The following is a 72,089-nucleotide window of genomic DNA, read 5'->3' on the forward strand; positions in this document are numbered from 1 at the left end:
ATAATGATGAATTTAGTAGACATTGTTTTTATTTTAGAAAATAGATTGGATCATGAGCGGGTCTTATCTAGTTTTATGGGAATCAACAATGCCATTAACGCAAAGTTCACGGGTGGTAACAGGGGTGGTACAAAACCTGGATTTGTTTGGTTTGACCAAACCTGTTCTGCTGCTCTGACTAACCTTCAGCAGGCCCTAGCAATAAGGCCCAGGGATAAAAAATTAGTAATAATATTGAGGTTAGAGTATAAAAATGCCATTAAAGCTAGGAAGATGGTTCTTCAGCATCAGGCCTGGGATTCTCTTAACCAAGCGGCGGAACTCTCTAATGGCACGTTATTTTGGGCAACAGTCAACTCTCCATTCCTTAAGGAGACAAATACACCTGAGTTAACAGCAAATCTCTCCTGTGAAGGTTGGATTACCCATTTTTCAACTATCTTTGATTCAGGTAAAAATATTAATGCTGGCTCATATAGATGGCCTATATTACCACTTGAAATCTCTGTGGAAGAAGTTGAAAGGGGGATTAGGGCAAGTAAGGGAGGAAAGGCCCAAGGCCCGGATGGGGTTCCAAGTGATGTGTACAAGGAAGCACCGGAAGTATGGGGCCCCTTGTTGGCTGCTGTTTTCAATGCCGCGGTTTGTACAGAACCTCCGCCGACCTGGGAGAAGTCTATTATTGTACCAATATACAAAAAAGGATCCAGGTCTGATGCTAAAAACTACCGACCAGTTTCATTACTGGATTCTTCCGTAAAAGTTATGAGCAGGATTATGCTGGTAAGATTGGAAGAATGGGCAGAACAGGATGGTATTTTGGCAGATAGCCAATATGGTTTTAGGAAAGGCAGGGGTACGCTCGATCAATGCATTAATTTAGAATTATTGATCGGGAAGTATAGTGAAGCCAAACCTGGCCTTATATATTTGTGCTTTGCTGATTTAAGCAGCGCTTTCGACATGGTTGACCACTCAATTTTGTGGTCAACCCTGTTGAAATTGGGTGCGCCAGAGGGCATAATTTATTTTCTTGCCAGGATGTATGAGAGATTAAAAACATGTGTACGTTTTGGTAGGAAGGGAGAATGTACCCCGAACTTTAGCGTAAAACGAGGTATAAGGCAGGGTTGTGTTTTAGCTCCTCTTTTATTTATCTTATTTATTAATGGAATTGATGCTATTTTAAAGGAAGTTCATGCAGATGCTCCCATGATCAATGGTGTTTCAGTACCGGTGTTATTATACGCCGATGATGCTGTGTTGTTGTCAAGAACTCCGATAGGGTTGCAAAGACTGATGGATAGTTTTGCCTCCTTTATTGACGACAAAAAATTAGTTATTAACAAAAGCAAAACGTACACTATGATCTGCGGCCCAAAGAAATCTAAACATACAATGAAAGGGTTTTTTATTGACAACGAAAAAGTACAGCAAGTGGACAAATTCTGTTATCTAGGTATAACTTTTTCTAGTGACAAAAAGTGGACACATGAATTTAATAACATACGCAATAAAATGGCTAGAAATGCACACGGAATTTTTAGATTTGCTCAGAAAATTGGGGATCGTAGGACAGAGACATGATAAAAATTTATCAGGCGAGATGCGTATCAATTGCATTGTATGGGGCAGGAATGTGGGATTATTGTTGCGCACTTAAATTGCAACTGGAAGAGAATTCTTTCCTTAAAAAACTTTTATGTTTACCCACATCGGCCTCTAACGCTCTGAGCCATCAGGAACTATCTGTGAATTATCTACTTGACCTTTTGTCACTTAGACCTCTGATGATTTGGCGGTCTATTTGGTTGAATGAGGAGAAGTCCTTTACTAGGTCTATTATCCAGGACTGTTTGCGATTAGACAAAGCCATAGCAATACCCTGGATTAAATACATTATTGTGTGTTTCTCAGATATTTTTAACCTGAATATTGTAACTGATCCGAACGCTGTTTTATTGATCCCCAAAGTTGAGTTAAAAAGGGTCTTCCTAGCTTATGCCGAGAGGAAGAGAACTGTTATTGCTGGTACTCTGTCCACTGTTATGTTTTATAACAGATATTTATCTATGGATGGATTTCCTGTCTACTTAACCCTTGTCACCAGGCCGACACACAAATTTGTGCTAACCAGACTCAGATTTGGAATAGTGCACTACCTGGTGGCCCATCCGATAATGAAAAAACATCCATTAGGGCCTTGTAGATGTGACGGGATTTCCAAGCAGATCACAATGCACTTTTTACTATTTTGTAAGCTGTACTCTAATTTTCGTATTGTCTTGCTTAAACCCATGTTTGTTAAATACGGAACACGTACGGTTGAGCACGCAATGAAATTGATTTTTAACTTACAATCTGCGGATGTCTGTTTTTATACCGCCACTTTTTTAAACAAATGCATCAATTCTAGGAAAAACATGTGTTTTTAGTTGCTGAAATGTAATTTTAGTGTGTAAATGAGATCATTGTTTTAACTAATCATAATGTTTTAAATGTATTATTATGTCTGCTACAAGTCGTTCATATTTTGTATATTTTGATTTTGTGATTGTGTATGCTTTCATGGTCATTAATTTGTACCGAATAAAGCTGAATTGAATTGAATTGAATTGGATCGCTATGCCCAGCAGAAGGGGTCGCCTGGTGGCTCGGGACAGTCGCTGGAAGCACAGAAGGCCGATCCATCCCCAGCCTCGGAGTTATCATTGCAGGATATCAAGGGGGCGATTGAGGGGATGCAATCATCGATTGGGCGACAGTTCGAGGCCCTGGCGCACAAGGTGGACATGATTTTGGTCGATGTCAACTTGATTCGCGCGGACCTGGGCAAAACCAATAAGCGGGTCAAGTCCCTGGATCTCAAGACCACTGGCCTCGCAGATGATGTCTCGGAACTCCAGGCTGAGGTTCGCAAGTTGCGGACCGCGAATGACCTCTCCACCCGCCGGCTCGAAGACTTTAAAGGCCGGGCCCGACGCAACAATGTGCGCCTTATTGGGGTCCCGGAAACTTCGGGGGAGCTCTCCGTGGATTTACTCGTCGAGGACTTGGTGGTGAACCATCTTGCGCCTAAGGGCCTCGGAAAGTTTTTTGCGGTGGAGCGGGCCTGGCGGGAGGCCTAAAGTGGGAGCCCCCCCGCGGCCGATTGTCGCCCGGATCTTTAATTTTCGAGACCGAGACGCTATCCTGCAAGCATCGAGGGTGACAGGCCCGGTGCCTTTTCAGAATGCCTCTTTGAGCTTTTATCCTGACTTCACCCAGATGGTGCAGAAGCAACGGCAGAGTTTCCTGGGGGTGAAGAGGCGGCTTAGGGAAATGGACCTGAAATATGCCATGCTTTTCCCCGCCAGGCTGCGTGTGGTGTATGAGGATCGGACTTTCTTCTTCGAATCGCCGGACATGGCAGGGCACTGGTTGGATGCGCTCCCTTGGCGACAACCCGGCGGGGACCGCGTGGTTGGAGCGGAAAGCGACCGGGATGGACAGGAGTGATACCTCCGGTATCGGTCTGTTTGGACTCAGCCCCGGACAGTGACTCGCACTCTACTGCAGTAATGGGAGGGCAGCGGGGGGAAGATAGGAGCTCTTTCCTCCCTTGGGGTACTTTTTGTAGATTTGTTTTTGATAGGGCGACAGGCACACTGCAAGTTGGGGGGGCTTTGTAAGCTGACGCAGGGGTGCAGGGAGGGGGGGGATTTGGGATGTTGGGGTTGTTGTTGGGGTTTTTTTTTCTTGCAAGGCGTAGTAATTGTTGTCAGTATTGTCCGATTGTGGTTCTCCGGGGGGGGGTGGAGGTCTCTTTGTGTTTGGGGATGGGGGATAGGGGCTTAAACATAGTTAGCTGGAATGTTAATGGCTTGGGGGATCGTATTAAACGGGGGATAGTCCTGCAATTCTTGAAACGGACCTCGCCAGATGTGGTCCTCTTGCAGGAGACCCACCTTATAGGAAATACGTGTTATGCACTTAATAGAAAGGGTTATAAATTCATTGCTCACTCGGGGTTCTCCTCGGGCTCCAGGGGTGCGGGCATACTTGTTAGAGCTTCCCTACCATTTGAGGTTGACTCCACCATTGCTGATGATAAGGGGCGCTTTGTGGCTGTGGCGGGGAGGTGGGAGGGCAGAACGTTGGTATTGGTGTCTGTTTATGTCCCTCCTGCCCTGCAGGCCTCCACGTTTGCTGACCTGGGCAAGGCCTTGTTGGAACTCCCTGAAGGGATGCTGGTGGTGGGAGGAGACTTCAATGCGGTTGGATCTGGATTGCTCGATAGGTGCCCGCCCAGGGACACCGGGGGGGCTCAGAAGTGGCTTCCTGACTTTATAGATACTTTTGGCCTGGTAGACTGTTGGAGGCTACGGCACCCCACTCAGAGACAATATACCTTTCACTCCGGGGCCCACGGTAGTCTCTCTCGGATTGATTACTTGCTCACTCTGGCTGCGCACGCCTCATTGGTATCTGAGGCTAGGCACATGGCACGGGGTATATCCGATCACTCGCCGGTGTGGGCCCGTCTGGATATTGGCCGGGTGGTGGGGGGCAGGGTGGCTCCCATTAACCCCTGGTACTTTCGTGACCCCAAGCTGCGCAGTGCGTTGTTGAAGGCAGTTGATCACTATTTTCAGGATAATCAGGGTTCAGTTGAATCTGCGGTGTCCTTGTGGGAAGCGTTTAAGACCGTATTGAGAGGGGAGGCCCTTTCCTTGGTAGTGGCCGCCTAGCGGCAGAGAGACGCCGAGGTGACACAAGTAGAGGACGAGATTGCGGCTTTAGACGTGGCCTTGGAGGAGGAGGTTGCAGCAGCCACACTGCATAACTTGAGCTTGAAGCAATTGGAATACAGGGATCTGGTGACAAACGCCGCCAAGACCCTCAATAGGGAGCAGCAGGGTCGATTGTACGATGTCGGTGATAAGGCCGGGAAACTGTTGGCGTGGTTGGATAAAAAAGAGCGTGTTAATCGAGTGGTGCCGGAGTTGTCGATGGATGGGGGAGAGGTTGTCACTGACCCCGATGGTATAGTCCAGTGTTTCTCGGACTATTTTCGTACGGTGTACACCTCGGTTTCGGATAGGCCGACTGAGGACTCGTGCGACCTTCTGCGTGATATTGCTCTGCCCTGCCTTTCCGCCATAGATAGGGATGACCTCGATGGTGATGTAACCGTTGACGAAGTGGCGGGTGCTATCCGGGCGTTGCGCTCGGGTAAGGCCTCGGGCCCAAATGGTTTGCCGATTGAGTTATATAAGCTTCGTCCGGATAAGTTGGCTCCTCATCTGCGCGCCATGTTCGTGGAGGCGCGGGTGAATGGGTTTCTTCCGCTCGATCAACGACTGGCGACGATTGTAGTAATACACAAAGACGGTAAGCCCCGGGATAAGTGTGGTTCCTATCGGCCGATATCACTTCTCAACGCCGAGCCGAAAATCCTTGCCAAGATTCTTGCTAACCGCCTGGTCCGGGTGCTTGGAGATTTGATCCACCCGGACCAGTCGGGCTTTATCCCACACCGTAACACTGCACTGAATCTTAGACGCCTACATGGAGTGATTGCTAGGACGGGCACGATGCGAGAGCCGGCCGTTGTGGCGGCCCTCGATGCCACGATGGCTTTCGACACAGTTGAGTGGGCATACCTGTGGGCTGTGCTAGCTAAGTTCGGCTTCGGACCCGGCTTTGTAGGCTGGGTGAGGTTGCTTTATGAGGGACCCCTGGCTAGCGTCGTGGTGAACGGGCGGGCGTCGACACCGTTCGAGCTCGGGAGGGGCACCCGGCAGGGCTGTTCCCTGTCGCCGTTATTGTTCGCCCTTGCTCTTGAACCGCTGGCGGCGTGGATACGATGGCACCCGGATATACGTGGGATTCGTTGGTCGCCTGACCACGAGGACCGTATTTCGCTTTACGCCGACGATATTCTGTTATACCTCACCTCGCCTAAGAAATCTCTCATAGTGGTTTGTGACGTCCTGACTTCTTTCGGTAGGAACTCTGGTCTTGTTATTAATTGGGGTAAGTCATACTTGTATGTCCTGTGTGGGGATGTCCCGCCTGTCCAGCGAAACTGCTCGATCCAGATCGCCCGGCAGGGCTTTACGTATTTAGGGATCTATATTTCCACTGACCCCACTTTACGCTACGAGAAAAACTTGCTTCCTCCCTTGGCACGTTTGCGGCGGGACATGGCGGGCTGGCGGCGTTTGCCGCTTTCCCTCCTTGGCCGCGCCGCCCTGTTTAAAATGATGTCTCTTCCCCGTTTCCTCTATGCCTTACAGAATACTCTAGAATTGGTCCAGGCCAGGTATTTCCGTGAGGTTGACAGCCTCCAGCGTGCGCTATTGTGGGAAGGGCGACCACGCATTGCGATTGCTAAGTTGGCGCTTCCGTGGTATGACGAGGGTATCGCGCTTCCAGACATTCGACGCTATTATTGGGCCACTCAGTTGAGCGCGATTAACCATGGTGTTGATAGAGATCAGGGTGTGTACAATATTCCCACTACCACGGATAGAGTAATCTCACAGTTACACGCACATGCATACATCATACGCTAGGGCCCATTTCACTAACATACGCTCAAATACTCTACCAGCAATAAACCTGTGGAAGGAAAACACTCCTAAACACCCTGCATCTATATCGAGGTCGATAAGACCTGGTTTTTGTGACTGTCCCTAAGCATAATCTATACAAAATATACAACAATAATCAATAATGCAAACTCAATAATTGACAAGAAAGAATATCCAACACCATGTTTAAAATTATATCGCTTTATCTAAAATTAGTCAAAGAAAATCAATCAGAGTAAATCATTTCTCATAGTTACCTATTCTAGCTAAATGTCAGAACGGGTCAGGACAAGTCTCTCGGTAAATGTCTCTCAAGACGAAGTCCCTTCAGCATCAATCCTCAGCAACGCAGATTCGATACGCGGCAAAGGCAAAATGGCAAGTGGCAAAAAACCCTCTCTAGGCTAACATCTTATAGTCTCTAAACAATAGAAAGATACATTGGGAACATAGAAAAAACCATAATGTCCGCCGGACTTGCTGAGCAGAGCGAGAAGGAAAGGATGTAACATTGCTACATTTGAGAATCTCCGCTCAGGAAAAGTACACATAACGAAAACTACGGAACAGGAACCAAGGAAATAAAACATGTATCACAATTATCCTGCTTCTCCTCGGCCAACGAGCCACAGTTCAGAGCTTCTCTCTAAGGCTCCTTTGTTTCCCAAGGCTGCCAAGGACACTTTCACTTCTCTTGGAGATCTCCCAAAACTGCTGCCGTCCTCATGGAAAGTTTTCGACAAGGACCATGGTCAGTTAGCTTCAGGACCATTTCCAGCAGGGGTCTCCCTCGTCTCAATTTTCATATTAAAATCACAGCCAGGCTCACTATTTAGCCATCTTTTTCAGGCCTACATAGGCCTTAATAGACCATCTTAATTAAAAGAGACAAAAACAACGTTACTACAGCATAGTGATTAAACAGTGTTAACCCCACTAATACCCTTATGTGTATGCATTTATCTAGCACTTGCAACATGGAAAAGCATTAATTCAGAAAGCATTTTGTGCTCAAAAATAAACAGCACATAGCAACGTTTAAACATGAAAACACATTTAACACGTTTAACACGCGCGTTATTATCAGTCAGCACATTTAAGCACACTCACGTGTAACTCTTTCTTGTTAAAACAAACAGATTGATTAATATAAACGCACTTGCACAAGACAAATATTTAATTATTAATTATTAATACTTTAGTACAACGAATAGACATGCCAGAGCTCCAAAAGCCCCAGAATTTTCAAACTGAAAACTCTGCTCCAGCAATCCCCCCTTTGGTGATTTTATCACCAAATAAACCCAAAAAAAAAAATAGTGAAAATTTAGTCCCATTTTAGGAGAAATCGGAAATGTCTTTTCCCCTTACACAACATTAAACACCAGTCACTCTTTCATCATCCCTTTTTGTCTCTAAGTAAACACTCTCCCTCAATTCTTCTAATTCAATTTCTTGAGGTTCTCTCTTCAACCTCTTGTTTTTCTTTTCTTTATTCAATTTCTTCCTCCCTCCCCTGTTTTTACAACACACACACACCAATCTTATTATTAATAAAGCCACAATTATACAAGACAAGGGAAACAATATTCTACCTATAATAGTACTACCTATCTTTGCAATAAAATCCTTAACAGCTATCATTTTATTAGCTATTTTAGTCCACAAACTCTCAGCTTCAAGTGGTACTAATTCTTCATGCAAATCAGTAATATTTTTGATATAGACCTTTAGGTCTCTGCTTTCGTCTGGAATGTAAGTGCAACAATGTTGAACTTTCAGCATTCCACAGACTCCACCCTCCTTGGCCAATAGAATATCAAGGGCAAGTCGATTTTGCATAGACATGGCACGTACGGCACTTAATTCCGTATTCACCAAAAGAAACCCTCCAGCGGTATTTGTCGATAAGCGATCAACCACTGTAGACAGTTTCCGAATTCCATAAGCATTCAAAGAAATTCCCACTGCTGGAATCAAAACCCCAAAAATATCACCCACTATTTCAGACCAAGTTTCTCTCTTAAAACGCATTAGTAAGTTAACATCTTCTACATCTGTTACTTTATCTATATGAAAAATCTTTGGAAAAATTAGGCCCACATAACATGTGCCATACCAATGGTCAGGCAACTTGTAATAAGCCTTATTCCCACAAACATAATATACTCCTGGAAAAATCGTATCTTCTCCACCTCTGAAACCCCAACCTGTTGCAATGAAGTATGTATCATGGCACTCACTAGTCCCGACAAAATATGTATCATATTGGGATTTCCTTCTTGTTCTTGTAATACAAAGTTTACCCTTCTGTGGTGCATCTAGAGCTAAAATTGGACTAGCCCCATTCTTCAACTCTTTTCCCATCTCAATGTCCCAAATTGTCTCACTCACTTTATATTTTCCTGCTTTTTCATGCATGTTCAATCTCCTTTCTTCTACCATATCCAGGAAAGCTTTCTCCTCTCCTTTCAAACTGGAAGTTAAATTATTCTTAAAAATGTAATCTAATGTTAATCCTTTTTCTTCAATAAAAATCTCACCAAAAGTGTTAGCTTCTTTAGCTGGATTCAGCTCTTTGTTCATTGGCAAGTGCCCAAAAATACTATCTCTGTTAGACATCTTATAATCTACTTTCCCTAACAAATAAAAAACACTACTTAAAATACTACAGGAAATACCATATGTAGCTGGTAAATGATGATAAGTAACACCCTCTGAAACGGATGCAGGTAATTGCATACAGACGTAGCAATCCCTTACTTCCATTGTCTTCACATATTCATATAACAGTTTCGAAAAAACAATACTAGAAAAGTTATTAATTGACCTATCTTTGTGTATGTAAGTATTACTAATTCTAATTGGAACTACTTTTTGTGAATTCTTCTCTATATTTGTCACATTCTTTGTATGCATCTCAAACTCTACTTTAAAAGTAACTAATAAAACTAAAACACCCCATAGAAGCATTAATAATCCAGTACAGCAGCAGCACATCCTACACCACCTCTTAAAGAAGGCACATCTATTTCTATTATCCTCTATGTTAGCCATTTTAGTTTAGCCTCTACTACTCCATTACTGTTTGAACTTTTCAATTTCAATTCTTCAGCAATTCTTCAGCTTTCAGTTTATCCAAATGATCTCTCTGTTCACTTAATCCAAGTGAATCCTTCTTTATTCAGTTTGGATACTTGTCATTCTTCACTTTAATTTCTTCAACATCAAATTGTATTAGATCTCCAACATCAAAATCCTCAGTACTCGACTCTTCTCCAATGTCAGTCAAGAGTACTTTCAGAATTTCACCAGTATCTTCCTCAACCACTTCTCTCAAGATCTCTTCCGGATTATCTCGAGTCACTGCTTCTTCTTTTCCTCCTTCAGACAGTGCCACATAAGACCATTCCGGTGATCTGTACTTTTGGTTGGGTTTTCTTACTCTTTTTATTTCCACTGGTTCGTTTGACTCCTTTGATTATTCTCCTTCAGCTTTTGAACTTTGACTCGAAACTTCATTCACTTGTTCAGCTTTCGATGTATTTGCTCTTATTATTTTGTATCTCAGCCTCTTAACTCTGTTGTTAGGCCAACGGTCTCCTCTTAACACCTTTTTCGGCTTTATTTCTTTATTACTTCTTTCTCCGATCCAAGTTCTCTTTCTCAGAACTCGACCCTCTGTTTGTTCATCTTCATCATCTGTTTCAAGTGCCTCTTGTTTCCGTTTTCCAGCAGCTCTCTTCTTTTCCACAGATTTTTTCACCACTGTTTGAGACTTCCCTACTCCTGTCCCTCCTCGGGTCTCCGACACGCAATCTTCTTGCCGTCTACTTGTCCCTTCACCTGGCTCATCAAGAATGTTCCCTACACCTCCTCGGGGGTCTTCCGCAATCTGTCCCTCTCTATCTTTTTCTGACCCTACTTCTTCAAGTATAATCTCAAGTGGTTCTTCAATCTCCTCCTCCTCTGATTCAGGAGTAGTCTCTGTGTTATTTCTCTTTTCTTTTCTTTTTCCTTCGCTGCTGTTTGAAACCTCAGGCTCTTTTACAGAATTTGATCTCCTCTCTGATACTCGCAGTGGTTCATTCGAAGCTCTTCCTACTTCTTTCCCCACTGATTCTGTATCTTCATCATCGCTGGAATCTGACTCTTCAAAATACTCTTTACCAGTCCCTTCTTTTGGGTTTGGAACTCTCAGAGTATGACTTGCATGTACCCAGTGCTTCACTCCAGCACACTTTACTGCAGTCGTCGTAGTCAGAATAACTTGTCTTGGCCTTCCCCACCTTGGAATCAAGCAATTTCTTCTTCTGTGAACTTTTATCCTCACCCAGTCTCCTGGACTCAGATCATGGGCTTGCTTCTTCTCAAGTGTGGTAGCTTCTTCTCCAACCTGGTGAAACACAGAATGAACTGCGTCAGCCAGGCCTTTACAGTAATCCAAAATCATGTCATCAGTTATTGTCACCAACTTATTGACAGGCACGAATGCATGACGCATAGCACGTCCCATGATTATCTCGTGCGGACTCAAACCAGTAGTCCTATCTGGAGTAGATCTCATAGTCATCAGAACTAGAGGCAAAACATCTGGCCATTTCATGCCAGTGGCTAAGCACATTTTTCCAATCCTATTCTTGATTGTGCCATTAATCTGTTCAACCACACCAGAAGCCTCTGGTCGGTATGCACAATGTAGCTTCTGCTGTATTTTCAATGCTTCACAAATCAAACCTATGAGCTCATTTTGAAAATGTCTACCTCTATCAGACTCAACTGTTACTGGAAACCCGTACCTAGGAATCAACTCCCTTAACAGTAACTTTGCCACTGTTAATCCATCATTTCTTCTAGTCGGGTAAGCTTCCACCCACCTTGAAAACAAACAGACTACCACTAGAACATACCTTAGTCTGTTTACTTGGGGCATTTCAATGAAATCAATCTGCATTCTTGTAAAAGGACCTCCTTCTCTGCCTATTGTTCCCAGACTCACCACTGTCTTTTTCCCAGTGTTAAATTGCTGACAAACTAAACACCTCTGACAGATGCTTTCTGCAATTGTCCTGAACTTCGCATTGTACCAGGTCTGCTTGAACGACCTAACCATCGCGTCCCTCCCCAAATGTCCCTGGCCATGATACATCCTTGCCATTGACGACAAGATGGAGTTGGGCATTACTGGTCTGCCATCTCTGTAGACCCAAACATGGTCTGTTTCTCTTGGAGCACATCCTGCCTTAATCCAATCTTTTTTCTCTTCCTCTCCTGCCTCATCTTGCAACTGTTTCACTTCATCCCAGGTCTCTAGGACATTAGTAAACATCACAGAGAGAAAAGACATTTCCCCTTCTCTGTCCCTGTTGATGGACTGATTCGTCTTAGCACAGTATTGCGCAACATCGTTGGCATATCTGTTTCCGACCGTTATAAAATCCTCCCCTAGACCATGGGCAGCACATTTTACAACTGCTAACTCCTTAGGCAGCTGTATCGCCTCAAGCAATTTACCAATCATTTCAGCATTCTTTATTGGAGTTCCACTCGATGTCAAGAAACCTCTTTGTAGCCAAAGTTGGCCAAAATCATGCACCACTCCAAATCCATACTGACTATCAGTCAACACAGTCGTCCTCAAATCTCTCCCAATTTCGCAAGCTTTTGTCAATGCTATCAATTCAGCAACTTGCGCAGATTTCACCCCTTTCAATGGAGATGCTTGCATGACCTCTGAAACTTTGCATACCGCATATGCTGCACATAACACACCATCATCATTTCTCAGGCATGATCCATCCACAAACAACACATGATCACTCTCATTCAAGGGTAGATCTCTTATGTCTGGTCTTGGTTTTGTACAGTACTCAAGCACATCCAAACAGTCATGATCATCTTCCATTTTCACACCCACATTTTCAATGTCTGGCAAAAGCGTCGCTGGATTCACATTCACACATCTCTCAAGAGTCACATTTGATGCTCCCAGTATCACTTTTTCATATTTGGTTAATCGACTATGTGACATGTACTGAGTTTTGCTTCTTGTCAAAAGAATTGCCACATTGTGAGGTACGAATACCCTTACAGGATATCCCATTATGATTCCTTCACTCTGTTCCAGGCTCCTGCATGTTGCAGCCACAGATTTCAGACAACCTGGTAAACCCACAGCTACAGGGTCAAGTGTCGATGAGAAGTACGCAATAGGCCTTCTCAGTTATCCATGTTTCTGAATTAACACTGAAAGTGCACATCCATTTCTCTCACTGCAGTACAGCTCAAATTCTTTTTCATAGTCAGGCATACCCAAAGCTGGAGCCTCACACATTTTACTTTTGAGCTCTTCAAATGCTGCCATTTGTTCTGCATCTAGATCCAATGGATCCGTCATCTCACTTTTTGTCAGTTTAATCAGTGGCTTTGCTATCAGGGAAAAGTTAATTATCCACTGACGACAATAACCCACCATACCCAGGAACATTCTCACTTCTCTCTGGGTCTTTGGAGCTTTCATTTCTCTGATTATTCTGATCCTGTCAGTAGTCACTTTTCTCAGACCTTTTTCAATATTGTGTCCAAGATAATGAACCTCTTTCTTGCAAAATTGCAATTTGGCTGGAGATACCTTTAACCCTCCATCTGCCAGATGATTCAGTAAAGCTATGGTATCTACTTCACAAGCTTCACGTGTTTTTGATGCCACCAGTAGGTCATCAATATACTGCACTAGCACTGAACTCTCGGGCATGATCAAACTTTCCAACGATTTCTTCAATAACTGATTGAATATCGAAGGACTCTCCGTATACCCCTGTGGGATTCAACACCATGCTAAGATACGCTGGCCAAACCTAAATGCAAAAATCGGCTGGCTATCATGATGCAATGGAATTGAAAAGAACGCATGACACAAATCAATCACTGTATACCACTCAGCATCATGTGGAATTTGATACAGGATCACTGATGGATTTGGCACAATAGGACAACATGCCACCACAATTTGATTAACTTTCCTCAAATCCTGTACGATCCTAAATTTCCCATTGGGCTTTTTTAGTCCCATTATCGGTGAATTACACGGACTACTCAGTAGTTCTCTCAGGACTCCTTGCTGAATCATTTTCTCAATTATAGGAGTTATCCCTTCAATTATTTCTGGTGTCATTTTGTATTGAGGAATGTTAGGATATGTGATTCCCTCTTTTACTGCAATTTTCACTGGATCTACATTATTCATCAATCCCCCATCCTCTCCAGTAAAATCCCAAACTGTCCTTTTCCCTGTGTCTCTCAGCTCTTGAGGCAAATCCTCCGGATTAAACACAGCAAATGCACCAATTAACTCACTTTCTCTATTTTCTAGAGTCACTCGGTACAAAGCATCTTCATCTGGTGTCTCAAAGGCTATTCCATCTGGTGTACAAAAAATTGTGCAGTTCATCTTGCACAAGTCCCTACCTAATAGGTTCACTGGACTCGCGTCACAGACAGTGAATCTGTGCATGTCTGAAAATTTCCCTATCTGTACTCTTACAGGTTCAGTAAGACGTGTTTTGATTTGTGTATTGGCTACACCAACTACTTGGATTGCTTCATCCGAGAGAGGAAGATTTCTAACATCTGTTGACCTGACAGTTGATCTTGTCGCACCTGTGTCTACCAAAAAAGTAACACTCTCCTCATTTATTTTCCCATCCACAAATGGTCCTGCCTGGTCTATTTCTAGAGTTGCACCAAGTATGCACTCTTCTTCCTCTCCTCGGCACCGTCAATAATCACCCTCAGACTCACTCCTTTCACTCTTTAACAAGTACTGCTGTACTTTGTAAGAACGTCTTGGTTTGTTTACCTGCTCATCATTGTAGAATCCTGAATCCTGATTATACTTTTGTAACCCTCTATTCTGCGGCAAGGGCGGTTTTGGCTCTTGACTCTGCTGTCTCACAACTTTCTGTTGTTGCTGCTGTTGATTATTTCCTTCGTTCTGGTTCTGCACCTGTTGATTTAAAGGTTTACTCTCATTACTCACTAATGGTGGATTAGGACACTCCGATCTCCAATGCCCCAATTGGCCACAGTTGTGACAAGGGAACTTTTTCTTCGCTTCCTCAAGACTTCCTTTTCCTTTTCCTGCATATCTTGGTTTATTTCCTGCATTATTTCCTGGATTATTCGCTTGTTCCACTAACTGTGCTTCCTGTCTCTCCGCAACTTTCACTTGTGCCCACATTGCTTTCTCTTTCAGCTTTCTTTGTTTTGCTTCAATTTCATCACTGAAGTATTTTGCATGTCTCAGGATCTCATCTACTTTCTTACTCTGCCAATCCACTGTGTGCTCACGAATTCTCTCACCAATTTCAGGTCTAAGGCCATATACAAATCTGTATACAAAGTGACTCAAATCTTTGTCACCCAGGTGTTCATCTCCACTGAATTGTTTAAATGCCAGTATCAGCCTCTCGTAAAAAGCATGAACTGATTCTTTCGCTTCCTGTTGTGTTCGATCTATCTTTACCCAGTCTGTCTCTTTTGCAGGTACTTTACTCTTCAGGTATACCATCACCTGATCATACTTCCTCATTACCTCTGGATCTGGTGCCCCTGTTCTTGGGTCTCTTGGATATTCCTCAGTAGGCCAACTCACAACTATTTTACACTCAGTCCACAAGTCTGCTGGAACAATTATATCAAACAGACTATTCAGGTCAACCCACAGCACTTTTGACAATTTCACAAACCTATCTACCTGCCTATACCACTCGACGGGCTTTTCTCTCAATCGAGGGAAATCATTTGTAAATGATAAAATATCCTGTCTGGTCCATGGAACATGTACATATCCTCCTCCAGGTATTTTTCTCATAGGATAATTATCCACTGGTTTCTCCTTTTCTCTCACTGGAAATGCTGAATAAGTTGTTCTATCTTCAGCCTCATCTCTTTTCTTGTACCACCTATCCTTCCACTTTTCTACATCACCCCATCTTCGCAATAATGCTACCATTTCCTTAATCTGTCCTGTTCTACCAGTAGCATTCAAATTTTCAATGTCCTTCTCTGTGAAATCCATCCTGTAAGTTCTCTGTAAAGCTTTCACTTTATCAATGTCGACTCCCTGTTCATTAGCTATTGCTCTTAGCCTGTCATGTGTATTCCTTGCTCTCCAGGTAACACTCTTACACATAAACATTAGTTCACCATCATGATGACTCTTCAGAATCTCTGTTGGAACTGTCCCTGTGACAAGCTCTTCTAGTTCTACACGTAACTTAGCTACATCAATTACTTGTGAATCTTTATCCTTTTTCTGTAGAACCTTCATCCAATCATTCAAATCATCAACTGTTATTTCAGCAGTTTTTCTCACTGGAACCACTCTCTTTTGCGGTTCTAAAATTGGCATCCCTGAACAACTAGCTTCACTAGCATCCAATATTTCACTACATGTGTCATGTCTTGATTGTCTCAGGTCATTTCTTTCTGCTCTTTTGCCTGAATCTCCTGAAGGACCAACTGAATTTGTCAGATTATTCCCAACATATGGAATCACCAGTCCATTCTCACCTGCTCTCTGTTTGTCAAACACAGGCATAACTGGACCTATTGTTACAGGCACCGTAACAGCTTCTAGATTTTTCGTTAACTCCCTAATCTTCTCAGTCAACTCTGTTGTAGTTCTGGCTAATTGTCTGGCATTCTTATCAAGGTAATGATCACTTCTCACTTCAGGTGTCTCATTTTCTGTCTCACTAACACAAACTGTATCTCTTATCGGAGAAACAAATGGTGTACCTTTGTCCGGTTCTGGTCTATATGGAGGTGGTCTTTTGTAAATCATGTCATTTAAGACCTCATCCTCATACTCATTAATTCCATATTTTCTTATTTCTGACTCAAGAACCCTTTCTGCTCCTCCTTCAACTGTTCTCATCGGATATAATCCCTCTGACATACTAACATCTCGCCACCTTTTCATTCGATCATGATGAGTCTCACGATCATGTCTCCTCCCAAACATGTACCTATAGTACCCCCCAGATCTTTGTTTCTCTCTCTCATGTACTTCTTCTTCCCATTCCACTAAAGCCTCGAACTGTGTAGGTCTCGGCTTCGGGTCAAGACATAACATCTTTTCCCGTAAATTTCTCAACACGGCCAGATTAAATGAACCATGTTCTGGAAATGCTAGAACACCATCTTCTTTAGTATACCTAACCCAATTCTCCAACCATATACAGGTATGAAACCCATGTCTTGCAGCCATGAAGGATGCAGGTGTTTTCGGTGGAGGTAACAACTCGCCCTCTCTTGTTTTAACATCTTTATCCTTGCTAAACCACTTTTTAACTTTACCAAAAAATGTTTTCTTCTTTTTCTCTTCTTGATAATACATTTTAGCGTTTACAAAGAACTCTCTACTCTTTCCGTATTATAAATATACAATACGAATTTTCAACCAATAGCAGCGCGACTCACACTAACGCACCAATCCTGGAACGTTTATGTCACTAGATAGCTCTTCCAATCCTTGCGCGGCTCACACTAACGCACCAATCCTAGCGCGAGCACTATTCTGATCTGTCATCCAATCAGAGCGCGGTCTTTCTGACGTCAACAGTCGCTGCAGTCGCTTGTCTCCTGTCTTCTGTCACTCGTCTACCCCTCCTTTACAAAATCTTTTCAATAGACTTTGTGTCAAAATTTCTACAAAATCTATTAGTTACAACATAAAAACATCTCCATTGTTTGCTTCGCTAACCACAGAATAGTAAAAAAGAGTCTATTTCATAAGAAACCTTTCATTGACACAGTAGCACTTCTTCTACTCTGCCCTACTAACATACATTCATTAACTGTTTCCTCTAGGACTTGTCCAAAGAGTCTTACAATCAACTAAATGTACAAACATTCACACACATTCATACAAAGGAAATATAGTACATACGCACAGAATCCTGCTTCCCGAGAACAGACAATCTGCTCCACTACAGAATTATAACATACATTAACTAAGCAAGCTTTCTTTGCCCAGTTCTTCAAATAAGCTCAGAGAATATCTATTACTCCTCCCGCGATAAGCTTTAACGGAAATCCTTACGGATCCCTGGGACTTAAGACCAGAGTTTCACAGATAACCTTCACTATCATACACACTCCTTATATACCAGAAATATCTAATAGTAACATACAACGATGTCACTAATTCCGAACCCAGACAATGTGACGCGCAACTTCAATTGTCACACGTTATTCCTTACAATTCCGTCTTTCCCGAGAGCAGCATTTACTTCCCTCTGCCCTACTACGGAACTGCTACAGCTTCCAAGTTCCAGAAGCACTACATATAACTCAACATTACGACTCCAACATATAGTATTAGTACATATACCAACATGAACCAATAATCAATAATCAATAAAACAATCTTATCTAATCAAGACAATCATCAAAAACCATCAATCTCTGCTACCAGGAAATTGATAGAGATCAGGGTGTGTACAATATTCCCACTACCACGGATAGAGTAATCTCACAGTTACACGCACATGCATACATCATACGCTAGGGCCCATTTCACTAACATACGCTCAAATACTCTACCAGCAATAAACCTGTGGAAGGAAAACACTCCTAAACACCCTGCATCTATATCGAGGTCGATAAGACCTGGTTTTTGTGACTGTCCCTAAGCATAATCTATACAAAATATACAACAATAATCAATAATGCAAACTCAATAATTGACAAGAAAGAATATCCAACACCATGTTTAAAATTATATCGCTTTATCTAAAATTAGTCAAAGAAAATCAATCAGAGTAAATCATTTCTCATAGTTACCTATTCTAGCTAAATGTCAGAACGGGTCAGGACAAGTCTCTCGGTAAATGTCTCTCAAGACGAAGTCCCTTAAGCATCAATCCTCAGCAACGCAGATTCGATACGCGGCAAAGGCAAAATGGCAAGTGGCAAAAAACCCTCTCTAGGCTAACATCTTATAGTCTCTAAACAATAGAAAGATACATTGGGAACATAGAAAAAACCATAATGTCCGCCGGACTTGCTGAGCAGAGCGAGAAGGAAAGGATGTAACATTGCTACATTTGAGAATCTCCGCTCAGGAAAAGTACACATAACGAAAACTACGGAACAGGAACCAAGGAAATAAAACATGTATCACAATTATCCTGCTTCTCCTCGGGCAACGAGCCACAGTTCAGAGCTTCTCTCTAAGGCTCCTTTGTTTCCCAAGGCTGCCAAGGACACTTTCACTTCTCTTGGAGATCTCCCAAAACTGCTGCCGTCCTCATGGAAAGTTTTCGACAAGGACCATGGTCAGTTAGCTTCAGGACCATTTCCAGCAGGGGTCTCCCTCGTCTCAATTTTCATATTAAAATCACAGCCAGGCTCACTATTTAGCCATCTTTCTCAGGCCTACATAGGCCTTAATAGACCATCTTAATTAAAAGAGACAAAAACAACGTTACTACAGCATAGTGATTAAACAGTGTTAACCCCACTAATACCCTTATGTGTATGCATTTATCTAGCACTTGCAACATGGAAAAGCATTAATTCAGAAAGCATTTTGTGCTCAAAAATAAACAGCACATAGCAACGTTTAAACATGAAAACACATTTAACACGTTTAACACGCGCGTTATTATCAGTCAGCACATTTAAGCACACTCACGTGTAACTCTTTCTTGTTAAAACAAACGGATTGATTAATATAAACGCACTTGCACAAGACAAATAATTAATTATTAATTATTAATACTTTAGTACAACGAATAGACATGCCAGAGCTCCAAAAGCCCCAGAATTTTCAAACTGAAAACTCTGCTCCAGCAGTGTCTATCGTCCGGCGCTGAGCCCCGGCTACGCTATGGACCGGTGGTTGCTGCGCGGGGGTAATTACCCCAGAGCGTTGTACTCGAAGTCGTTGGACTCAACTCTTACGGGGCCCACCAGGGTGGCCGTGCACGTCTGGAAGGTGGCGACAGCTTCACTGGGCTGGAAGGATAAGCTCACCCTTGCCACCCCGTTGTTTGACTCCGATATTCTGAGTAAGCTTTGGCATACAAAGGGGTTTGAGAAATAGGACCTCATCGGTATATCCAGGGTTGGAGAACTTTTGGTTAAGGGTAGGGTGAAGTCATTCGAGGAGCTGCAGAAGGAATACGAGCTAGGGAGCGCGGAGTTCTTCCGATACGCTCAAGTGAGTCACGCCTTGCGGTCAGTCCTTGTAAAGGGGGAGACGGTGCCTGAGTCCTCTCCGTTAGAAGACCGGATCCTGGATGGCCATATGCCAGAGAGTACCATCTCTCTCATCTATAAGAAACTAATTAACGTTCGGGCAGATCTTCTTCTAGGGTTGCGCGATCAATGGACTAGGGACGGCCTCGAATTAGATGATGAGGATTGGCAGTATGCAGTCTCTTCTCCCAAAGAGGTCGCGATCCCTGCGCGCCTGCGGCTGGTGCAGCTTAAAGTACTCCATAGAGTTTACGTGACAGGTCCCAGGCTGGTCCATATGGGTTTCTCTGAGGAGGGCTTATGTAAGAGAGGCTGTGGTATGGTGGGCACCTTCCTACATATTATTTGGGAATGCAGTGCGATCATGGAGTTCTGGAAGCAAATCCACGATGTGATGGGGGAGGTGACGGGCATCGTCATGCAGCCTGAGGCGCGGTGTTGTCTCCTGAATGTTTGGGGTCCTACTGACCACGACGCGGCACAGACTCAGTGGGTGACCCTAGGGAACATGGTAGCCAAGCGCGACATCGCTCGCCTGTGGGGCTCTACTAGGCCTCCTACATTGACAGCGTGGATGGAAAACATGGATTGGAGCATGTTTAGGGAGAAGACAGTGTATTGTGCTCGAGGGCGCCCCCGGAAATGGCACACCGTAAGGGGGCGATGGAACCAGTGCAGAGGGGGCATATGCCTGCCCCCAGACCCCGACCCGCCTGAGGAGCAGCTCTCCCCTTAGCATTCTTTCCGGCTATGTATTCCTTGCTGGTATGTGTTTGCCTTCCTGAGTCTCTGCCTTCCCCTCCTTTCCCTTACTATTGACCTGTGTCTGATGGACGAAATGGGGCTCGCTCCCCCTGCTGGGAACCCTTCTTGTGCTTTAAGTACTTATCGCCTTGCTTGTGTTTAGGTTTGGGTTTGTGTTTATTTAAAACGGAACCTTTCTGATTCTTCTATCAGTGAAATGTGGACGCTCATTTGTGTTGTGTTTCTAAAGCTGCCGTACCTCCGGGTTGTCGGCTGAATAGCTGTGTCCCTGACTTAAAAGAATAAAGGTTTTATATAAAAAAAAAAAAGAAAAAAAAATAATTAATCAACAACCAATTAATTTTCAATACCAATTAATAATTACTTAATAACAATTAAATTACTTCCCACCCTATTCCCCTATAAACCCACAACCCTCTACAGAAGTAAAACGCAAAATTAAATTAAAAATTATTAATAATTCCTAAAAATTATTATTTAATGTACTATAATTAAATTACTTCCCACCCTAATCCCCTATAAACCCACAACCTGCTACGGAATTAAATTACATAAAAATTAAATTACATAAAATTAATTACTTTAAAAATATTCAAACATACATTCCAAAATTAATGCACACTTTTAACACATATACTAACACTTAAAACACTATAAAAAAATTCGATATTTTTAACAACTATATTATGACTGTCGATATTACTTACTTATATATTATCTAAATCGATATTTCTTACCTGATTTTCGATATTCTTCACCACTATATGTTGGCAATTCGATATTCTGTCCATTCTATATTAAAAACTCGATATTCTGTCCAGTCGATATTTTTTTTCGATATTATGTCTGTTTACCATTTAGAGACGTGGCCAGCAGCCTCGCTGTACTTTTACTCAAAAAAACAATTATAGTACAAGTTTCCCAATGGTACAAAGTGAAGGACCCTCCAGACAAATGAGAAACATTCCACCCCCTGGATGTCAAAACCACGTGGGAAAACGAATTCTTCAACAGCCTACAACTCTACCAGGTAAGTAACAACAGCAGGGAGAGCCATTTAAATGAAGCCATATGTAGTAGGCACAATCACCATCATTTAATCACTACCACAAGTCTCAAATGTTTGCCAAAGGGCATCATCCTCACCACACCCAAACAAGCAGTGCTCATTATAGTGATTTGACCCGCGCTAAAACCAGCTTATGCACACAATTAATAGCCAATACTGGGATGTGTTCCTCTCCACTTGTCAAGGTATTTCATTCATAGTTTCTATCAAGAACCCCCGTACACTCTCATTCATTTTTTTAAACCTTCTTGTTGCTTAACTAGGTCAGCGCCTAGACAACTAATGTGCATTCTGTGCCCTATGCATTTTGCTCATATGTCACTCCTTATGTATGCTGTTTACAGTTCAACCCCTAGGAGTTTCCAGCTTCTGATTCCTTTCACCAAAGGGTATTTGCGATCCTAAATTATGAGGGACAGATTTACAATAAACTAACGTAGCGCGGTGCAGCTAGGCATTTTGCTGTGCCGTGCTGCATTTGTTTGGAAGCACGGGGATGAAACATAGTTACAACAATATGTTGCATCTGTGTGCTTCCCCCTGTGCTGGCGCACAAACTGCTGCTATTCGGCGACGCAGGCACCCTTGCACCATGGTGAAAGTATGCCTGCGTCACAGAGATGACTGTTTAAGTGCAGGCAGGGTTCTCTTCCTGTACATAAACAATCACCAGAGGTGATTTCCTCTTTCTATGTGTGCTTCCGAATGCAGCATGCATAGAAAGAGGGAAAAAACCGAGGGGAAATGAATACATTTCTCCTCGTTTCCCCTCCCTACTCCTCCCCTGGGGAGGCGTAGTATTGAGACCCATTTCCAGATTTACGATTTCTTGTAAGTCTGGAAATGTGTTTGGTTCCATGGGTGTTGCTTGGGAACACCCACAGTAACACCCATGGAACACCCCTTTCACGCAAAGTGCTGCGTGTAAAGGGGCTGTATTTACAAGGACAGGAAAATCCACTCACGGTGGCTTTTCCTGTTCTTGTAAATATAGGGCAGAGAAATGTGCTGCTAGTGCGTCACAAAAAGTGACACACTAGCAGCGCAAGGGGCTTGTTAATCTGCTCCAGAATGTTTCTTTTTAATCTCTCCAGAATAGGTGATGAGAAATAGAAACACAAAAGTGTTAGACGCTTTATGCTCAATTATCTTTGCACAGAAGTCGGTGCATGTAAGTGACTGGGCATTCATCTCTGGATTCTGGGGTTGGGATGTTTGTTCCTGTCCAAAACATCACAGTCGTCTTGGCGATTTTGCAAAGATCTTGCCTTTTGCGTCCTTGTGTGAACCTTGGCAGTTGGAACTTGAATATATATATATTTTTTTTTATATCGTGTTTTGTGCTCTTGCTGATCCTTCCAAGGTGAAGTGAATCCAGTGCTAACCAAAAAGACTCACCCTTTGCTGAAGCAAATAATGGTAACACTTTTAGATAAATTACTCAGATTAGAAGTGGAAGTGGACAATTGACATTTATTTACATATATATATTTATTTTTTATTGGAGTTTTAAAAGTACAAACATCAGTAAAATATCATTAGTTGCATATTTTTAACGAGGTTGTCCCGCATTGCCTGCCACCTTTCAGTTATGGAGTCTGCCTGGAAATGGGGTCTAATATCCTTCCATAGAAATTCCTGTTCAGGGTTTATTTATTTCAGTTAAAGGCAAGTCTGAGCACATCAGTTACCCGACATCTACTAAACTGCTTGTCGTTGTGGTCAGATTTCAAGTTAAGGTGAAGCGCATTCCAGAGTCTCAGCTCTTGGGCGCTCAAACATCTACTTCTGTGTTTATATACGTATACAGCGCAAGACTAACCAAAGGCAATGGAGCACTGTACAGGGTCAAAGGCAAAAGAATAGAAAGCGAAACCATTGTTTGGGTGGAGAGGAGCAGAGCTCTGCAAAAGGCAGAAGGTAGTAATGGTGGTGAGATGTTAGTGGTTCAGGTTCAAAATCTTCATGCGGCGTATGAAATAAAAGCAATATAACAGTGGCGGCTCGCAGAGGGAGTGCAGGGGGTTGGTGAGGTGGGGCGTGGGAGGGGCAGGGTGGGGTGTAGTAAACTCCGGCATACGGCGCAACGGAGTTAAATAAATAAATAAATAAAACAATTTACATTGCGCGCTCTGCATCGCCGAGTTGGCGCAATGTAAATAGTTTTATTCATTTATTTATTTATTTACTTAACTCCGTTGCGCTGTTTGCCGGAGTTTACTACCCCCTACCCTGTCCCTCCCCTGCTCCGCCTTACCGCCCCCCAGCACTCCCTCGGCGAGCCGCCACTGCAATATAAAAATATTTCTATATACAATACACAATACATTTTCAGTAACCTTGATGAAATAGGTAAATCTTATTCCAAGCAAAAGGTCACAAGGCATTAAATACATGTCATAAATCCATAAAATACATGCGGTCTCCTCACAGTACAAAACAACTTGTGAATTCCATGGACATTAAAGTCTTCTTACCAGATATCTCAATATCAAGTATACTGCAAAGATTCCGTACAGTAATATCACCATATGTGTACAAGTTCATAGCGTTTTCTGACAGCCGGAGCCCTCTTGATGAAATGTAACACCGCATGACAGATATCTAGAGAAGACAGTTTTTGTAATTATTTCAGGCATAAGTGGAAATGTCTAATATGTTACTCATGCAGCACAGGGATTAAAAAGTAAGATCTTGGGAGTATAAAGGACAGAAAAGTATAAAGGGGCATGTGCTCTGTTTCACAGTGTTATTAATAGGGTTATCAATCCACAGAAAATAGGGTTCAATATTTCTAAACGCTGACACCTATAGGTAGTTCTCGACAGTCTGCATTGTTTGCATTCTCAATAATCTATCATTCAGACGGGACTCGGAGAAACGTTGCTTTACAATCTCCTTACTGTTTGAGACTAGATTTGGGGGTTTTAAAAACATATCTCTTAAACACAATTTTTAACAGGTTCGTTTTAAATTTGCAAACCGGCCTTATACAGAACTAAGCAGTCGGTGATACATGACCTTATTAATGCCGCCTCCAGGTTCAACATTTTATCCACAAGAAGAGTGGGCAGTAGCAGCGTGTAGTGGGAGTGCTGCGGGGCGGTGGGGCGGGGGGTGGGGGGGTAGTAAACCACGGAATACGGCCGAACGGAGGTGAGTACATAAATAAATAAACAAAACGAATTACATTGCGCACGCTGCATCGCCATTTGGCGTTGCAGCGTGCGCAATGTAATTCGTTTTATTTATTTATTAATGTACTTACCTCCGTTCGGCCGTATTCCGTGGTTTACTACCCCCCACCCATGTTGTTTCAGATCTTCAGTGCATGGATAGAGAAGGCCTGGTTCTGTATTTTTTTTCTTTTTTTTTAGACTTCTTCATACCTACTCTGGGGATATCCTAGCTGCATGAGTGTTGAGGGCCACCAGGGTTGGTGAACTTGTCAGCCATTTATACCGGTGCCAATTTGGAAGACTTTGTTGACATTACAGCTTGTCTTGAATATTGTCTTGAATATGGTCTGGAAAGGTAAGGGGAGCCAGTGTAGTTTCATCAGGGCCTTACTGAGGCAAGCAGTACTCTGAAGGGAGCCTTGCAAGGGCCAAGAGTGGTGTTTGGGAAGACACACAGCAGGGCAGCACCACCATCCTGATGAAAAGTAAAAGGCCATGAACTGCCGCGCCAAGGTCTCTTTCTGAGAGGAAATGTTTCCACAATCTTTAATAGATGTAGCTGGTACCAGGCCATCTTGGTCTGTCTGGGGATGTGCTTTTTGAGGATGAGGATTGAGTGAAGAATAAAAGTGAGTGATTGGACTTCAGATGGTAATAGGGAGTTGAATCCACTTCTGAAGGATCATTGGCTAGACTAGATGAGCGGGCAGTGAGTGAAGGGTATATAGAGGCTGGGATGCAGTGCGGAGTCTATTTATAAAGGTATGCATGACCTTTGTCCTATATTCTCTGTGGGTGGTGTACGAGATTTAGAATGTAATTTTAATATATACAGGAAACTGGTGCTTTAGGGTTTGATGTGTGGTTCAAATCTAGAACATATTTCAAAATTTAGAGGAAATAGAAAAGAAGCTTTGACCATGCTTTGATCAGTCATGTGGAACTACAGCTTTCTGACAGTCACAAAAGGAAGTGAACATGTACAAAAAAAACTCTTAGACTATACAGGTTAATGAAATAAAAAGCATCATAATGATACTGGGCAGCTGGACTGCTATCGCGGAGGTCAGGAGCTGGCCCGACAGGCAGTCGGTGTTCCGACCACCAAAATAGGATGAGCCCACCATGCTGGCGGTCGGAAAAGTGCTCTTTTACATTGCTGCTTCTGCTGCGGCCCAGAAAAAGGGCTGCAGCACAAGCTGAAGTGTGAAAGAGCACCTTGCGCACATCCATGCACTGTGTGCCTGGCACCATGTAGTGCCTGGCGCACAGTGCATGAATGTGCGTGGGAGCACTACATTTGACCGCAAGGCCACTTTAAAGTGTCCCTTGGGGACGGGGCCCCTGCTTGGAGCCCCCAAGGTATTTTTCTGACAGCCTTTTCATAGTGGCCGGACCCCCATGAAAAAGGCTGTCGGAAAGGGACATCGTAGGGACCCCCATGAAAAGGCTGTCGGAAAGGGACATGGTAGGGACCCCCATGAAAAGGCTGTCGGAAAGGGACATGGTAGGGACCCCCATGAAAAGGCTGTCGGAAAGGGACATCGTAATTCCTACGGCGGTGCCTGGACAGGCACTGCCTTCATGCACGGGATACGATACTGACCGCTGCCCCAAAGGGATCCTAGATCCTGTAGTGGGCGGCAGTCTTTCCCTTGACAGCTGACAGTCTGATCATATGCATCAAAATGCAGAAGTCGGATGGACGGTCGGTCGGCGATGAAACCGCCACCTTGCCGATGGTGGTCCCCCCACTAATATGGCCCAAAGAGTTGTAATGAAGACAAAGAAAGCGACTGCTCTATTAACATATTCTGCACTTTTGACAACACTTGTTTGTTTTACTTATGTATTAAATCAGTGCCGCAAAATGTATTCGGAAGCAGCCTGAATGTGTACACCACCCAACATTTACAATGACTATCTTGACGTTATTAGTCATAGTGATCAACAACTCAAGGTCTGTCAGGGAAATGGAGGGCCAAATGGAAATGGAGTGAAGAAGTGTCCGAAAAGAAGGCACGCAGGGAGGCTGCCAGGGAGCAATGATAGCATCATTGGGAACGCGCTCAGGACACAGATGTCACTTAAAGACAAGAGACAGAGTTTATGAAACCGATGAAGACAGACTAACGGCTATCTGATGCGTCTTTGAAAGGAATGCCTTATGCGTCATTCAATAAAATATGTGACTCTGTTCCAAAATGCTTATGAAGGAGGTGTATGTCCTGAGCTGAATGAATTCTGGCTGGTATTGTAAAGGGGAGGAGTGGAGTATTACATTGTCTCAGTTCCACCCCTGGCTGAACTCGCCACTTGCTGGCCCGGTATATAAATCCTTACATTCCCTCCTTGCAGATTACCATTACGGAAGTTTCTCACTGGCTCGTTGTTTTGCCCATCTGATCCATGAGGCGGGAGCTTTTCACGTGGGCATTTGCCCGGGCAGTTTTAGCCGAATTCCTCGCCACCTTGATATTTCTTTTCTTTGGACTGGGTTCTGCTCTAAAATGGCCGTCGGCTCTTCCGACCGTGTTGCAAATTTCCATGGCCTTCGGTTTAGCAATTGCCACCATGGTGCAGGCTGTGGGCCATGTCAGCGGTGCCCACGTCAATCCAGCCGTCACAGTGGCCTTCCTGGTGGGCTCTCACATCTCCTTCCTGCGTGCCCTCTTCTACATCCTGGCACAGATTCTCGGAGGGTTGGTTGGAGCTGGAATCCTCTACGCAGTCGTTCCTGCAACCATCAGGGGAAACCTAGCGATTAATACAGTAAGTGATTGCTTTCCTAGGGGCATATTAACAAGCTAGGCGATAAACTGCAGCTAAAACGGCGATAATGGGCTTGTTAATGGGCTCTATGGAATTCCCATGTTAGATGTCCTTCACATCTAACATGGGTTTCAATTGGAATTCCATAGAGCATATTATCAAGCCCATTATCGCCGTTTTAGCGGCAGTTTTCTGCCGCTAAAGCGGCGATAATTTTATCGCCTGGCTTGTTAATATGCCCCTTTGTAACTTTCTTTCTCTGTGTGTTTCCCTTGATGTGAGAAGCCTGTAAAAAGCAGGTATCCCAATGTTCCCCAAAAAGTCCTGCATTTCCCCGAGGGTCCTGATGAGCTCAGAGCTCCTTTGGATTTGAGCCAAGCTTTGTCGCACTCGCACCTGTTGTCTCGGACTCAATTTTAGTCCTTTTTTGGTAGCATTTGGGTGGGGGTGGGTGGATGTCCTAAGCTGAGATTTTAAAACCATCTTCTCGTTCTTTGAACTTTGAACCCCAACTCCGCCAGGCAACGAAACCAATGCTTGTTTTCATTGTGGAAAGGTTTTGCTTGTATCTCCTTTTGTTTGCATTGCATCTCTTCACCTAAGTTTAGCTTACACATGGGCAGGCAAAGAATCCGGAACATCTCTTGCTTGGCATTCGAAATCTCTGGTGAATGATATGTACTGATATTCATATAGTGGGAACCTACATCAAAAGATGTGAACATAGGAAGACTGAATTTGGCTGAGTTGATAACCTCGAACCACACTATTCCAAATTGTAGGCATTGTTGACAATTGAAAAGATAACTAGATTCTCACTTCCAAAGTGCAAGGAAGTTTCTTTCAGGGTTCCCTGTTTTCTGTTTTACACAAGTCTGGCAGAGCTGGACTGGCAAGCAGAACAGAGACATAGAGAGAGCTTGGCAAGACTTTCTATCTGTACAGGAAAGAGCTATAAAAAGTGAGAGTTTTTAAATTATTAGAAGGCCCAAGGGAGAAAATATCCAGCCACTAAATGAGCCACTATAGAGTGATATGACTATGGCCCTGATTTTGATGTCGGTCAGAAAGCCTCTGACCTCTGGACAAAAGGCTTTCCTACCGGCATCTTTGGTTTAAATTCCGACCGCCGTATTACAAATACGGCGGCCGTAATTGAAACCGGACAGTCATTCTGGCTGCCTTCTAATCGGCTCAAGGAGCCCGTCGGCCAGTCGGAACCAGCACGTAATCCCTTAAGGACGGTGTTCCTGCCATCAGAATTATGATGTAGGTTTCCCACAGGCTTTTCACTTTGGGCTTTCCAACATGAAAAGCCTGTCAGAAATCACCTTTAGGGTCCCCTAGCAGGGCCCCCTTGCCTCTGCAGTCTCCAGTTGGGGGCCTGGGCATAACCATAAATTCCCCCTTGCTAATCCCTGCACCGAGCTTGCATAGTCGGAACGCCGACCTAAGGACAGTCAGTTCCGTATTTGCAGCGATGTCGGTTGAAAGCAACTCCGACCAACATCGTAATCAGGCCCTATTTATGAACTGCATTATATGGAGAAAGGATGAAGAGATGACGAAAGGGAAGCAGCAGACATTCTCAGCAAGCATTACTAATTAAACAGCAGGAGCTACAGGGAATGGTTGGGGCCACGGGAACAGAAGACTATTGTGCTTCGCTTAGTAATAATACGTGATGGTAGGGACGTCTCTTCATCTCCCTCTGCCTCAATGCCCACATATGCCAAAATAGAGATTGTTAACAAATGGGCTTAGTTGTCAAAAAGTTGACTTGGAAGTGATGAGATCAAATGAGTTGACAAGTGGACAAGAACTTGGAAGAGCAGATGAACAAGAATGAGTTAAGGGATAGGACCAAGAGACATGAAGGAACTAATAGGGTTGGATGTCATGAGAAGTGCTAAATGCTGAAGAGAAAGGTGGATGAACGTAAGAAGGGTATCGGTGGATGGGACAGTGATGAGTGATATGTATATGGGTGGTGATGAGGAGGAAGATGAAGTTGAAGTCAACTGATGTAGAAGGGGACAATGTGGACGGATGTGTGGGCAAAGAGAAAGAAGAAGTTAAGTGATGAATGACGGATTAAGCTGAATGAAATGAAGAAGGTGGATGAGAATGGGGGAATCCTTGATAAAAGTTAAGGATGTATGGATCGTATGGCAGGATATAAGAGGAAAGTTGTGCAAGGGGTTAAGAGGAATGAGTGCTAGGCCTAGCTCATTCACCGTCCTTGGTCAGTTCTCCTGAGTATTTCAAATCTAACACTGATGTGTGTTTTTTTGCAGCTCAGCAACAACACTTCTCCAGGACAAGGTGTCGCGATCGAGATTATGCTCACCTTCCAACTGGTTCTATGCATTTTTGCTTCAACAGATAGTCGCAGATCAGACAATATTGGATCTCCGTCTTTGTCTATTGGCCTATCTGTCACTCTGGGACACCTAGTTGGGGTACGTACGTTTTCTGTAACTATTAAACCTAAACACCCAGCTGGAGTTACTACGCATCCACTTTGTGACTTGACTATTAGGACACTTTTAAAGTACTATAGACATCAGCCTGCCTCCCGACACTATGGCCCTGATTTTGATGTCGGTCAGAAAGCCTCTAACCTTTGGTCGGAGGCTTTCCTACCGACTTCTTTGGTTTCAATTCCAACCGCCATATTACGAATACGACGGCTGGAATTGAAACCGGACAGTCATTCTGGCTGGCTTCTAATCGGCTCAAGGAGCCCGTCAGCCAGACGGTGTTCCTGCCATAAGAATTACGATGTAGGTCTTCCAGGCTTTTCATGTCGGGCTTTCCGACATGAAAAGCCTGTCAGAAAGCAACTTTAGGGTCCCATCGCAGTGCCCCCTTGCCTCAGCAGTCTCCAGTTGGGGGCCTGGGCGGCACCATAAATCCCCCCTTGCTAATCCCTGCACCGAGTTTGCGTAGTTGGGACCGCCGACCTACGGTCAGTCAGTTCTGTATTCGCAGCAATGTCGGTTGGAAGCAACTCAGACCGACATCGTAATCAGGCCCTACGTATGAACTGCATTATATGGAGAAAGGACGAAGGGGCGAGGAAAGGGAAGCAGCAGATATTCTCAGCAAGCATTACTAATTAAACAGCAGGAGCTACAGGGGATGGTTAGGACCACGGGAACAGAGGACAGTTGTGCTCCTTCAGCCCAACCCCATTGCGGCAGGGAGATACACAAAATATTGTAGAAAGAAAGTCTGTTTGCCAGTTCAGCAAATTGTCTGCAATCTCACTCTCGTTCACCAAGAGGTCCAGCAAGGAGACTGTGAGCCATTCTGGATTTCGAGGCACTCACAGTTCCAGTTCCTGCAGACTTTAATCTCCCAGCAAGTGGGACTATGTATGAAATGACAATGGCTAGTGTTGAGAGGCTTCATTCCTCAGCTACAGTGGAACAGCCCCTTCACCCAACCTCTGGGAGCATTTTGGGAATAATGTAGATGCCAGGTTTCTGTTTACAGATAGTTTTTAATCTATTTCGCTTGTTTCTAAGCGCTCTTTATTTTGGCAGTAAAGATGAAGAGGCGATTGTTAGCTCTTAAATCTCCAGTGCCTCTCTGACTGCACCTCGGCTTATCTTGCTGAAGAATTGCCTCAGGGCTGTTTACTTTCACTCTGTTGCCTTTTCTTTTCATCGCTTTACCTACTCCTTTGTTACACTCTCTATATTTTCTGACCTTCCCTGCTACCTGTTGTATTTTTTTATGTATATTTGCACAGACCTGATTCGATTTTTTGGTTCCTTTTGTTAGTATTGCTGCAGATTTTTTTATCTAGTATTTTCCATTATTCTTTTTTTTATGTGCTCCAAATCATTTAATAATTATTCCTTTTACATTCCACTACCTGTTACCTTTGTTTGGAAGATAGAGGTGAGGAATGGGCTGCGTATTAAGGACCGCCTACTCTTGGATTGAAACACAGCTCCTAAAAAGTCTCCAGCTGTAGCCATTCATACCAGGAACACTGGTGTCCCTGTATCTGGTCTCAGCGATTTCACATATTTTCTTGCCAAGGTTTCTCCACCTATTTATGTCTCTGGACCTCTAAATACCAATAATTGTAATACATCTGCAGGGTGTCATTGACATCCTTGTCTAGGTTCTGGGCTGGAAGTCGGGATCCTTTTACACCCCAAAAAAGAAAATGTGTAACTCTTTCACTATTGCTACCTAGCTGAATGAAGAATGAATTTTCCTGAAATTGTTAGTTTTCATTCATACTTTGGAATGCTAATAGAGGCAAGAACTTGCATTTTTCAAGTGGCTGAAGATCGGCCATGTAGTATGCTGAAATCTCTCGTAACTCAGAGGTCATCCAACTCAGTATGGAGAAGGGTCGTGCACAGCTGCTCCAAGCAGAAGAAAACACTTATTCACTACTGAGTAGACACCTTTCACCACCTGGGGAGCGTCCCAGCAGCCACACTGAAGGGTCAGCCTCGAGCAGTGGGTGGCCACTCTGTCACGTTCAGTATTTGGACAAAATAACGAGTTTTAAATATCGATTTACAGAAATATCGGAAAAAAATTCCGTGCTACCAAAATATCGTGATTCGTGATGCAGAAATTAGGTTGTCCAGAATCTCGATTTTTTTCAGGTAAGTAATATTGTTGTCAAGAATATTGTTGATGATAATATCGTTTTCAATACTATAGTTGTAAAAAATATAGTTTTTAAATTATCTTCATGTGTTTTAGTTCATATACTAAATTTGTGTTATTATTGTTTTTATAATTGTTAATTAAAAAAATGTAAGTTTGATTTATAATTTAATTGCTAATAGTAATTAATATTGTCATAGCAAGTTGCTAGGCTTGCAGGGGTACAGGGTGGGAAGGTAATTAAGTATAAGGACATAACAATACATTATTAATTTATTGTTAATTATGTAATTGATTATTATGTAAATTGTGTAATATTTATATTTTTAAAGTTATATACAAGGGGTGGACTGCTTGGTTTGTAGGGGAATAAGATGGGAAGGTAATCAAGCAATCATTTATTAACAATGAATTATTACTGTATTATTAATTATTAAATTGATTATTAATTATGTCAATTGTGTAATATATTATATTTTGTTGTTATATACTAGGTGCGAGCTGTTGGGTTTGTATGGGTATAGGGTTGGAAGTTAGTTAAGTAATAATTATTTCAAAATTGTGAATACAGATGCATTTTGGGACTTGTAGTAACATGCTTATATCACGTGGTGAATTGAATATAGAGCACCTGTGGATGCACACCTCACTTCCTGTGATCAAGGCATTACCGCCGAAATGTGTAAGGACTATCATTTTGTAGCCACTTTATCAGCAAATACAAAAGCTGTGATGAACTCCGTGAATTGGCTCAGCAAATCTTCTGTGTTTTTAAGAAGTGCTCCATGATCGACTTACCCTCATGGTGAGATGCACTCGCAGGTGAGTAAAACGGCACACAGAAGCTGCTTGAATAACACACAGTCCAGCAATTTTACTGACCCGTTTCAGGCTACTTGCCGTTTCTCAAAAAAATGCTGCAATCTGGATGACAAAGCAAACTGCCATTTCTTCCCCCAATTTGATTACTCAGTCACGCCCATGTGGGCCAGCAGCTCAACCTCACCGCTTGCAGTGCCTAATGGGACTGGTAGTTCTAAACCCATGTGGGTTTGCTTCTTCTCATCCCAAGTGATTCCTGTGCTTTTCCTCATGATTAACAAAAGTGAAACACAGCTCCTTGTATTAGGCCCCCACCTGCTCCACTCAGCCGTCAAGTGATTCAGCCTCGGACTCGCTCGGATCCCACGACGGTGCACCTCGCGACCAGGCAGGCCACATTTATCAGTGCAAATGAGTTACCCTCATGGTGAAATGCACTCGCAGGTCCACATGGGCATGACTGAGTATTCAAATTGGGGAAAGTAATGGCGTTTTACTCACCTGCGAGTGCATCTCACCATGAGTGTAACTCATTTGCACTGATATATAAATGAAAAAAACATAGGTTTCAGGGACGTTATAGTTAGTAGTTAGCATTTAAAAAACCTTTGAAATTCACTGAAAAAAACATAGATTTCAGGGACATTATAGTTAGTTGGACATTTCACTTGCACAAAACCAGAGAAATTCGGCTGTTATAGTTAGTTGAGCTAACTATAACTTGCGCCTCCACAATGCACTACTGATGACGTCACATATTACATCACTCATAACTCATGACATGGTCAGTGACATCACTGGTGACATCTCAAATTTGGTGTAATTCTGTTCAGCAGTTCGGGCAGTAGCAGCGACAAAAGTTCCTATGGAAATTAACATGGAGAAAACGCGTTTTGGGACACCCCCTTTTTTCTAGGCTCCCACTTGATGAATCAACCCGAAACGTTCAAGACAGAAGTTTACCAGAGCAGGCCACTAGTTTAGATAATTTTATGAAGATTCAACACCAAAGATATTGGCAAATCAAAAACGCTTTTCCAATGGAAACTAGGACCTAACTATAGCTACCTACTGCCGACCAACAGTGTGTATGTATATATATATATAAATTCACTGAAAAAACCATAGGTTTCACACATGTTATAGTTAGCGGAAATTTTACTGATAAAAAACCAGTGAAATTCCCCCGTTATAGTTAGTGCAGGCAACTATAACTCACGCGACTGCAATCCTCTGCTGATGCTAATACTGTATTTAGACACTTATTTGCCCATGTCTTCTTCCATACATTTTTAGCTATACATATATTACAAATATTTTTTTTTCATAAAGACACATATGTCATCAGCAGAAGATTGCGGTCGCGTGAGTTATAGTTGCCTGCACTAACTATAACGGGGGAATTTCACTGGTTTTTTATCAGTAAAATTTCCGCTAACTATAACATGTGTGAAACCTATGGTTTTTTCAGTGAATTTGCAAGGTTTTTTAAATGCTAATTCCTAACTATAACGTGTGTGAAACCTATGGTTTTTTCAGTGAATTTGTACGGTTTTTTAAATGCTAAGTTACTTTACGCCATTCGTGGCGTGTGCGCCCACTTAACGCAGTTCGTTCCGTGCGCGCACGGTGCGCTTCGCGCACCGTGCGCGCACAGTAAGCACGCGGTGTGCTTCGCGCACCGCGCGCCCACTTTACGCAGTTAGTGCCGTGCACGCACGGTGGGCACGCGGTGCGCTACGCGCACCGCGTGCCCACGTTACGCTAGATGGGCCATGTACGCACGATGCGCTTCGCGCACCGTGCGCACATGGAGGACATATGATGCACTTCGTTTTGAAAGGTAATATTTTAATTTTTCGTAATTTTTATAAGCCATGCACAAATGGTGCCCTTCGGGCACCATTTGCACACGGGGTGGAGAGAGTGTGGATAATTTTTTCTTTTATTATTTTTGTTTAAAATATTTTAGTTTATCACACCACTTATAAGCCATGCACAATTGGAGGCCTGCGGCCAACAATTGCACACGGGGTGGGGAGAGTGTGGATAGTTTTTTTTTTATATAATTTTTTACCGTACGCGTACGGTAAGCGTAATCGGCGAAATTACCGAAAATATAAAAATTGCATTTTTGGCCTTGGGGGGGTCTTTGGGGACTCCCTCAACATGGCTATGTGTGTGGGAGCTGTCTAAACAGCCCCTTTACATGTTTTTTGGCTTTATTTTACAACCTAACTCTCAGTGCGAGAGAGAAAATGGCGGCCGCCGCTTCCTGGTTTCGGCCGATTCGAATGTTTACTAAGATCTAAGAGCCAATCAGAATCGCGCTCGCGCACGCCACCGTACGCGTACGGTAAGCGTACCGTAAGCGCACCGTAAGCTGGCTCAGATATATATATTGATTTAAAGGCTATTTTCTCAGAATCTACTGAACAGATTTACACCAAACCTACAAAAGGCACTTCCTTGACCTGAGGACTACCTCTCTGCCAAATTTCTAGTAATTCTGTTCAGCCGTTCGGGCTGTAGCCCTGTCTAAAGGTTCTATGGAAAAATGCATGGGAAAAACGCGTTTTGGGACCCCCCTTTTATCTCAGCCCCCGCTTGACGAATCCCCCCGAGACTTTCAGGGTAGGAGCGCCCCACCTATTTTGAAAAATTCGCGAGGATTCGTCGACCGGCGCCAAAGTTATTCAAAATAGAATGTTGAGGATTTCCTATGGAAACGTGGTCCTAACTATAACTACCTACTGGCGACCGCCAGTAGGTAATATATATATATATATATATATATATATATATATATATATAGTCCAACACCCATTAATATTAAAAAATGGGCTCTGGCACAGCTCTGATCATACTCTGCATATTTATTAACCGTACATGATGTACAACAGTGTGCACAGTTTCAGTCCTGTTACATGCATCGACAGTGGTGTTTCAGCTACAAGCTTTCCTCAGTGCCGGAAGATTAGCACGGTCATCAGCTGGGACTATATATATATGTATATATGTATACACATATGTATGTACATACATATATAATGTGTATATGTATGTGTATGTATATATATATATATATTCACTGAAAAAACCATAGGTTTCACACACGTTATAGTTAGGAATTAGCATTTAAAAAACCTTGCAAATTCACTTAAAAAACCATAGGTTTCATACATGTTATAGTTAGGTGGATATTTCACTCGTAAAAAACCAATGAAATTCCCCCGTTATAGTTAGTTCAGATAACTATAACTCGCGCGCCCGCAATCCACTGCACATGACGTCACATATGACATCACTCATGACATGGTCAGTGGCATCACTCATGACATCATCCTTGTGATAGAGTGGTGGTCGCGCGAGTTATAGTTATCTGAACTAACTATAACGGGGGAATTTCATTGGTTTTTTACGAGTGAAATATCCACCTAACTATAACATGTATGAAACCTATGGTTTTTTAAGTGAATTTGCAAGGTTTTTTAAATGCTAATTCCTAACTATAACGTGTGTGAAACCTATGGTTTTTTCAGCGAATTTGTACGGTTTTTTAAATGCTAATTTATTTATGTATTATTATTTTTTTTATATATTTATTTTACAATAAACTATGTATTAAAAATTTTTTTTTTTTTGGGGGGGGTTTCACCCTGCGATTTTATTTAAAAAAAAAAAAAAAAACAATTTTTTTTTGGGGTCTTTTTGGGTGCGCGCACTGTGCGCGCACCCCCGCGATTTAAAAATATTTTTTATTTTTTTTTGCCTTCGGGGTCCTTCAGGGACCCCCTGACAAAGGCTAGGGGGTCAGGAACTCTCTACCCTGCCCCCTTTTCACGTTCGCCACCTTCCTTTTTCACTCTCGCACTGAAAACAAACAAAATGGCGGCCGACACTTCCTGATTTCGACCGATTCGAACGTTGACTAACATGTAACCACCAATCAGAATTACGCTCGCGCACGTTAGGGTGCTCGCACGGTGCTCGCACGGTGCGCGCACCCTGCGCGCGTATAGATATATATACATGCTTTTAAATGCTATTTTCTCCAGAAATACTGAACAGATTTACACCAGACCTGCAAAAGGTACTTCCTTGACCTTATGGCTACCTCTCTGCCAAATTTCAAGTAATTCTGTTCAGCCGTTCGGGCTGTAGCTGCGACTAAAGGTCCTATGGAAAAATGCATGGGGAAAACGCGTTTTGGGACCCCCCTTTTTTCTCGGCCCCCGCTTGATGAATCACCCCGAGACTTTCAGGGTAGGAGATGAACGGAGCGCCCCATTAGTTTTGAAAATTTCGCGAGGATTCGTCAACCGGCGCCAAAGTTATTCAAAATAGAATTTTGAGATTTCCTATGGAAACACGGTCCTAACTATAACTATCTACTGGCGACCGCCAGTAGATAATATATATATAGAACAGCTCCAAAGCTTGCAAACAAATATATTGCACGCACAGGCACTCACGGGGGTTGCTGAAGATACACTTTTATTAATAGCAGACGCGTTTCAGCAATAGCTTTCTTCAGTGCTTAAAAGTGTGTAGATTTCAAAATGCACAGCGCGCCATTTTAAACTTAAATAGTCATTCGTTATTGGCACTTTGCATATGATGAAAAATGAAGAAGGACTGATGCTTAACTTCTTCTGACCGCCATGATGGTAGTTTTTAGCCATATCTGCCTTTATACAAGACGAAATTAGCAATAAGTTCTTACTTTTATGGCACTGTGATGGCCACACCCACTGAGGCGGGATAAATTTAAGCATAAAGGTGTGCTGGGAAAAAGAATTGTTTCCATTGCTTGCAGTGTCCTCATTCCTTTGAAGAAGTGCTGCCAGAGCATGAAACGCGTCAGGATTGGACTAATTTCGAGTGAAGGGGCTCCCTGTTTCTGCCACTACTATCACCACAAAATAAAACTGCTGAACTACAAATTCCTGCTTGGGCTCCCTTATTCCAGGCAAACCTTGTGTTTTGGGGATATATATATATATATATATATATATATATATATATATATATATTCACTTAAGAAACCATAGGTTTCACACATGTTATAGTTAGGTGGACATTTCACTCGTAAAAAACCAATGAAATTCCCCCGTTATAGTTAGTTCAGATAACTATAACTTGCGCGCCCGCAATCCACTGCTCATGACGTTACATATTACATCACTCATGACATGGTCAGTGGCATCACTCATGACAACACTGATGACATCATCCTTGTGATAGACTGGCGGTCGCGCAAGTTATAGTTATCTGAACTAACTATAACGGGGGAATTTCATTGGTTTTTTACGAGTGAAATGTCCACCTAACTATAACATGTGTGAAACCTATGGTTTTTTAAGTGAATTTGCAAGGTTTTTTAAATGCTAATTCCGAACTATAACGTGTGTGAAACCTATGGTTTTTTTAAGTGAATTTGTTCGGTTTTTTAAATGCTAAGTTACGTATGTTTTATTTGTTTATTTTTTTTAAGGTTTTTCACCGTGCGTGCACCGTGCGCGCACCCCGCGATTTAAAAAAAAAAAATGTTTTGTCACCCTTCGGGGTCCTTTAGGGACCCCCTGACAAAGGCTAGGAGGTCAGGAACTCTCTACCCTGCCCCCTGTTCACGTTCGCCACCTCTCTTTTTCACTCTCGCACCCAAAACAAACAAAATGGCGGCCGACACTTCCTGATTTCGACCGATTCGAACGTTGACTGACATGTAACCACCAATGAGAATTACGCTCGCGCACGTTAGGGTGCGCGCCTATAGATATTGATGTACTTTTAACTGCAATTTTCTCAGGAAATACTGAACAGATTGACTCCATACATGCAAAAGGCACATGCCTGACCTGAGGACTACCTCTCTGCCAAATTTCAAGTAATTCTGTTCAGCCGTTCGGGCTGTACCTTCGACTAAAGGTCCTATGGGAAAATGCATAGGGAAAACGCGTTTTGGGACCCCCCTTTTTTCTCGGCCCCCGCTTGACGAATCACCCCGAGACTTTCAGGGTAGGAGCTGAGCAGAGAGCCCCATTAGTTTTGAAAATTCCGCGAGGATTCGTCAACCGGCGCCAAAGTTATTCAAAATAGAATTTTCAGATTTCCTATGGAAACACGGTCCTAACTATAACTATCTAAAGAGAGGCTAAAAATGGGCAGTTTGCATTGCGTTTTCATTCAAAAAAAGATCCAATCACATAGAAATATGTAATTATCAATAAATTACTAGACAACATCTTAACCAAACCTTTATTGAAAGGGAATATGAGACATTGTGAGCCCATAGACTGCCATTGAACGAATAGTCAAGAAAACTGGCCCTGTGCCTTTAAGAACCTCATAGTACCCCCTGTGTCCCATCATGCCTCACAGATGACGGCTGGGACAAGTCATTTTTAGGGTAATTAGGAATCCTGTGTGAAGTACTTGTCGAGAGCTGTAATCGTTCTTGTACGGGAGGTGGGAGGGTTGCTTATGACTTTGATGAGGCTTCCCCTGGAAGAGAACTAGAATTACATGTAAATACATTTTCATTCTCTTCCACGGGATCCTTATCAATAGTCATGAGCACTCAACATAGAATAGCAAGCCAATCCCACAAGAAGCAAACCTGAAATAACAATAGCTCCAACAACTACCCAAACCTATTCCTCAAAGAAGCCTGTCCTTCTTGAGTATCTTCTTACTTAGCAAGTTTAGATATTTCTTAAATGGGAATATTCCCCGTATAGAATGTGTCTTGGCTCTAACAGGCAAGGATTTTTTTTAGCACTAACCGGTATGACAGAAGTATACAGGAAACTATCTACCTAGAGATAGTCTCTTTTGATGATGCCAAGCCTGTTCTCACTAAGCCATATTTAATAGAAAGGTGTCCTGATTTTCTTATGAGAATGGTTATATCTAGGTAGAACTTCAGAACTCTTTTATCAAGGGAGTATAAAGAGCTTTCCACTGGAGTAGATGGACTCGGGGAAAAACGTTGGTATTGAGATGTTTTGGTTAATATTGAAGTCTGAAACTACCACAGGAAAGAAGCTGGGATGATTTCTCATTACCACTCTATTAGTATGAACAATTCTATATATGGTTCTACACAGCATAATGCCTGAATTTCACTGACTCAACATGCTAAAGTGATGGCCATTAGGAAAGCAGCTTTCCATGACAGATGCTGCAAAGAAGCTTTATGAATAGGTTCAATCGGGGGACCCATTAATTTGGAGAGGACAATGTTAAGTTCTCAAGGAAGGGACTGTGGCCTAATCAGAGAAAACACTTTTTTTAAGCCCTTCCAAGAAGTCTTTGATTACTGCAATTTTAAAGATAGACGTTTGTGATGGAGATTTTCTATAGACTGTTCTGGTCGCAGCATGCACCTAAATAGAAGAAAACTGTAACCCAGACTTAGCTAGATGAAGAAGATAGGGTATAACCACATATTCTTGGCACAAGATTGGATTGTGCTTGTTTTGAATGCACCATAAGTAAAACTTTTTCACTTAAAAGCATAAGATTTTCTTGTGAAAGGTATTTTAGCTTCTCTTAAAATGTCCATGCAATTTCCTGGAAGGCCTAATGTCCATATTGAATGAATTCAAGAACCGAACTGGCAAGTTCTGTGATGGAAGGTTGGGATGGAGTATTTGTCCTCTGAACTTGTACAGGAGATCATGTTTGCACAGCAATCTCTTGTGTGGTTATTCGGATAGGTGAAGAACGTCCGTGAACCACAACTGATAAGGCCTTTCTGGTGCTATCAGTATGATCCTGGTCTTGGACCTGTAGACCTTGATGATTACTGTTGGTATGAGAGGAATTGGGGCAAATGCTTTTAGAAATTTCCATGACCAATTTATCAAAAGTCATTCCCTTTCAGCCCTGTTTTTAAGAAGCTGGATTTGTAGTCCTGGAATTTTTTGATGCTTACGCCTGCAAAAAAATCTATTTGTGGATATTGCCAGTCTTGGAAAATGCCTTGTAAGACTATGTCATTTAGAATCCAGTTGTGATTTTCCAGAAAAATCAGACTGAGAGCCTGCTTGGATATCTTGACGCCCTGGAAGATGAACACTGTTATGGTTAGGTTTCTGGCTTTTAACCATTTCTATATGGCTTGAGCTCCAAGAGCTAGGGGGCAAGAGTGAGTCGGTCCTTGTTTGTTCAGGTAATGAATTGTTGTGTTGTCACTTTGAACAAGAAGGGAGGTCATTGTTATTGATGGGAGAAAAGATTTGAGAGTCAAATTGACAGCTCTCAATTCCAGCATATTGATGTGATGTATTTTCCTAGTCTGACCAAATCCCTTGGGTTTCCAAGTGACCCATATGAGAACCCCACCCCTGGAGAGATGCATCTATGATGAATAATTGAGTTAGCAGATCCTGATGGAATGATACTCCTACCAATAGGTTCTTCGTTTGAGTCCACCATGGGAGAGACTGAATTGCAGTCTGTGATAATGTTAATTTGTCTTCTTAGCAGGTCGATATCTGATTTCACTAGTCCTCTAGACATTGCTGAAGAGGTCTCATATGAAGTCTTGCATGAGGAATTAGAAAGATGCAAGAAGTCATCGAGCCTTATAGGGATGCAATCTGTCTTGCTGATGGAAGGTGAACATGTAAGAGATTCTGACACTTCAGTTTGATTGGTAATAATTTCTCCTCCGAAGGACACTCTTTTGCTGATTGGGTATCCAGTACTGCTCCCAGAGATTGCAGCTTCTGGACCGGACAGGCTGTTGACTTTCTGAGGTTGACTTGGAGACCCAGATTGGTTAACGTTTTGATACAAAGTTGGTAATGTTTCTTTGTCTCGGCTGGTGGCATGCTCTTTATCAGTTAATAATCCAGGTAAGGATAAACAAATATCTTTTGTTTCCTGAAGTGAGTTTCGAATACAGCCACACATTTGGCATACGTCCGTAGAGCTGATTTTAGGTCGAATGGTAGCACTTTGCATTGATAGGGTCAAGATCCTACTTTGAATCAAAGACATTTTTGATGCTTTACAGATATTGAGATGTAAGCATCTTGTAAATCTATTGAACATATCCAGTATCCTTGATACAGTTGAGGATAAATATGATGTAATGCCAGCATTCTGAACTTTTCTTTTCTTATGTACTTGTTCAGTAGTCACAGATCTAAAATGGATCTGAATTCTTGTTTTGATCCTTTCTTTCACACCAAATTCCCAGTCCTCTCTGATAGAGGGGAGCCTCTTCCACGGCATGCTTCTATAACAGAATGTTGACTTCTTCCTGTAACAGGGCTTTCTGATGTACCAATGATTTGATTGGTGGAATGGAAGGAGGAGGGGACTTGAATCGAAGAGAGTATCCATTCTGAACAATATTTAAGCCCCATTTGACTGTTGTTTATTAAGTGCACTCTTCTAGATGTGTTGTGGTCCACTGTTGTGTTGTGAATATAGTAATCATTTGGGGAAAAGCAAGATCTTGACTAATCTTCTGAAGCTAAGATGATTGTCAGTGGATCTTGTGTATGTAGATAGCAAATTCCATAGTTTGGCTGCTTGAACAGACAAATATGTTCTGCCCATGTTTTTATTCTATGTAGGACCTGCTACAGATTATGCCATGCTGCCCAAAATATTTAATTGTACTTCTCAGTCTGTCAGTGGTGCTGTGGTCAGTAGAAGGCCAGGATTGAGTTGAGGTGTAAGAACTTTGCAGAAAGCATCAGGGTTCTTAAACAGCTCATGTTACTGTGAACAATTTCAGGCAATAGTTTGTAAGCTAGAGCAGCTGTGAAGGTCGGCAAATCCTTAGTTTCATTTCAATTTTCAAAGTTTTTGAATGTATGAGGAACAATAGAGATAAGCAATCACTAAGACCAAGAGAGTCCAAAATAAAAAATCCTGAAATCTCGATCCTGTATAAATATCTTCAAACAAACAATTCGGCCTTTATTTAATGCTGAAATCCAGTCAAATCCTTTAACCACATATAATATAACTGAATAAATCTAATATTCCAACTCTTCTCCCAGCGTATTTGGGAACAAGTACTTGATAGTGGAATTAGGTGCAGGTTGAGATTTTCGAACCGAGATATTCATGTATGGTAGAAATTGACATCGTCTATGTTTTGAAGGCTGCTCTTTTGCAAAATACGTTTTGCGCTCTATGGGCCTCATTTATTAGGCAATACCGGCATTATTGCGCTGCTGGAACGTCACTTTTTTTATGTTCCTGTGGCGCAATGTGCCACTGGCATATTTATATGGCCACTTAAAGCCACGTTACATGGCTTTTCATGGCCTTATAAATGTGTGCCCCTTTCACGCAGAAAACTGGGTGAAAGGGGCGGTCCATGGGTGTTGCTGGGGTCATTCTCAGCAAGATCCATGGCTTTTTGACACTGCCACAGATTTACGAGAACTTGTAAGTGTAAGGCAGCACCAACAATGTACACCTCCCCAGGGGAGGCATAGGGAGGCACATAGAGGAGAAATATCTTTATTGTGATTGTTTTTCTGCAGCAAGGTTTCCTTTCCTGCACAAAAATAATCATCCCCTCAATAGAGGCACCCATGCCCCATGGTGCAAAGATGCCTGAGTTGTCGCACAGCAGTCCATTGTGCGCCGGCGCAGGGGAAAAGGACAGGAATGAGCCCTATCTAATAGATATGGTGCATTCATGCCTTTGCCTTTTGCCGTAGGGCAGTGCAGCAGCAAAGCCTGCTAAGCTGCCCTACGGTAAAAAAACCCATAAATGAGGCCCTATATATTTGCCTGTTACCCTTTCACTGCTTTCAGAATGTTAAACATCAAATTCAAACATTTAGGAGCTTATTTGCAAGCCCCTTGCGCCGCTGGTGCATCACTTTTAATATGGGGGAAAGAGGTGCACCGGCGGCGCAAGGGCCTTTGTAAATAAGCCCCTTACAGTGAAACTTTACTAAGGCCCTTATTATGGGTTTGGCGGTGCAGTAGCAGGACCACCCCGCTCCAGCATCGCCAAACCCATGTTTGAACGAACTGCCAGATTAGGAGTTTTTTCCTGTTCGGTGGGCTGTTCTTTGGCGTTCCCACTACAGTGCCTATGAAATCAGATTGCTGCAGTCCATGCCGTACAGGTACTGGGGTGCATGCACACAGGAGGGGCACAAAATGTGCCCCCTGCATGCACCCCATGGCTCAGCGGCACAAGGGTGCCTTGTGGGACCCATTTTATTTCCACACCATCACAGTTTTCATGGAGGTCATTTTGCCATGAAAAGTGTGGTGATGAGGAAACTCGTAATATGCTTGGCAAGCATATAGCGGCCTCAAGACCGCCACTCCACTGCCAGGGATTTCTAATTCCTGTCAGTTGCAGTGGTCCTAGGGTGACCCGACTGCCCTGGCCATAATAGCGTGGTCGGAAGACCGCCACTGCCTCGCCCACACAAATCCGTGGACCGTCAGACTCATAATAAGGCCCTGTGTCCCTACAAAGTTGCTTTCCTAGAGAATCACTGCCAACTACTTTTTTAATATGTACTGTTGTGAGTTAGTATTGCATATATGCATGTATCTGGCCAGGTTTGCTCTGCCACATGTTTGAAAGAAATACGAGTGACTAGTCTCATAGCTAAGGGTACTGGAGTTCATACAGGAGGTGACAGGAGTCCTCAGGGGAAGCACAAGTAGCACCAAATGAAATTTCTGAACAGCCCCGGAGTCCCTGTACTGTTGGAAGCAGACTGTGTGTCGTATTGTTTATCAAAAATATTGTATGTTTGAAACACATATAACTGATGCCCTCTTGTCTTTTCTCAAGTGCTATACATGCCGAATAATTATTTCAATATTCGATGAGGTTAGCTAATACATGTCAATGATTGATGTTGTATTTAATTCTTTCTCCTCAGATATACTACACTGGCTGCTCTATGAATCCTGTCCGGTCCCTATCGCCAGCAGTCATTGTGAAACGATTCAATAACCACTGGGTAAGATCTTATAGTAGAAGCTAACAGACATCAAGGCATCAGATCTGTCTGAGTACAATCAGACACCAACCAGAGGAACACTGGTCACCAAGAGTGAGACATAAGCTGTAGCAAGTCAGGTATTCAATCTGAGGCACAAAAACTCAGAGAAAGATAAAAATGGAGCAACGAGGGTGAGACCCATGGAACGCTGAGCCTGGTGAAAAGAGCGCAAGCAGATACAGGTAAAGAGAACCAATGTCTTAGGCACCAGAAGCACAGGAAGAGACAATAGTAGTGAATGCTGGGTGGAATACTAGGACTGCTGAGCCAGGGGATTGAGGTAAATGCATCTGAAGATAAACGTAATCTAAGATCCTGATAACGAGTTGGTCGGTATATTCGAGTTGGTCGGTATATTCCAACCTGTGCATAAACTCCTGTTAATGCACGGGTTGGAATTACGAGTTGGTAGGTATTTATTGGATATGATAATTATTGGATGAGTTAAAACCTAAACCTTCGTTACATTTCGACAGGTTAAACCTGCCAAAATTCAGCAGGGGGAAAGAATATGGTATTTACTATATCACGTGGATTTCGGTGCGTTAAACACCAAAATCTGCATGTTTTTGGCCACCAAGTTGTGATAGATGTTATTTATTGCACCCAATAAATAAAGCACCCAGTGGTATTGTTATTTATCAGGTGCAATAAATAAAACCTGTACTTGTATTCAGGCCCTTGGTTTGAAAATCATGGACCCCAAAAACAAATGAAAGTAACATGCTCACGTAACCGCATGATAAGCATGAATTCAAGAAACTAGATAAAGGTAATATTCATGTTTAGGCACAGGAACAAAACCTGAGTGCTAAGTGAATACTCATGGTTCTATTCACAAACTGCATTTTGTACTATGTTTAGTAGTACTACAATAGTACTAAAGGACTACAAAATCCTGTTAACAAACCTACAAGTGTAAATCTTCACCTCTCCTAGTTTTTCTATGGCGGAATCCACACACACTTAAGTTACTACATAGGGGCCGATTCCAATCCGGGTCGGAAAGCACTCCGACCGAGCTGGATCCAGAGTGTTTTCCGACCGAGCCGGAGTCCTGCAGTCCGACCGAGTGAGTACGATGCGGCCGTATGCTATCGGACTCTGTTTGGTCGGACTCCCATAGAAGTCAATGGGAGACGGTCGTACGACGCGTACATGGGCTCCCATTGACTGAATGGGTACGTCGCGGCAAGTGCGCCCCCTACAGTGAGAACACGTCGGTGCCATCCGCACCGTACATGCCTGTGTTGGGGAGACCCAAGGGTCTCCCCTTGTGTCCTAGTCGTAGGGCTGCGGGTGACAGGGAGTCCGACGCGGACCCCCAAAGGCAACCACCTGGACAATTTGCGAGCCGGACACTCTGGCTCGCACAGGCTGTCCGACGCGTGCAATGTACTGGCTCGGTCGTGAATCGCATCCATTGCACGCCATGGTTAGGTTCCTACCGAGAAGTACGGAGTGGTTCGGACCCAGAAACGAGTCGGTCGGTGAATTTCATGTAGCTCGCATCGTACTTGCTCGCTCGTACAGCTGTACAAGTCGGGCGGAAAACACGCGTACGGCGCATAGTTTTTCCGGCCGGATCGTGTTCGGTGCCCTTCCAACCCGGATCGGAATCGGCCACTTAGCAGTAAATGTGGAGTGGCTAGGATGAGCTGTGAAAAAAGGGGCATACTTACTAATAAATAGGAGGCATTTAGGTAAGACCAAGGAGGGGTTTAGGAAAGGTTAGGGAGGGACATTTACCAACCCAAAAAAAGAGTAAGTCCATTTTTATTCATAAAACTTCACTGTTAAAGTTCCTACCGTCAAAAAGGGATCCATAACAGTAGTGAATTACTCCATCTAGAACGTAAAGTAAGTCCAGTCCTACACATGGCCAACCACTGGTACAGCAACTCCCTTGCATTGAAAATAATGGAGATAGTGAATTAAAATAAAATCCTACATTAAATAATGTTACATTAAAATAAGCTAGTTAAAATAGTTTGAATATAAATACATGTAATTTAATATTACAATATCTAAAAATAATACATTTAGTAGTAGTAAAACTTTATTTTGGCCTCTAGATCATAAAAGTACAAACATAAAAAAGAAAACAAGATACACAGCTCGGAGACAGGTATGTATCCTCCAGTATCACGTTAAGTAGAACCTGCAAATTACATGGGTGAACAAATTAATTGAAAGGCAGGAGCAAATAGTACCCAGATGAGTATGTGTGACATAGCCCCAAATAGCAATAAAACACTAGTGGCCTAAAAACATACTACATTGAAACGCACGTTAAGATAAGCAAAGGCTCATTGTGGCTGAAAGAATTAAAACATGCAGATAATGGCATAAAGTAAGTATAAGTACTGCTGCATTTTGGCACACATGAACCCAACCCATTAAGGTTAAATAACAGTTGCGTTCAAGTAAAGCTCACAAATGAGAAGAAAAAGAAAAAACAAACCCAGGAGGACAAAAACCTTGTTTCGGTCCTCTATGTACTCCTATCAGTGCATTGGTTAATCTAAATATCTGGCTTCACTTCGGAGAAGAACCTTCCTCTATCAGTGTCTGCTGTGAGGATGGCAGGAATATAGTGTCATAGGGACAATGTTTAAAATATACCAGCTCGATAAGATGGTGGGCATTGTTTTGACAGTTTCCGTCATGGGGAATTTTAGGCAGGCAGTGCAGGTAAAAAGTACAAGCTAAAAACAACATTTCATTCAAGTAGTACAATCAATAGAGTTCCAATATGATAAGAGGAGCATCATCACAGAGAATTGTTAAATCTGGGAATTAATATTGATTGCCATTGATATGGTTTATACGCAGAGTATTGGATTACCAGCACTTCAATTGGTAGAGTGTTACAACTTTCAAAGACAATTAAAATGCCAAAGCAGATGATGGTGTCAAAAAAAGAAAAAAGGAGCAAAGGTCAACTCAGTGTGGTGATTTAAGGGGGCAATGTCCCACGGTTATGTTCTAGAGTCGATAGGGCCTTCCTCCATATGATCCACATCCTGCAAAGAAAATTTGCAACTGCACAGGCATTTAGGGAACTAGGGTTAGATCTCAGTATTCTAGGGGCCACATCATAATGATGGGTGCCAAATTGTTTACATTCCGGCATTATCCAAGTGAATCGTGAAAGGAGGTATGCCTCACAGGAAATAGTACATGTGCCACGGTTTCATTAGTGGTTTTGCAGCATGGGCAGAGTGATGTTATGGTTGTCAATTTGGTCCATTTCGCAGTAAATGATTTTAAAGACAGTGATCCCACCCTAAATTGGATTTAGAGTTTCTTATCCATAAGGCCTGTTATGATATCTAGATATTGCTAGTATACACTGGTAGATTTGAAGTTAATAAACTCCCTTGTTTTTGCCCTTCTCGTGGTGTTCAGCTCATCATTTTGGGCTATCCAAGCCCAAGAGGTCTTCTCCAGTTGAGCTTTAGATGGAATTAAATCCGGGCACCAGGAGTTTCAGGCCTCTTTTGCGTGCACAGGGCAGATAGGAGCTTTTTGATATTACCAAACTAAGCTATTTTGTGTGATGTATTCAGCCTAACTAGTTCCTTGGTCATTTATGTGTAGGATGTTAGTTCTGGCATAGTGACTAGTCTCCTCCAGTACAAGAGTGGTCACAACCTGGCTTTATCTTTGATTGGTTTCCTACCTATGTCTAACTTTATGGTGTGTAAGGTTGTGCTAGCTGGCAATAATACTAGTTTCCTTCAGTACTTATTTTCTGACCTCATTAAATCTATGGTATTATAAAAAAAAGCAAAGTTCCGCTCCATATAATGCCGGGCCCACCGCTTTCGTGTCATAGATCTTTAAAGCTGGTCTGACTGGCTTACTGTGAGATAAGCAATCCTCTTTCAGTAGAGAACCTATGACTTATCTGTCTTTCGTAATAATTTTGTCAACATGGGGCTTCCAAGACATGTTGACCCTTAACTTGATGCCCAAATAGTCAAAGGTCTCCACCCTTTTGAGTCCAGCCCCCACAATGTAGATCTTCTCCCCGAAGAATTTATGTTGATATATGGCCATCTATTTATTCTTTGTGGTATTTATCTCTAAGCCACTTATAAGGCAGAACTCTTCAAACCAATTTAGAAGGCGTTAGAAGCCACTTGGAGTTTTAGGTACTAGCAACGTGTTGTGGGGAAAGAGGAATGTGGATACTTTTTCCTAAGGGATAGTGGGGGCATCCGTGGGCAATCAGGGGAAAAAAAGGACGCCTCTATTTAGATAGGAGGAAAATAGTGTCAGGGCAGGCATGTATCCATAGTGCACACCTTGGCTCACTGAGATTTGATCTGTGAACTGCCCCTGCTCCCTACATTGGAGTTTAGCAAATTGTACTCGTGGATGTAAACGGCCAAAGTCAGAATCTCTGCGGCATTCCCAAATCTCACAGAATGATCTAAAGCACTTGTCATGGTACCAAATCAAAGGCTGATTCCAAATCAACAAATGTCACATAGAGGTGGCCCCTGTGGATTGAATCTATTTTCCAGTACAGAGAAGGGACCGAAAGACCTGATCTATTGTGCTTGTGTTTTTTCTGAAGCCAGCCTGCGTGGGAGAATTTATTTTCTCAATCCAATCTTGGATTTTGGACAGGATCACCAAGCAAAATACCGTTTGAAAAGAGTCAATAAGGCTAATAGGTTTGTAGTTGGTGGGTACATTTCAATCACCCCTCTTATGGATTGGGATCACCTTAGATCTTTTCCAGGATCCAGGGATGGGGGGCCCCTTTGGTATTGCATTTGACAGCATATGTATATATTTGGTCCATCTTTCCCTTTCATGGATAAATATATCCACTGGTATGCCATCTGGGCCTGGGCCTTTACTACATACTATGGTGCCTATGGATGTGGAAATATATCTCAGGTCAAACAAGTCTGCCTGCCCAAATGTTGACAATTGGATAGGGGGACCCAGTGCAGGAGTCTATATTGTATCATTGTATACATTTGGAAAATGGTCAGTCTAGACTGACAATGTGATATGATTAGTTGGTTGAGATGCTCTCGGTTACCCCACCGAGTGACCAAGGACCATATTTCACTTGAGTTCTTGCAAGAAACAGGCTTCTACAAGATCCTTCCACCTCTTCTCATCCCATTCTCGTTTGGCCTTAAGCTGAATCTTCTTTTAAGCCTTTCTTGCTTCACTTATTAGGCCCTGATGTTTCATTCTTATTGCTAAGATCAGCTGATTTCAATGGGTCCTGCACTCCTTATTATATCATAAATTGGGATTTCCGGCATTCTTTTTGGAAGATGTGGCTGTCACTAGGAAATACAGAGCAATGTGCTTGAAGAGGAAAGTATGTATAATTGTTGCTTTCTCTATGCTATGTCACTAATCCCAGCTTGTATACCTTCTAAGTTCTTAATGGCCACTTGTAGGTTGCAGTGGATAAGAGTTAGGGTGTCTTGTTGACGTGCGAGGAGAATCGCCATTCTAGGCATCACTTGTCACTGGCAAGTCCTTTGTAATATGAGAATGGGGAGAGTCAAATGGCTGTTTTCGAAATAATACATATTTATTTATCAAAATATTCACAAACTTTACTGGATTCATAAATTAATGTAACAATACTTTTTATGAAAATAGTATTACATTAATTTTAATTAATTCTATACATCACTTTTAGTAAATATTATTGCATGACAAAAAAGTATTTAATGTAGGAGGGAATTATTTATTTTATTTTAATCTTAATTTAATTGAACATTCAGTGCTAAATGCTGTAGCATTTTAAAAAAAATGCATTTTACATTCAAATAAATATGTACAATTTTTTTAATTTAATATTTAAAATGAAACTATTTCTACTAATTATTTTTATGTTAAACAAACTTTTTTATTTTACCTATCCCTTTTCAGAGGGAGCTTTCCCTATGGCAAAGTATAGGGGACATTTTAAAGCGTTTATTAAAGTGTATATTAAATTAGTTAAAATAGTTTATGTTAAACATTAATGTAAATTAACTATTTATATGTATTTTAAATGTAAAGTAGAATCAAATATGGTACTGCACAATGAACTTAATTTTGAATTATAATGTCAGCTAATTTAAATCTATTAAGGTAAAACTAAATATTTTTGTGAAGTTTAAATTACAAAAACATAAATTCCCACCAGTAGACATTCAAAAATGTTGCTAAAATATTTTATAATTATATGATAACTATTCTTTACTTTTTAGATATTTTTTTACAAATGTTAGTTATATTTGTATCTATTTTAAATAATGTAATGGAGTTTAGTTTATTTCCCATGTAATTTTATTTTAAGTTCCTACCTCCATAATTTTCTATTGGAGAGAACTGTAGTATCAGTCGCTGACAATTTGTGATGCTGGGCTTACTGATGTTTCTTTTTAGGCACTTGTAACTTAGACTCCTAAATTTGGCTCCAACTCCTCTCTCAGATGGTGGAGGCTTGTACGTCTACACTTTTAAGTACCTTTACACTTGGATTTTATAAAAAGCTAAAAGTAGTAAAGTTACTCAAAAGTGAATGAGTAAATGACAAGTGTAAGTTGCCTTTCAGAATTGCCCCATCAATGTGCGCAACTACACCAAACCTTGACAAAGCTCCAGTTTTAAAGCACTGTCATTTCATGTTGATCAGGTAAAAGCCACAATGATTCAGAACTTTTTACCACTGCAGAGAATGTCATAATAAGGGTGATTTTAATTAAGTTTCTGTATTCTTATACCTGATCCATGAACATGTATGCTCTATCTCAGAACTGCTCTTCCAGTTCATTCCACTAGACTCCCTGCTCTTACTTGTTTAGAGTTCAACATTATCAGGAAAATATAGAGTAATAAAACAAGCACCAAATAATCTAAGTACCTTTTATGGGTCCTTTTGGAAACTTTATATCTGCCAGCTTTACAAAATGCCATTGTCGCCCACATTCCCTAACGTACTAATAAGGAGGGCAGAAAGGACAGCGATTTATGTGTGGCTCTCAAGTCTTCTGACTTTTCCAAAGTGGTTGAGAAGCACTGGGTGCTTGGAATCAGAAATGCATGGGGAGCTTTCTATCTTGCACCAGCCATTTGGGCCAATCAGCTGGGGCCTTCCGCAGACCAGCTATTGTGGCAGCCCCATTCAATGCACTGAAAAACAATGTTTCAGAAGCTCTTTAGCAAAGTATCTAACTCCTAATACAGGAGTATATTACTGAAAAACAAAAAAAGAAATATCCCTCACAAACTGGGAGTTTTATATCAGCGTGTGCGGAGAATTTCCTTGGGTTCCTGTTTGGGATCGCCAGTCTATTCCTGGCAGCCCTGAAAAGGACAAAACGTACAACCGACCATCTGCCCTAAATGGGGCACACAGTTGGAGGTCCATTAACCAATGCCCCAATATCCGAGGGGCCATTTGTCAAAGGATTCCGCCTGCTGAGTGATTTTAGCTCTGCTGCTGAAAACATGGTGGGGTTCCTCCAACTCTAAAGAGAACAAGGGAATCACACATTTGGCGGATAGTCATTTACAATCACATTTTATTTACATTGTGTATGCACAACCAGGCAATAGGGAGGAAGCACTAACTGGCTCCCCAGCTTCAGAAGCATTTACTGCAGGTTCCATGACCATTTGTGTCTCACAGCTACAAAGCCACCTAATATTTTCCAGCAATGCAATTTCATACTTCGGGCGACCAGAGCAAGGATGCAGATGCGCCAACTCCATCACGGCAAGGGAGAGTTGATTAGTCTAACTTTGGAAGACAGGAGTAAGTCCAAATATGGAATTTTGTCGAGGAAAATAAGCTTCTGCTACAGTCAGGAATACAGGTGTTGTTTCAGGTTACGGTACCTTTACTAAGCTGAGTGGGTCAGAGCAAGGTACTATATAGAAATAGGTGGATTTCTGTTGGTGCGTTTTCTAACCTTAAAGTCAGAATTACATACACATCTATCAATACATTTACACAAAAGTGACCTCAGCAAAATCTGGTGAGAAGTGTCTTCAAATACATCTCACCTGTAAGGTAGGGCAAATTTTTATTATGCATAGTTATTAAAAAACATTACATTTTATGACGGAACTATAAGTACTTCATACTAAAAAAAAGAAATGTTTAGCAAAAACAATAAAAAGATAAAAAGCTATTGTTCCAATATTTAAACATAATGTGGAAAAATAATGCGTCGCTGAGCAGTTTCTCATGTTACAGTACAGCTGATAATTTTTTCTCAGAAGATCGTAAATAAATTGTATTTCAGCAGTACAGCATAGGATCTGATGGATTTAGACTCCATATTTTTGCCTGTGTACAAGTTCGTACACCACGCTCAAGTTTTCTGTGATTTTAAGAAGGAGGGCAGCTCCCAGTTTATGCTGGAGATCCTTTTTATCTTTGAGAATATTTCTCCAGTACCTCATAAAGATCCAGTGTGCTGAGGCTGAGCAGTAGTCGGGTTCCAGTTATAGCTGGGCAGCCAGGAGGGCTGGTCTCCACAAGTAAAGGTCAAAGGGGCTTGAACTGCATAACTAGTGTGAAGTAGTCTTCAGAAGACTTGTCAGCATGTTAGTTTCTTTTCAACTCTTCGTGGGGAGGCCAGGCAGCATTTACAAGCTGTTTGTGAATTCCCTGATGGGTTAGTTGGATTTTTTAGATCAATTTACTAATCCAGTCCAAAAGAAAACAGATGTAGACCTCTAATACTGCAGAATAAATAGCAAAGTTTCCATGCAACCTACATAGACCTAATAATTATTTTAAAGTCAGCTACCATCGTCTAGAAACCATAATGAATTTTTTCTCTCTAATATTTCATTCTACAATACAATTATGGTGTGCAGAAGCAATAAGCTCTCATGTACCGAACAAAAAGGGCCATTCGTAGAGTTTGGAGGATGGGATATTCCATCACGAATATGGCCGATGCCCCACTCGCCTCATTTCAAGTGCCTCTGGCACCTGCAAAATGGCAGATGAGATATCCGCCATGCTGTGACAGAGTACCCAGCCACAAAACTCTAAATAAGGTACAACGTCCTTATTTAATTAGCATTAGGCTTGAGGTGGTATGGGTAGGAGGGGGAGGGTCTATCTTTCCTACAAGGGTGCAGCCTAATTAGGGGGAGCGTTTACCACTTTAATAGAAGTAAAGGACAGCAGTGTGCAAAAAAACGACCAAAAGGGTTGGATTTATAGCAAGGCATATGGATACCTTAAAAGTCAAGTGAAGCTAGTGTCTTTAATGGGTGATGTCACGGTATCACATATACTAAAGCAGACTGGAGCTTTTAAAAAGGTAGTATTAGGGGGCTGACGGACAAGATAAAGGTGGCAGAGTTTATCAGGAGCTTGAAGGTAGGGATTGTGTGTTTAAGGTTAGCAAGATGGAAATTTTGGTGGATGGTTGGAGGCTTTGCTGACAATGGAAAACATAATTAATGATTAGTTTAGAGAAATTAGATAGACAAGAAGTTCAGCATTTATTTTTTATGGATGGTGAAAGAAGTTGAGAAAGGGAAAGATAGAGAGATGGATAACTTGGATAAATAGCCATGGATAGATGAGATAGGAATGTCATCTGGATGGGGCTGGAGGAGGGGTTTGAGAGGTGTTTGACAGGTAGAGTGATGGGTAGGATGATTAAAGAGTTTGTTGGACAGAGTGAGAGGTGGTGTGGTTGATGGACAGTTGAAGAGTTTCACGGATAGAGATAGGAGTAGTGATTTTTATGAGTGGTTGGAGTGTTTGTTGGACATTGTGACAGGTTAATGACATTGATGGATGGACGGAGGTATTTCATGATCACTGAGGGGGAAAGGACAATTGGCAATCTTTATGGATTTCTGTGAGGTGGGTATGGGTCAGAGAGGTATGAACAATGCAGCACATATCAGTGTGTACAAAATATAACAAGGCCATTTTACTCACAACTCACTATTTTTGTGTTTCTGTTTCTATAGGTTTTCTGGGTGGGCCCACTGGTTGGGGGAATCCTGGCAGCTGTGGTTTATAACTACCTTCTATACCCAATCAAGAGAAGTGCAGCACAAAAGATTGCAATCCTGACTGGAACATTTGACGAAGAAGAGGAATGGGAATCACGTCAAGACCAACGAAGAAGGAAGTCAATTGAATGCTCTTAGATATGAAAGTGTTTTTCTCAGTGTTTAAGGAAGTGTAGGCCAGTAACATACCCAACCACATGAGTAGTTTAAGCTGGTCATATTGCCTACATTGTGCCCACATTTTAAGGTCTCAACCGTGTAAATGTGTGAGACATACATAGAGAAAAAAGACTTTCTTTACCTCTTACACTGGGGATGTATGTTCCTTGCAGGCTGCATGAGGGCACAGCCTTCTATTTGCCAGATTCCACAGACTCCGAGGGAGCACGCTAACCACTCTCAGAACCAAATGAGACAAAAAAAAGATATTTCACTGATGCCTGTCCCTAGTTTGACAAGCACTGGCAAAGCCAATCAGTCTGGCGTTGGCTGCCAATTATTTTGGCTTTGTCAATGCGTAATTTGTTTTGCCAAGGTTTTCATAAAACATTGTTGTAAGAGCTGCTTGGCCCTTGTGAGTATTAAACAAAAAAAATGACACTCTTTTTGGTCACACAATGCAAACAATGCCATAGTAGTCCTTGGCACTGAAAGGAGCTACTCTGTGTGTAGCTGTGCTTCTTGTGAAAGAGCAGAATGCCGTCATTCACAGTGAAGTTAGACAGTGGCTGAAGTGGGCTAGCCCATTGCCTCATGTTGTATGGTGTATGGAGGAAAAAGGTGTATGATCCAACAACTGATCAATGGGTGAAGAAGACTGACTGAAAGCTCCTATAAGTAAGTGTATTATATGGTAATACTTTTACTAAAATCAAAAGGTTCTGGGTAACCCCAGACCTAATAAGATGTGATGGGCATGAAAACTACCCTTTCTCTTCTGATGTGTGGCAGGCTGTGCTGGAAAGAGAGGAAGATATTCCTACTTCCTTTAATTTAAGAATGAAAACTGTGTTTTTAAGTGCCTGGAAAGGCTGTAAGCCGGTCCTGTGCTGTAAGAAAGAAACAAATATTTGTGATTGTCCGTCACACAGTAATGAGGCTTTCAGCTGGATTATTATGCTTAATGAAAGGTTAAATTGCCGTATTGTTAGGGAGAGAAATACTTTGTACTGTAGCTTAGTCAGCGGTTGGAGGAAACAAAACATTCATTTGTATTTGTTTGTGTTTTTTTCTCTTTCATTGCCTTGTCTTCTGAAGTAATAAATGTTAAAACCTTTCTGATATTCTCAGCCCATTTAAACATCGGGTCTCATTTGCACCAAACAGTTATCATTGTAATATTACATTTAGGACCTAATTTGGATGTCGGTCGGAAAGCCACCGCAGGCCGGAGGCTTTCCAACCGACATCCAAGGTTTAAAATCTGACCGCAGTATTACAATACGACGATTGGATTTGAAACCAGCCGGTCAATCCGAGTGGCTACCGATGGGTTCAAGGAGCCCGTTGAAACCGCAACATAATCCCATACAGACAGCTTTTCAAGATTATGATGTTGGTTTCTGGCTTTCCATGTTGGGCTTTCCAACATGGAAAACCTGTCAGAAAGTGACTTTGGGGGACCCTAGTAGGCCTCCTATCTTCCGTGGCCTCCAGTTGGGTGCCAAGGGGGCACATAAGAGTGCCCCCAGTAAATCCTGCACCATGTAGCAGGCACTTTGAGGTGCCTGCCACACGGTGCAGGGATTTACAGTAACTCCCATTTATCTATGGGAGCTTGGGCTGCTGTCGCTTTACGACCGCAGCACAAGGTCCCATAGGGAAATAGGACTCTGCGACTTCACCTTGTGTGGTCGCATTGCAATTGCATTTTCAGACAGCTGAACTGGAGTTGGTTGATTCCAAAACCGCATGGATGTCGGTCAGAGGCAACTCCAACCGACATCCAAAGTTATTATTCCTATTCTGTAGCTACAACGATGTAATAGAAGGAAAGGTTTCAAAGTACAGCATGGGAGAAAAAAGAAAGAACTAGTTGTTAAACAGAGACAGGGACAATAGGGTAATATTATTTTTATTTTCACTTTAGAAGTGTAGTGCTATAACCTCTTGGTTGTTAGATGCAACCTCTGTTTGGTAGTGGCTAACTGAGGCAACTAGCAGAAATCTGCTCATGCCGCCAGCACAGAATAAAGAATCCCAGCCCCCTGAAATACCTCCATAAACATTTTTCATTTTTGGTTTGTGTTTTTGGAGCATTAGAAAAGTAATTTGGCTTGGGTAGGCATTGCTGATCCAGGATGAATTTTTCTGGATAACAATTTTAAAAATGGCGAATGTGTTGCTGTGATGATGTAATATTTCAGGAACAATGAGATGTATATACTTCATTTTAGTGTCAATACATAGGTTTTGGTGTCAAGTAGTTTTATAGAGCCAGAAAATTACTCCTCGGTGCAACTCTTCCACCATTTTCCAAAATGGTGGCTGTAATAGAGGAAGAAGAGACATATATAGAAATCAAACAAATAATAAATGGTTTTTAATCCTTATATGTATACACCAAACAAACTTTATGATCCGTATATGAAAACAAATAATGTTTATCATTCCTATTTTAGACATATTTTTTCAGTTCACATTATGTATTTGTTTCGGCAATTGCTCATGGTACATTTGCAGAATGTTGAACATTTGAGAAGAGCATATCCACTGGGACATCTTTTTGTAGCACAGGTTTTGCAAGTGAATGTACATGTAAGTTCTGTTGGTAGAGGCTTATGGGGCCCGATTCACAGAACTAACTTAAGGCAAAATCCTAAACTTACTACCATTTTCGTATTCACAGAAGGCACTTACTCATTTTGGTATTCACAGAAGACACTTACTCACTTCGGTATTCACAGAAGTTAGGAGTCCTAACTTTAGGACTCCTAAATGCCTTCTGTGAATACCGAAAGTCTTAAAATTAGGATTTTTCTCAGTTTAGGAGTCCTAACATTAGGACTCCTAACTTTACTACTACTAAACTGAGAAAAGTCCTAATTTTAAGCCTTTCGGCATTCACAGAAGGCATTTAGGAGTCCTAAAGTTAGGAGTCCTAACTTTACTACTACTAAATTGAGAAAAATCCTAATTTTAAGACTTTCAGTATGCACAGAAGGCATTTAGGAGTCCTAAAGTTAGAAGTCCTAACTATACTACTACTAAACTGAGAAAAATCCTAATTTTAAGGCTTTCGGTTTTCACAGAAGGCATTAAGGAGTCCTAAAGTTAGGAGTCCTAACTTTACTACTACTAAATTGAGAAAAATCCTAATTTTAAGACTTTCGTTATTCACAGAAGGCATTTAGGAGTCCTAAAGTTAGGAGTCCTAACTATACTACTAATAAACTGAGAAAATCCTAATTTTAAGACTTTCGGTATTCACAGAAGGCATTTAGGAATCCTAAAGTTAGGACTCCTAACTTCTGTGAATACCGAAATGAGTAAGTGCCTTCTGTGAATACCAAAATGGTAGTAAGTTTAGGATTTTGTCTTAAATTAGTTCTGTGAATCGGGCCCTAGAAATTTTGTAGGTTATAGCACCCAATCGATATCTTCCCCAACCAAATTCACATTGACCTTTCTCTACATATGAGTCATGCAAAACATTTACACAACTTCTGATCAAGTAGAATGCACAGAATATGATGTCAGTGGAAGGCCACTTAGCAGGACTATGCTCTTGAACTTACTGTACCGAAGATCATCAAAATTTGCAACAGTCAAAACTCGTTTTCCACACACACACAAGATATTTTCTACGTCTTTAAAGTCAAATACTTCTCCCATCACCACAAATTCTTTTAGAAACTTCACACGTTCAGCATTTAAAGCTTCCAGCTTTGTTCCAATTTTGCGCATACCGTCATCACTGTAAGAATATGTGCATTGATAAGAACAGTGGGAATCTCTGGGTCAAGTTACTTTTACAGAATATGAAGCGGGATTAAGTTTCTTTTCTCACCTGTTCTCACCTGTTCCATAACATATCCATAACTCTGACAATCCTTGAATTGTGAACATTGCAACAAATCTAAGTAGCACAATAATAACATCTGTGTCATTCGACAGTACAATGATTTGATTGGAACCATTTCGAACAGCCCACTTAACATGTGGTACAACACAAAGGTCAGCTTCCTCCAATTTGCTGTTGAACAATATGGCTTGTACCATTTGAATATATCTCTGCAGGCACCAACTCCTCATTGACAATCATTCCACTTGCAATAATCGGAAATTCAGTGTTCATTGAAGCATCAGTAATGTTTTAGTGAGTTAACATCTACAAGTTCATCTTGTTCAATGTTGATGACCAGACTTGATCAAGATGTATATGTATAGGTGTTGAATTTTTGATGCAGGCACGGTAAATTGTCCCACTTGTAGACATTCATCTGATTCTCTCACATTCTTCGGCAGATAGTTCAAGATAACTGTCTGTAGGAAAGTAGGATCTGCTTTTGTGGTTACCCCCACTTTTTGCTTGATTTAATACTGTTTCTGACAAGTCTGACTGGGATCCTGTTAATCAGGACCCCAGTCTCTGTGCATCCTTCCCTAAATTGGCATGGTAAGTAACCCTGGGCAAAGCACTACGCTACGCTCGCGTAGTTTGCGCTACTTCGCACTATGCGAATTGCACGTAGCACATTGCAAACACGCGTAGCGTAGCGGTCATTTTTTTGCTTGCTCACGGTCCTCAACGTAAAGTTGGCGACCGCGAGCAAGCAAAATGACATCCCGGCGAGACTTTTTCATTGTTCGCGATCAGCAACATCACGCTGCCGATCGCGAGCGTGGAAAATAAAACTCCCGGCGAGATTCTCTATGCGGGGAGGTCAGGTTTCTCATTGCGAGTGGTCGCGTATGCTCATGACCGCTCGCGATGAGAAACTACCAGTCCGCGTTGAGAAAGCTGCCGCTCGAGTAAAAATCTACTCGAGCGGCAGAAAACTACAGCTCGCACTGTGTAAGATGCCGTTTTCAATGATTGCACAGTGCCGGATGCTTGTCCGCACTGTGCATTCATTGAAAATGGCATCTTGCACAGTGCGAACAGGGTACTACGCAGTTCACGAAGTGCTACGCGTAGCTCGCGTAGTGCGAAGTGCACTTTGCATAGCTACGCCCAGCACTACTTCGCGAACTACGCCCAGGGTTAAGTACTTAGGTACATCCCAGATCCGACACTGGTGTACACTTATCAGTGCCTAGTATATGGTACTACGGTACCCAGGGCATAGGTACACCAGGGGTCCCCAATGGGCTGAAGCATGTATTATGCCACCCATGGAAGACCACACAGTTTGTTAATACAGGCCTGCCATTGCAGTCTGTGTAAGCTGGTGCAAGCACCACTTACAAATGATATAGGTTTCCTTATATCTAAGGCCACTGTACTTAAAACCTATAAGTCACCCCTAAGGCAGGCCTTTCAATCCTGAAGGCAGGGTGGTTGGTTCTAAGTGTGAGGGTGGCCCTGCATGAGCAGGACACACCTATAGCCTACGAAGTCCATTCTCCTGGGTTGTAAGTGAGACAGCCATATAACATATAGAGGGACCCTGCATCATTACACGATGACCATCTGAATGAATGAATGAATGAAAAGCAATTTATATCGCGCAAACTAAGCCCGAAGGCATCAAGGCGCCTACCAATAAGATCAAAACACGGAGGCCAGCTCACGGATATGCCATAACAAATAGCCAGGTCTAAACTGGCTGTAACGCACACTATCATGTTTGGTATCAAACATCTTGGAATCATACCCCCACACTGTAAACAGTGTGGGGGTATGATTCCATGCAGTAAAGTTCCTCCGGGAGGCTCTCAGTGCATCCTGGTACCAGTCTTCTAGACCCGGACAGCACAACATGGCTGCTGCCGACCAGAGACACGATTCTGCCCTCTTGCTGCTGAGCCAAGCTCGAGCAGGGGAAGGCAGAACAATAGGTATCCTGTCACAGGGAGGTTTGACCACCTCCCAGATAGGGTTTAGTTAGGCTATTTGGTTTTAGGTTTAAACCTATAATAACTGATAAAACCCCACCGAAAGGAAAATAGCCATCACTGGTGTAATCATATAAACACTGAAAAAACACCTTTGCAACCACAAACTAAGTGCCATTCAAACAAAGGAAAAGATGAGTGAAAGAGTCATTTTATTTCATCCTTAAGGGGCCAATACAATGTAACTAAAGTGCTTCCCTGTAAGATATCCTTGTCACTTGCTAGAGTGTATGCTGAAAGCATCTTTACAATCTTCAGAGTTAATGAAGAATGCTATTGACTTAGTAGTCCATTCTGGTGCAGTAAAAATGTATTTTGTCCTCATATATACCCTGTGCACACACTACCTATACACATGCACTATCAGTGCAGAAAGCAGGCAATATTAAAAATTAAATTTAAATTCCATAAACACCGGAAAAACACTGTTTCTGTTGTTTTTAATGGCACAAAAATGTGTAACCACTGATAACCACTGTTTTTTAGGGTATTGAAAAAACCCCACCAGAATTTACCAAAAATAGAAACTGAAAACAGGAAAGCCTAGGTTTAGTGTATGGAAGCCAAGTGGGAGCGCTTGCTAGCGCCACTCAGTCTACTTGAAGGGCACACTTGGTGCCCTCCTTGCATAGTCCAGTTCAAATCAGATCAGGGAGCTGTTGGCTCCCACTCTAGTCTGAAACTAGACAAAGGTCAGCTGACCGGATTGGGATACAACCAGGCGTACTTCGCTCCCAGAACTGCGGATCTTGGCCCTTATCAAGGAGGCCATCCTAAATCTTCGATCACTGACAACCTGCGGAACGGACGCTTGGTTGTAACATTTCAAGACGGGCTTAACGGAGCTGGCTCGCACCACGCGCTTCACAGGACACGGCTGTAGGAAGAACCTCTCTCCTCGCCCACCGAACAATGATCACCCTGAAGAAGCTAATTGGTTAATGAACGAAATGCGTTGGCTGGAACTTTGTGTGGTCAGATGACTTTGAAAATGAAGAATTGATTTTTTACAACTCTACAAGTGAATATACTTATTGAACTGACCCCCTGGGTAGTGCATAACTCCAAATTCTGGTAAAGGACATGGGAGTACCCTCCCCACTGTCCGACCCTCCTCCGGGAGGGCACCCTGAATTGTCCCAACCCTTTTCCTTAGGGTACTTAAGGACTTGGCTGAGGGTTGGTCCCTAGATTTGCCGTGGGACAAGATTCATTTCAAGACACCACTTCTTCAACCATCTGGGCACTCTGGACTTCGCTCTGGGCATCAAGGCTGCAACTGGGAAGACTCCTGCTGCTCCTGATTTTGTCGCCCTGCTCGTCTGCTGCAACGTCTGTGCCTGTGCACCATACAGGAACCTTCCAAGGCCTGTGGACATCCCAGACATCTGAAAGAATCTCCCTTGAAGTGAAGGAGTCACTTCCCTGCATCTGCAGACTCAGCAGATAAGCTGACCGGTCAGCTGATCCTGGACTCCCATGGACTCCAAAAGGCTCAGCAACACAGGTGGTGGTTCTTCACATCTTTTGAGGCCTGCCCTGTCCTCTCACCAAGTTTGAGGGCAGTATCTCTCGTCGGAGCCGCAGGAACTAAACCCCTGTGCACCATGTTGACTTGCAGTTGCAAAGGCTTGTTAGCTTCCTTCCACCAAGATCTTCGGGCTCCAAGTAGCCCCAACCTCAAGCATATCCAGTGACCAAGACCTCTGTCCTCACCACATCATTTACAAAGTGGGCTTGCATCTTTGGTGAGCTGCTCGAGGTCCTCTTGTGACTCCAGTGCCCCCGGCCTGTGGATGCTCTTTAGGGTCATCTTTGAATTCTGTGGGCTCCCCTGATTGCTTGGTGCCTGCCCTGACTCTTCTGCTTGTGGGGAGTCACCTGGACCTTGCTGGTCCCGACACTGCACCTTCTTCGCTTGACACGTTGATTGCAGTTGCAAAAGTTTGTTGGAGCTCCCAGCGGACAACGACCCCTCAACTCTCGACATCCGACATGGGACAACTAGTGAACTGCTCCTGGTCTTCCACAGTGCCACCTGGTCCTCACAGCTGCAGTTCCAAAGCCACAGTCATCTCTCCTGCAACACCCAATATCAGTGAGCATGACTCTTTGCCCTCTGAGTTGCATAGACTCTGTCCCCTCTGCTTGCAGGCACTTCTCAACTTGAATCCACCTTTGGGTACCACCGGACACTTTCACATTCCCCAGCAGCGGCATCTTCCTGAAGTCCTCCATTGGGTTCAACGTGGTTTCCGACGCCACTTCACACCTATGCACCCAGCTTCCCTGGTGTAGGTATCCTGGTTCCTAGGGTATCCACTGGTGGGGTGGCTCTCCAACCTTTTCTATTCCACAGGGATTCTTCAGGGTCCAATGGGAAGGGTCCTTCTTCTTTAAAATTGCAACTGCAACGTATCCATCGATTTGCATTGATCCCGCTGTCATGTTCCCACTCTGTGCACGGCCTCCGTGGGGCTCCTGGTTACTTACCTTGGGTGGTTCCTTGGGTCCCCTGCACTTCTACATCTTCTGGGTATAGTCTTCAATTGAGTAGTGGTTCGCATACCACTATTTTAGTATATGACTTGGTCTCCCCCTACTGACCACTGTGTATTCTGTGCTACTTACCTGTTTCTATTGAAAAGTATTTTGTGCATTGTGTATAGCTCCGCCTAGGAGATATCTGTATGGGTTAGTGAGTGTTTTATAATAAATACATATTTTTATAAATACACTATCTGGTTCTTTTTCACTTAATCTATACCTATAACATTATGTTCTGGTAAAACAAGCTGCTTTACACTCATTCTGGACTGAGCTTGGAGGCTGCTCTCCACAGCTACCACTTAGAGACCTTTCTAAGGTTGTTTGAGACCACTAAAAATGCCATAAGTGTTGTCTAAATTGGTGCAAGTTGCCAACGTGCATAAGTGTACACCATATACCAAGCCAGCTTCTCACACTGTCAAAGACAATGTGCAGTTCTTGCAAGGTACACACTGATTTTGATATCTGTCGAACAGTCGGAACGACCTCTCCGAAGTTTTGCATAGATGAAATCTTGACCATTCACAACTGTGACGTATATTCCACAACAACCGTATTTTTTGCTGAGGACACCTTTTCAAACTGAAACTCTTCAGGTCAACGTTTTTTTTCAAGCTCTTGTAGTTTGTGCTTCAGTGGTTTGTTGGAAGAAGATCATGCAACAGAATGTCCTTGATATATTCCCCTTTTCTTTTGCTCTATGTGCTTGCAAATGTTGTGTTTTTTGTAACCTGTTTTGTAGTGGCTGGTTGGACGAATCTCTTACTATGACAATTAAAGCATGGAAGTTTCAGTTTAGTGATTATGTTAAACCGCTTTTTCTCTTTCAATACAAATCTCTCTCCTGCTTCAGTTCTGCATATAGTTTCGATCCATGTTCCAGGACATATAGAAGACGTGTCTTTATATAGTTATCCACATATTGTTTGGTCACCAAGTTGTGTAGTCGCACAGGCTTAGTCATTTCAAAGGGGTTGTTTGCTGCTGCATGAAATGAAGAAGGCTGTCAACATGTTTATTAAAACGTTCCCCTTTCTTTCCCACAAGTTTGTGGTTAGGAACAGTTTCATGATGGTCCATTAATTTTGAATTTCCCATCTCTCTGAACAGATTGCAAATAGAAAGGACTTCATGTTAAAACTAGCTGCCATTGAGCAACATAGTCATATTTACTTGTCTGACCCACAATTCCCTTGGAGCTTTTCTGTGATCTCTGGATCGTCTGTTCCAGTTTGATATCTGAAGTCACAGCATTGAACCATCCCTCTTTATCTTTCACCACAAAATGCCTTTGAATTAATTTTCTGAAGAGGTATGGTTTTTTCACTTCTAGCTTCTTTGCTTTTTCCAAATACTAGGACGAATATCTCAGGTAGTTCATGCAATTGAATTTGCAAAACACAGTAATCAGTGACTCCATAGTCTTCACGTGCAGCTGCTAATTACCTTCCTGATCAGCAAATTACAAGTTTTCACTAGAGATATCATGTCTAAAACATTTCCCCAGTACTTGCAAAGATTTTGTCATTCTTGTTCCAGAAAGCGTTCCAAAGCAATGTTTGTATAGCGTTCGATATGATGAGCATGAACAAATGAACTTAATGAGTTCCTCTCAATATTGCCTGGACTGATTTGCTTCCAAAGATTTCGGCCTCAATAAGTGCATTGTCTATGCCAAATCCAGTGAGATAACTTCGTGCACACGGAAATGCAACTTTTTTTGTTATGTTGGAAACGCCCATCTTTGGATAAAGATCATCAAATTCTACTGGATTGCTCATAAAAATGTCAACTGCAATACAGAAAATACCTTAATCGCAGAAGATTGGCAGGATAGGCTGGTCTTCAAGCTGAACATGCACATTTTGGAAATTTATTAGAGCTGTGTATGCTGTTGCGTACTTTATGACTGGAGATGGCATTGCTGGTAAAAACCCAACCTTCTTCAGTGGGACGGTAAATCTGAGAGATCAGAGCATGAATTCCAGCCCACGGAGGAACTGGTTTTTCTTAATTTTTCAGTCCGCACCGAATAAGCGATATGATAAAGTCAGTTAAATCAGCTCTGCAGACTGCAACATAAGGTAGAAAAAGATCCATGTCCTCAGCCACTTTGAAACGTTCTGATATACTGGGACTTGTTGATGGCTTGCAGTGATTTTGCACACGTTGGCAATGCAGTTGGGTTATACGTTTCCAGCTTTGTCGGTTTATGCATACAGCTGACACAGCTTGTTTTCCAGCAGCTACTTCATTTGTAGAGTCTTGAAAAAGCACTATTGCAGTGTCATGTGTGCGGTTTGTTCCAGACAAGGAAGAGCTATCTTCAAAATTAACATTATCAAGAGCAGCAATTGTAAATCCTTCACTGGTAAAGTGACTTGGAAGGGGTGTGATGTCGGATTCACAAGATTTTACAGCATGAGCTGTTAACCAGTTCCTGCTCCGCACTATGTCATCATAACTTGTTGATACACCAATCCTCTTCATTGAAGTGATTAGTTCTCTATTTTTGCACTTGTCATAGATTGCATGGGCAGCCATCATGTGTAGCGGAGTTTTCTATTTGCCGTGATATAATTAATAAAACATAATTTGGAAAATACAGTACATTTGCACATCATAAGCATGCCGGGTCATGGTATTGTCTTCCACTTCTTCAATTATATACTCAAAGCCTTCATCAATGTTGTCAACATATTTTCCAAACTCAAGAACTTTAATTTGTAACAGTTTTGCTTTGCTGATAGTAAACAATGATGTAAAAAATGTTAAGACAAAACCAGGCATTCTTGTTGACTGCCTTGATTTGCAGCGCTCTGGGACATCACAAAATGTGTCATTAATCCAAAATCGAATCTTTTCCGGACATTTTTTAAAATGGTTCCCACTGATTTTACTGCATCCTGTGATCTTATTTTGGCACTAAGAACTTCAGGAGTCGAATCAGCTATGAACACCATAAGTGGCTCATTCTTTTTGTTAAGCTGACAAAAACGAATCCTGTCATTGTACATTCTCACCAGAAAAATCTTAATTTCATCATTATGGATCAATACAGTTTCATCAATGTTGGCCATTATCTTTTGATCTCACTGATTGTGAACCCGTAGCCAGCACTCAAGAGTGGCTTTAAAAATGTATTTGCTTTTGCACTGAGTGCAAACTTAGCTGAAGGCTTGCGGTTAAGTTGCTGCTGGGAGCTTGTTGTACATTCATATTTTTAAATGTATGCACAGACGCAGTTTGGGTAGGCACACAAATCCACTTCAAATACATTCACCTCCCTGTTTAGATCAGCTGCTTGGCTGAATACTTCTTCGGGGAAGAAACTAGCTGCAGATAAAAACATGTTTCCCTTTGAGACTCACATTCTCTGTACTTTGTACTTTTGTCAATCCCTTTTACCCCTGTTCTGGTTAAACCACAGACAACACATTGATGATCCTCTGCTAATTGATCAGTTGTTGGAGGTGGACCAGTGGTAGCCATTATTCTTCTATGTGGATGGGCATTGGATTTGGTTGTCATCGCTTTCTCACAAGACTTGGATGCTTGTTGTGAGTCCCAGATTTCTGCTGTTTTATTACACATTTTTTCCATGCTTTTTCCATTGTATACGACTTGTAGGACTTGTTTACAATAATAAAATATTTCATCTCTTCACTCATTAGTTTTAATCTTTTGTGAACTTCGGCTTGCTGTATTTCTGCATCATCTCAAACTCTCTTCTGTCCAGCCGCAGTTGATGTTAGCTTTTTTTTTGGATTAATTTGTAATATGACACATTTTTCTTTGTTGAAGGAGTCGTCAGATTTTGAAGTTAGCAACGCTCTGTCAGGAGCTAGAGATCCTCTGCTACCACCTGCCTCACTCATGTTTACAAATTTGAATATGATGGCTAAAATACATCATTATGAAGCCACCATTTTGGAAAATGGCCAAAGGGTGGCTCTGAGGAGATATTTTCTGTCTCTATAAGACTACTCAACCCTCAAAACCTATGATTTGCCATCAAAATGAAGTGTATAGGTCTTATGTGTCCCGACATATTGGATCATCCCTGCCACACATCCGCCATTTTCGAAAATGTCGGCCAGAAGAATTCAGCCCAAATTAGAATTGTCTACCCAAGCTAAATCACTTCTCTAACGATACAAAAACACTAATCAAAAATGAAAGTCTCTGAACATTCTTCTTTTTAGGAACATATATCAAGAGGCCAGAACTAGTGGATCCTCCTAGATCAGAAGGGGATACATACTCTTGTCAGATATCTGTCGGGCAAGTTTAAAAACAATATCCTCATCATTGGTATTGAAATCCAATACCTTTTGGAGTGCAATAGATGGAACAATTAGGCTTGCACATAAGTCACATCCAAGTAGATTCACTGGACTTGAATCACACACCACATATCGATGTCGATCCTCAAAGGACCCTATTTTAATTGGAACTGCTTCAGAAATTGGGGTGGACAACGTTTTATTTGAAACTCCTATAACTTGTATATTTTCTCCCATGAGGGGTTAGTTAGGAATCTCTGCTAGTTTTACAGTAGAGCGGGTAGCACCAGTGTCAACAAGGAATGAGACATGATTCCTGTTTACCTCTGTGTCCACATATGGACCACTCTGGTCCACCTCTAATGCTGCGCCAAGCACAAAGCCCTTCTCCTTCCTCAGGCCGCATCAGGCTGACGGGTCCTAATTGTAATCATCTGTCTGAATCAAATACTTTTGTGATGCATTTTGATTTGGGAATGAGTTTCTATTTGTCTGCAGACTTGAATTCATATTGCACCTTTGTACCTGTACATTCTGTTGAGGCATCGGAGCTTGAGGTATCTGCATTGATTTAGATGTATTAAGATTTTTCACTCTCTGTCTTTGTATCTGTTTAGTCTGGACCATGTTATTTCCTGAGGCTGTGCATAACCTCCATTCTGTATCTGATTTTCAAGATTATTTACATTAAATCTACACTTATGTTTCCAATGGCCACATCTTCCACACAAGTGACATGGATTTGTTTTCTTCAAAGCTGTCACATCAACACCCATTCTAGAGTCTACTGTAACACCATGACCTGTACCTTGTGACTGAAAATTCTGCTGTTGAAAACCATTAACACTGTGCATTACAGGAACCAAATTAGATCCTCCGTGTGCTGGAACTGCAGTGTAAAAACTTAAAGGATTCTACTGCTTTCATCTGGACTATCATTAACTTCTCTTTTGATTTCCTATGATTTACCTCTAATTCATCTCTGCAGTACTTCTGTAACGCAAAATGGCATTTACCGGTCTGTTCTGCCAGCATAGTAAAAAGTTGTTGAATCATGGAAGCAATCTCAGGTCTCAAAACTTTCACAAATCAATAAACCAAATGTCCCATATCTTTCACTACCACTTTTTCATCCCACTATACTGTTTGAAAACCTGTATCAATCTCTTGTAATAGGCATTAACTGATTCTTTAAGTTCTTGGGGTTTTCTGAGAATTTTTAGCCAATCGATTCCTTTAAAAGAAATATTGGTTTTCAAGAAATTAATCACTTGTTAATTTTTCTTCAAGACCACTGGGGTTGGGGCACCTATCAAAGGATCCCTCTCTGGCTCTGTTTGAGGCCAATCTACTAAAATGTTACACTTGGTCCACAAGTCTCCAGGAACCACAATGCCAAACAAGGTATTTAAATCTAACCAAAGAACTTTGGATAATTCCAAAAACCTTGTAATCTGTCTGTACCATTCCACTGGATTATCTCTCAATTTCGGGAATCCAGTTGTGAATGACAAAATATCAGCTCTAGTCAAAGGCACATGCACATGCCCCCCACCAGGTAGTCCCCTCACAGGAAGCATCTGTATTTCTCCATTACCTCTTTAGATGACAACTGAAGGCACCTGCTACCTTACTCTCTGCATTTTCTTTTTTTTTACCTTCTACCTTCCCATTTCTCTCTCTCTGCCCATTTCTTGATCAGTGTCATTAGTTCCTTCATTTGTAATTTAATTTCAACTGGCCTCAAGTGAGCAAAATCTCTGTTACTAAAGTCTAATCTGTATGTTTTTTGCAAAACCTTTGATCTCTGAACATCAGTTTCATATTTCCGAGCAAATTCAACTAGCTTCTCGTGTGTCTGTCTACCTCGTCGGGTAATTTCTTTACCAAGAAACAATAGTTCCTCATCTTATAGGTATCTAATTGGGATGGACAAAATCAAATCAAATAAACGTTATTCAGATTTTGCAAAAAAACATAAAAGCCAGGTGCAGTAAATGTACAATATTTAAAATCTATTAGGCAATACATCTATCGCATCACCTTCAATTACTATACAATTGATACAAAATTTTCAAAAAACATTTTAAAAGAAATTCTGAAAGTACGTAGATAAAAAATACAAAGTAAAAAATAGTATCAAAATTCATTCATCCATTAATAGTCCTTGTCTATTAGTCACAACCAAATCTAAGCCTGACAGCAGACTTAAAAAACACTAAGGACATAAAATACTAAATTACCTGAAAGCATTTGTAAGAATATAAAGGCTGGTTAACTGCCTAAAATTTGCCTCTTTTAAAATGGGGATATTATGTGACTTCCTAGGTACCACAAAATACTACAAACCATTAAAAAATAGAGCACGTTCTGTGGAGACCTTCCGTCGCAGCCACAGGACAAAAGACTCTGTCCCTATTCTGCCCATGCGGGTGGGTGAGAAGAAGATGAAAGAGATCCAAACGGAACCTGGACAACAAAAAACATTTGATCCATAAAAGATACGGCTCCGTTGATTCACCATTTTCAATATGATGTACCTACGGACACTAGGCTTCCTTAATGCCACCTCTTCCCTATCCAACGTCCGCTTTCTTTAAAAGGTCTTCTTTACCCAACCAAATCCTTCCTACAGATTGTTTTTGGATTAATAAATAGGTCTGCCCTTCGCAATCTTATTAAACACTCCCTAATGTATTTGAACAAGGGGATATAATTAAAAAGGCCCAGGGCTAGACAATCCCTCAAAATCTTTTGACTTAATGTATTCCTCTTGCTGAGCCAAATTTTCATCCACAGCAAAAGGGAACGATAAGCCAGTGTATCAGAAAGATAGACCATACCCAACTCTTCATGTGCTACAAAGGTGGAAGTGCCCTGTGCTACTCCTAGGATCCATCTTAGGAAGGTATTTTCAACACTTTGCAGGTTGTCATGAGGGATATAGCCCCAAATCTCACTACTGTAGGTCACCTTAGAAGTACACTTAGCCCTGTATATCTGCAAGAGAGTCCCAATGGGTCTCTTGCCCAATCTAGAAGCAAAATTACAAACAGCGGAGTTGGCCCTAACAACATCCCCTTTCTTTTTACTTTTAAGAGGCTGCCAGTTTATATCAGAATCCAACAATACACCCAGCTATGAAAAAACACTAGTCCTAGGGAGTGGGTTGAACTCAACCATGAAATGATAGGGTTTCCTTGAACCAGGTCCCACCTGCATCACATAAGATTTGTTGGCGGACTAAGAGTTCCCAATATCATATTTTCTCACTGTACCTTTGTGGTATTAAATACTCCAAGCCATCATCTAATTCTTGAGGTGTAAATACACATTGTTCTCTTAAAATATTTGAATGTAAATCTCCATTTGCCAATACTTATTCCAGGTTGCATGTTTAACCTCTTCCATGCTCATGACGTCTCCCGGCCGTCATGAGTCACAATGGCCGTGTGCGTACGACGGCCGGGAGACGTCATGACCACGCCCGAGATTGGAATGTCCAGCACCGCAGCAGCGCTGCGGCGGAATTTGCGCCGCAGCGAAGAGGCTAATGTGGATGCATCAGGAACTGAAATTCCCATTGGCGTAGTCATTTCAGTAGCATGGTAAGTTATTTCAGGAGGCTCACTTGTTTTGGGGACATAAAAAGGTAGTAATCTCTGAACCATTCTGCTTCTAGGATCAAACATAGATCCTAGAATAGGAGGGATTATTTCTGGACACAAGATATGTGCAGTCTGAACTGTGTGTCTAACATTGGACCGTATTGAATCCCATTCGGGACAGAAATGCAACCGGATTTAAGGTTGGTTTCCCAGTCAAATTTGGTCACCATAGCACGATAAACTTCCTTTTACAGGCTGATATACTTAGCATCATTTGTCTTTCTTTTTTACCCGTCTCTCTCCCCCTAGGATCTTCACGCATTGAGTATATGTATTTTGTTTTTTATTACATACCTTCGGGTACCAGGCAACAATAAGGGAGTGCTGTTAAATTCACCTTAGCAAAGTCACTGTTGACTGTTTAGGTTCATAAGTCACAAC

The 72,089-nt window shown here is 42.1% G+C and overlaps 1 protein-coding gene across 1 annotated transcript; it reads left to right on the forward strand.

Moving 5' to 3' along the window:
* Positions 1 to 27,269: 27,269 nt before the first annotated feature.
* Positions 27,270 to 55,533, forward strand: LOC146833213 (aquaporin-5-like). Its single transcript, XM_085600054.1, has 4 exons — positions 27,270 to 27,632; positions 29,930 to 30,094; positions 44,993 to 45,073; positions 55,100 to 55,533. Exons 1-4 carry the CDS (start codon positions 27,270 to 27,272, stop codon positions 55,280 to 55,282), a joined length of 792 nt encoding a protein of 263 aa, XP_085456180.1. The 3' UTR covers positions 55,283 to 55,533.
* Positions 55,534 to 72,089: the final 16,556 nt, after the last annotated feature.

The sequence above is a fragment of the Triturus cristatus genome, chromosome 4_2 (genome assembly GCF_964204655.1).
Source record: "Triturus cristatus chromosome 4_2, aTriCri1.1, whole genome shotgun sequence".
Taxonomy (NCBI): domain Eukaryota; kingdom Metazoa; phylum Chordata; class Amphibia; order Caudata; family Salamandridae; genus Triturus; species Triturus cristatus.

Bases quoted from the DNA above. Each gene is read 5' to 3' on its own strand.
- LOC146833213 (XM_085600054.1), top strand. From the start codon at position 27,270: ATGAGGCGGGAGCTTTTCACGTGGGCATTTGCCCGGGCAGTTTTAGCC. The intron at 27,633-29,929 runs GTAAGTGATTGC...GTTTTTTTGCAG, and splicing joins GAAACCTAGCGATTAATACA to CTCAGCAACAACACTTCTCC. The intron at 45,074-55,099 runs GTAAGATCTTAT...CTGTTTCTATAG, and splicing joins AACGATTCAATAACCACTGG to GTTTTCTGGGTGGGCCCACT.